Source organism: Suricata suricatta, chromosome X (genome assembly GCF_006229205.1).
Source record: "Suricata suricatta isolate VVHF042 chromosome X, meerkat_22Aug2017_6uvM2_HiC, whole genome shotgun sequence".
Classification (NCBI taxonomy): domain Eukaryota; kingdom Metazoa; phylum Chordata; class Mammalia; order Carnivora; family Herpestidae; genus Suricata; species Suricata suricatta.
The window spans coordinates 20033864-20105952 of NC_043717.1; positions in this window are offsets into that span (position 1 = coordinate 20033864).

A 72089-nucleotide genomic window follows, 5' to 3' on the forward strand; every position below is an offset into this window, starting at 1 on the left:
TTATAGAATATCCACCCAACAGATCCCAGACTGTGACCAATACAATCCTTTTAATTGGTATCCAGGAAAGCTTCTTTAACTTCTTGATGATAAGCTTTATCATAAGACATTAAAGACTTATATAGCTGGTCATATTAGCATGAGACAACAAGGGACCAACAGAAAGTTGTATATTACTAGGCACTGGTCTGCTGGTGACTATCTCATATGGCGTGACTTTGTTTCCCACATTGGGTACCGTGAACAGTTAAGTAAGTGCAAAGGCATTACCTTAGGCTAAGAAAGTCCAGTATTTTCAGTTATTATATTTTTGTCTACCACAAGGGTGGAATTTTTGTCTTATTTTCTTCTGTATTTAGGCTCTAGATACATGCTCAGTATAATAGGCACTCAAATATTTGTTAAATAAGTAAGTGAATATTTACTGAACCTCTTAGCTTTGTATCCTCAATGATTTTGCTAGAGAGCCTTCTCTAATTTCATTCAAGTCATAAGTAATACTGTAAGACTACCCTCTTTGGTGAATGAAAATAAATAATCAATGCTTCTAGGCTTTATTTAAATAACTGTAAATTTCCCTAACAAGAATATCATCCAGGATTGTTAAGTATTTTACCCACAAGAGCATCACATGACAGTGACGAGCTTGTTTGGGTTTTCCTGGGATTTTGCTAGTTTTAAAATAGGAAGTCCTATGTTAGAGATCCCCCTTAATATCCTGGGTGGCAGGGGCACCTGGGTGGCTCAGTTGATTGAGCTTCCAACTTTAGCTCAGGTCATGATCTCATAGTTTGTGGGTTCAAGCGCCATGTCGGGCTCTGTGCTGACAGCTCAGAGCCTGGAGCCTTTTTCCAATTCTGTGTGTCCCTCTCTCTCTGCCCCTCCCCTGCTCATGATCTGTCTGTGTCTCTCAAAATAAATAAATGTTAAAGAAATTAAAAAAATATCCTGGGTGGCAAACCAGGACAGTTGGCATCACCCTAATGTGGGATACTTGAGTGTATGCTAGAGACATAATGCCTATGTCAATTTTAGGAGATAATACTTTGGTTTTTTACCAAAACCAGATTTGCTTGCCATGCTTTGTTAATAAAGTTATGTTGACACTTAGGATATAAATGTTTATAGCTCATCTTTACTAATCCTTTCTGGTACTTTTATGGATTCATATCCAGCTAGCTCTCCTGTCCCTCCCAATAGCCATAATACTCATTTGTTAGTACTGAGATGTTTGAATTCCAAGTACTCTGGTGTATTCCCCTTACTCTGTTTTCAGAATTTTAAAAAATAAGACAGTGGTGCCAAGTTTTTCTACCTGCTTCATCCTTAAGACACCTGAAAGCAAAGTACGCTGGAAGACATCTGTTGTCAGAGAAACCCAGAGGCACTAGGAAGGTCATCTTGTGGGATTTGCGGGTCTGTTCCTAAGCAGGATGGCAGTTGATGGTAAGATCAGGAAAATATGTTCTCACTCTGTTACTTAGGCTTTCACTTAGAATCTTTTATTAGGCTGCTGTGAATTAGCCTGCATACAGAACCTCCTGGAATTTATTTTTGTTTTAAATCTCACAATATAGATTTCTCATTTCTAGGCCAATTTATGCTGGCCTAAATTTATAGACTGTAAAGCCTAAGAAAGTGTGTGGTGAGATTTGTTTTAATATGGCTGTAGTACTTAGAATCATAAATATTTCCTAAATGTTACTCTTTAGAGGTTTCATCAAGTCTGGATGATCTCATACTTTGTATACTGCCTCTTAAATTATTGGTGCTTCCTGATGCTCTGTGTTTCTTGTATTTATCACATCATAGGGAAGCACCTTGTTTACCCATGGTTTTGACTACTTACCATAAGCCAATGTCTTTCAAATCTGATAGCTCTAGCCCTTATTTCCCCCCCTGAGTTTCTAACTTAAATAGCCAGTTGTCTCCACTAAGAATTATATCCAACAACTGTCTATTCTACCTGGGCTCTGACTTGTTCCTCCAGTATTTCTTACCTTATATATTAAGAGTATAATGTAGCCGCCTGGCTCTGGTTCCAGGTCACAAGAATCTGGTTACCAGGGGAATAACCTAAAATAAGCCCTATGGATGATCCCCACCCGGCCTTCCAGGTTCAAGGACAGATAGAAACCTGAAAGACTTAAACTATTTGGATATCAAATGAAAAAAAAAAAAAGGAAAGGATTTTGGAGGAATGCAGAAAAAAATGTCAGAAATAACAACAAAAAGGTCTAGTCAAATCAGAGGCCACCTGTGGAAGGATTTTTAGCAAGTTACGGTTCTAGCTCTAGCATTCATGTCTTGTGTAGTGTACTTGGTATTTAGCTCCTTTTACTTAGTAGATAAAATACCACCATGCTGGGAAAAATGATGCATGGACCAACCTGACTTCTATATAATACATCACTCCCAATTTTGCCAATTTCATATAAACTCACTCATGCTAAAGGAACATGCAGTGGAATAGGTGATTATTTATCTAGGATCTCATTAATCTTCTCTACCCCAATGATGGTTCATCTATTTGGGCTGCTATAACAAAATACCTTAGACTAGGTATCTTAGAAATAAGAGAAATTGACTTCTCATAGTTCAGGAGGATAAAAGCCCAAGATCAAGATGCCAGCAGATTGTGAGTCTGATGAGGACTCATTTCCTGGTTCATAAATAGCTGCGTTTAGGCTGTGTCCTCACAGGTTGGAAGGGGAGAGGCATCTCTCTGGGATCTGTCTCAGAAGGCTACTAATCCCATTCAGGAGGGCTTCACTCTCATGACCTAATAATCTCCTAAAGGTCCCACCTACAGATAACCTTACACTGGGGATAAGAGTTCAGCATGAGAATTTTGGCAGAATACATTCAGTCCATAACAACGTGTATCATTCTTTTATTTTCTGAAGGAAAAACTGAGGACTATAAAGAAATAACATGTCTTGTCTAAAGGCCTATAATTCAAGTATTTATCAAGATAGGATAGGCTATTATATGAGAAGAATTAACCCGGGCACATAATTATTTTAACATAATAAAAGTTTATTGTGCTTACTGTTTTCTCACTGCATATGACCTATCCAGTGTGGGGTAGTTGAGGGCTCTGCTCCTTACAGTTATTAAGATATGAAAGATGATGGAGGCTGTACCCTCTTGTATCTATATAATCCGGAACAGGTTTCCATGAAAGAAAAGGTGGAAGTAATGAACTAGGCACACTTTTGTCAAATGTTTTCCTTTTGGCCAGAACTTGTCATGTGACAACAGTCTGACTGGATGAGGGGCTGAGACAATGAAGTTGCAAATGAGTATTTGGTGGGAGCTAACTTTAGCAAACGAGTGAGTGTTGGGGCAGAGATATAAACTCAGGTCTGTTTTGTTTCAAATCCTATACCAATTTCATATCTAACTTTTTGCCACAGTTTTTTTCTTTTTCTTTAATGTTTGAGAAAGACACAGCAAGTGGGGAAGGGGCAGAGAACAAGAATGAGACAGAGAAACCCAAGCAGGCCCCATACTGCTAGTGTAGAGCCAGATGTGGGGCTTGAACCTACAAATCCACGAGATCATGACATGAGCTGAAACCAAGAATTGAATGCACCCCTGAGACAAGTTTGTTAAAGGCCAGGGTCTCTGGAATCAAAGGTGTCAGGGAGAGTAAACGATACTGCATTTTATTCAACAGGGCTGCTTATTGGCATTGAGCACCAAGTGTCTTAACAGGACCGAATTGAATAAAGTAGGAGCAGTCATGCCTAGAACAAGCACAACACCCTGAAATAGGGGGCATCACAAGAAGAAAGAAGTAGGAAAGTTTTGAGGTAGAGGGTATGTAAGGAATAGAGATGTCCAAGTATAAAGGCCAGAGTAAACAAGGATTTGGAGACATCAAGCAGCAGTTGATACAGAGCAAGCCAAGATGGATTGAAGATTGCATAGATGAAAGGCAGTTTAAGAAGCATCTGGATATATATTCCACTTAGCCTGACAGGAGGCCGTAGGATACTTTCTCTGGGCCAACTGTCAAAACCCATGCAGAGAGGAATTGTCAGTGATGTATCAAGATACTGTTTAAAAAAATCCATTGGTGACTCCCCATTTCTTGAGCAGCTCAACCAGGCCCATACTTGGGATGCATACCAACCTTGTTACTGCCATAAACTATTCACAGATCTTCAAGTATGTTCTACTTTCTCACATCTCCATGCCCTTTACCATCGGGATCCCTTTCTTAGGATGCTTTTGTGCCCCTTCACCATCCAGCTAAAATTTTCTCACTATTGTCGTAGCATTAGGTACCAAAGAAAGTGGTGCAGACATACAAAAGAGTTCCTCTGTTCCCATGGCAACCTGGGTCTATTTCTATTGCTGAGCTTGCCCCATGGTCTTTTAACTATTGGTTTTCTTGGAACTAAGCGCTGTGTGTCCCTAGCACATAATGTAGAGCTTGGCCCATAGAGGGTGCTCTCTAAATATTTGTTCAAGGAGCAGAGCTGTAGATTAATGTATTTAGGTGCCATTTGATGGCCTGGAGGACCACATAGGGTCTATGCATTAATTTAAGAAGGAATTTAAACATTAAAATCAACCTAAAGAAGATCAAATGTACCTGATAATATCTTGCATAAGTTAATACCATGAGAGTTTTTAATTTTTTGAGAAAATAAAAATATCTTGGTTAACTATTATTTTTTAAATTTATTTTTTATGTATCAGCTTATTAGTGAGAGTTGATATTTTCTCTTTATTTAAAAGTCAATATAATAGCGTAGTGAAGAAAGGTTTATTGGTGAAGGTCCAGTCAGAAGATCACCAGTTGTTGTGACTGATAAAATTTAATAAGAGAGTTGGTAACCAGGTATTAGAGAACCCAAAAGGCAAACAGAGGCCACCATGGGGGTGTATCAGTGGCAGTAATTGTGGGAAACTGTTAACATTACTAGGACTGGAGGAACAAAGGAAACAGGTTGGGATTATAAAATCTAGACCTTGGGGGGGCGTGTAAGGAAGTGTGTTCAGACTTCTGAAGATGGGGTGTAGGCCGTCTGTACAGGCATAGTTCACAGATACTACAGGTCTGGTCTAGACCACCACAATAAAGCGACTGTCACAATAAAGCAAGTGATATGAATTTTTTGTTTTCTCCCTGCTTATTATGTTTATCCTCTACTGTAGTCTAGCAAGTGTGCAATAGAATTAAGCCCAAAAAATGTACGTACCTTGATTGAAAAAATATTGGCTTGCTAAAAAATACCAGCCATCCTCTGAGCTTTCAGTGAGTTGTAATATTTTTGCTGGTGAAGGGTCTTGTCTCCATGTTGACGGCTGCTTACCCATCAGGATGGTGGTGGTTGAAGCCTGGGGTGGCTGTGGCAGTTGCTTCAAATAAGATAACCATGAAGTCTGCTCCATCAGTTGACTCTTGGTTTCCTGCGTGATTTTCTCAGTGGCACGTAATGGTGTTTGATAACGTTTTACCCAGAGTAGAACTTTTTTCAGAAATTGGAGTCAGTCCTCTAAAATCCTGCCACTGTTTTATCAACTAAGTTTATGTAGCCTTCTAAGTCTTTTGCTGTTATTTTAAGCCTTCATACCATCTTCAACAGAAGTAGATTCCGTCTCAAGAAAGCGCTTGCTTCGCTCATCCATAAGTAGCAGCTCTTCATCCGTTAAGGTTTGCTCATGAGATAGCAGCGATTCGGTCAGACCTTTAGGCTCCACTTGTAATTCTGGTTCTCCTGCTATTTCTGCCACATCTGCAGTTTATTCCTCCACTGAAGCCTCAAACCCCTCAACGTCTTCAACCTCACAAGTTTGAAATATTGCACAAATGACCCAAAGGTGACTCGGAGATGTGAAGTGAGCAAATGCTGTTGCGAAAATAGTGCTAATAGGTTTGCTTAGCAAAGGGTTACCACAGACCTTTAGTCTGTTGAAAAACAAAAAAAGGGTGGAGGAGGAAGCAGAAGTGGCAGCAGTATCAGCAAAGCTCATGAAAATGAGATATGCCTGTACTGGCATTTATGAGAAAGTGCAATGAAGCTGGTTCTGGGTATGTGAAAAAACTACAAACCAGAACAAAGAGCTGCCAGTGCCGCTGGGGTGAAGAACCTTGCTTGAGATGACTCAGAACAGGAAACAAAGCAAATCCTTCCTCGTCCTCCAGCCTCAGGGTCTTGATCTCGCGCCCCCTAGTGGTAGAGCCTTGCGAGGAGCGGCTGGCCCAGAGGAAATGAGATTCCCAGAGTGCCGGCCCCAGCATCACAGAGCCCTATAGAAGGGTTGGTTTGGGACTCAGAGTTAATGTCTTAACATCCAGTAGCATAAGTCAAAAAGAAAGCCCACCAAGCACCATGAAGCATCTTTTTATTTTTGCAGCTTCACTTCCATGTGAATTCATCTTTATGTAGTTTCAGCATTATTCTGTATTTGATAGAAAATCATATTTGCTTTCACATCCCTACCTTTATAGTCTTGGTTCATGTGCACTGTTTTGTGCTACCATAATTTACTGTTGTCCTAAAGTTGGGCATTTATTTTGCGTCTAATTGATGGTTACTAAAGAGAAAACTTGAGCATCTTTGTGTACATACTTTTCCCTTCTATTTAACATTCCTGGGAGTGGAATTAGTATTTTAAAAGATAGGAACATTTTACATGTTGCTTTATTGCTTTGCAAAAGCAGTTGATGCTACCATTGGCAATAAATGAATATATCTGTTTAGTCAGTATATACTGATTTTTAGGCATCCCAGTGAAATCATGGGAAAAACAAAGACATGTATTTTAGGGGCAGTGGCAAAATAAATTAAGGGGGAGAGGGCACTTAAAACTTACATTTTAAAATCTGTCCTTTTGCTCTTTAAACAAGATAGAACTACAATGTAAAGCTGACAAATTTATTAGTTTAGTCTTCCTTAGGCTAGAATTTTTCCTATGAGTTCTTTAAGACCATGGTTCTCAAAGTGTGGTCCTTGACTCGGCAGCACTGGCATCATTTGAGAACTTGTTAGAAAAGTACATTTTGGGGGCACCTGGGTGGCTAGGTCACTTAAGCCTCCACCTTTGGCCCATGTCATGATTTTATGGTTTGTGAGTTTGAGCTCCACGTCCAGCTCTATGCTGACAGCACAGAGCTTGGAGCCTGCTATGATTCAGTCTCCCCCCCCCCCCCCCACCCCAATCTACTCTCCCCAGCTTGTGTGTGTGTGTGTGTGTGTGTGTGTGTGTGTGTGTGTGTGTGTATGCTCTCTGTATCACATGCTCTCTCTCTCTCTAGCTCTCTTTCAAACATAAATTTAAGAAATATTTAAGAAACAGTATATTTTTGGCTCGTCGACCATTAGATCTACCATAGAAAGATCTGATGGAGAAATTGTAAGTGGGGAGCCTGCAACTTGGGTTTTATGAAGCCCTGCAGGAGATTCTGACATAGGCTAAAATTGAAGAACCACTAATGTAAGAAGAATTTTACAGAAATGGCGTATCACTTTAATTCCATTGTTCACTTTAAATACATTTAAGGAACTATTTACTTTATGTTGAGAACTAATAAAGTAAAAATTTTTTAACATAAGTCTATTTTAAAATTGAAAACATGTTTTTCCTGCAGCTTGAACTTTACAAGTGTTATGAGAATATTTTAAAAAGTGAAAATATAGGGGCACCTGGGTGGCTCAGTCATTTGAGCGTCTGTCTCTTGATTTTGGCTCAGGTCATGATCCCAGGGTTATGGGGTCGAGCCCTGTGTACGTCTCTGTGCTGAGCTTGGAGCCTGCTTAGGATTCTGTCTTTCTCTCTGTCTCTTCCTCTCTCCCCCTCTCCCCTGCTGTCCCTCTCACCCCCTCATGCAAATGCTCTCTCTCTCTCTAAAATAAAAAGAAATTACTGGGGCACCTGGTTGGCTCAACTGGCTAAGGGTCCAACTCTTAATTTCACCTCAGGTCATGATCTCACAGTTCCTGAGTTCTAGCCCTACTTTGCGCTTTATGCTGACAGTGCAGAGCCTGTTTAGGATTCTCTCTCTCCCTTTCCCTCTGTTCCTCCCCTGCTCACATGTATGCTTGCTCATTCTCTCTCTCTCTCTCAAATTAATATTTAAAGAAATTCAAAAATAATAAATAATAAAAAAGTGAAAATATGGAGGTTACAACATTGGTTCAGTTTATAACGTGTGTTTCCAAGTAGATGGTTTTGTAGTTCTTGTAGTTTTCTTGCAATTGTTTCTGTGACACTGAGGCAAAGAGATTGAACTGTACTTAGAGTAGAAATGCCAGGTTTGTAAATACTGTTCCAAATACATCAAAGTTGTAAAATTTTGAAATACTCAAAAAGGAATGAACGTATGATTCAGTAATTCCACTTCTAGGTATTTACAATGGAATATTACTCAGCCTTAAGAACAATGGGCTTCTGCCATTTGTGACAACATGATTGGACTTTGAAGGCATACAGATATTGTATGATCTCACTTGGAGGTGAACCCTAAAAAAACAGAAAACCCTGGGCTCACAGAGACCGAGAACAGATCGATAGTCGGAAGAGGTGGAGGGCTGTGATCAAAATTGGTGAAGGGAGTCAAAAGGTTCAAACCTCAAGTCAGACAGTAAATAAGTCACAAGGATGGAATGCATAGCATGGGGGCTATAGTTAATAATGCTGCTTTACATATTGAAAAATTGTTAAGACAGAAGATCTTAAAAAGCTATCAGTACAAGAAAATGTATTGTGATGGATGCTCCCTAGACTTGTTGTGGTGATCAATTTGCAATATATGCAAATAGTGAATCATTACATTGTACACCTGAAACTAATATGTCAGTTACATTTCAAGAAAAAAGTTCATGTATGTAAAGTTATAAGCACAGTGCCTGGACCAGTTAATGTCAGTGAGTATTAGTATTATTCTTGTTAGGGTTGTCAATATTGTTTGACCCAGAGTCCCTAACATATTATTGGAAACCTAAAGGACCATTAATAAATGCATATTGACTCCTATTTTCAGGTTAAGTCAGTTAATTCACATTCACGGGAAGTAGGTTAAACTAAGTATTCAAGTAATTCAAAGCAAAATGCAGTTTCACTTTACATATCAAAATGGATGAGGAATATGTGTTCTGACACTTGAGCCTTGATTTAAGTAATTGTATTTGTTCATGATTTCCTTACATATAGAGAGTAACTGCATTGACTGTGGCTTAGAAGATTTAGAATGGAAAAATAAAATACCTGAAGAATAAAGTCAAATTATAAAACATTACAGAAGGTTTAGGACAACCAGATATTACCAGTCAAGGATATTACAGCTCATTAAGTGTGATAAGGTCATGATCAGAATAATAATAGTAATAATAACTGGCCATATACAATATTGTATTTCATCACAATAGAAAAATCTAGTAAGTGATCTGAGGACTCTTGCCAGCTTACACTTTCATTTTACAGATCAGTAAGCTGAGTCTCAAAAACATAAAGTCATTGGGCTACAAATAGCTATAATACAAAATATGAATTAAGACAGACACAAAACAAGAAACTTAGAAGTTCAGAGGAGGAAGAAATTACTTGTTATGGAGATAATCAATGAAAACTTCATAGACATGGTGACATAAAATCTCTGGGTGAAAAGAAGGACCTAATTTAAATAAGCAGAAGAAAAGTAGACCATTTTGGACAATAGGAAGAAATAGAATAGGCAAAACAAGGGATCTGGTTGGCTGGAACAATGGATGATAAGATTAGAAGTTTGGGGTAAGAAGAAAGTTTTAAGGCATTTACATCTGTAAAACTTATGATTGCATGTAACACCAATGTGACTCAAACCAGTTAAGCATCAAGAATTTTTGAAATCATAGACCTCAAGCATGGGAAGCTGGGGGTCAAGGTGAGATGCTTCCATACAGTTGGAACCTGGTTCCCCAAATCTCCCTAGCTCAAATGGTGGTGATGGTGATGATGATGATGTTAATGACAACGATGATGATGATGACGACAACGATGAGGGAGGGGGAGGAACAAAGTATTAGAAGTGGCAGGACCAGGATTCAAACTCAAAGCCTGCCTCCAGAGTCTATGTTCTAGTAATAACTGGTTAGGTAGGAGTGCTCAAAAGGGCCATTTATAGATTTGAGGATTTCTATTTGAACCACGTAATTAGAGCCCAGAAAGGAGAATTTTCCAGGAGATACAGTGTTGTTTTGGGCAAAGAGACAGTATCAGGTGTTAAAAGATAAACTGAGGCACATTAAAATTTTTGAGGTTGAGCAAAAATTGATTCAAAACAGGCAACCGGCAATCTAGTAGATAGAAGCTACAGAGGGTTATACAAAATGCAAGACGTTTATAGGCAGAAAGAGGCAGGAACAAGTAAGTCACACTGGGCAAAAAAGTGGGTTGCTTATCCCAAGTTCACTTTTCTTTGGGAATTTCCAGATGTCTATCAGGCAGCTTATCTAACTAGTGCTGACCAGGTGATTCCTGATTGACTGGTTTAAGATTTCATTTCCAGGAAAATCAACACTGTAATTAAGTTGTGGTTGTGTGACAGGGGGATTAGCACAAGCAACTCCATTTTGGGCATGTTGTCTTTTTTTTATTTTTTAAACACAGGACACAATTTAATGTGGACAGTTATTGTTCACTGTGCAGCATGTTTACTGGCTACACTTCACAGCTTTAGAGGTTTAAGTAATTTGCCTCAGATAATCCAGCAATTCAACAGTAGAGTTGGAACTAAAATTAGGTCTTCTGACTCAGAGATTGGTGTGCTTTTCATTATAAAATGACCTAGTTTCCTATCCAGCCCCTTCTGTTCCTCAGTGAATTGTACTTCTAGGTCTGTTCCTGCAGCACCTATATGAGCTTTTCTGCCATGACTGGGTAGACTCTACACCTTCTTCCCTTGCCTTACCCCGCCCTCTCTCAATCTTAGGCAGATTGAAGGACAGCACTTTCTAGCTTCCTCTTGTGCTTGGTGAAACATGTTGATCATAGCAAGCACCTTGCTTACTTCTACTTGTTGATTGGCATATATGTCTCCCCACCAGAATATAAGTAAGACACAGTAAGACTGTAATCTGTACTTGAATGGTTAAATAGTTGGACACTCTCGATTTATTCATTTCACAAATCTCTCTTGAACAACTCTCCTGAAAGACATTGTGAGGGGATAATTGAAAATCAGAGACTCTGGCCTCAAGGGATTCACTATCTTAACAGAAGAGACAAGTCATGGGTCATAAATAACTGTAATACAAGGTAGAAATTTAGACCTAGAGTAAAAGCAATCCTTTTTAGAATGAAAACTTTCCCTATTCTCAATGTGAGCAAATGGCTAGCAAACACAACGCAGGCCTGCCCCTCTGAAATAGATTTCTTTGAAGTGAATAAGACAGAATGGAAATTTCATTCAGTCTCCAGTGCCACTGCTTAAATGAACCTCCAATCACTAGGTGGTTGTTTTCTGTTGCTAATGTTAGTTGATTTACCTTTGTAAGTAGACCTTTGTGCTAACCTAATAAATCCACTTTAGGAAAATATGTACCTTGCTGGGTTGATAGTACCTTGTTGGGTTGTGGTAAGAACCAAATATGTCAACAGATTTTATGTAATAAGTATCCAAAATGCTTTTCTTGGCTCCATAAAATAACCTTAGCGCATTCCACATCCAAAGAAAGAATATCAATAAAAACACATATTTGACAAAATGAATTGTTACATTAAAGAATATCTTTGTTAGGCTACAAGCATGCACTTGTGAGCCTGTTGACAGAAATGATCTGGAACTCCATTGGATTTTACATACCATTCCAGACTTGTTTGAAACCAGACTTCCTTGTATCTGTGATGTGAAATCTCAAAGTGACAACTCAGTTGATTACAGTACACCTTGTAAGACAGTCCAATGAGGAGATCCAGAATATTGTTTTACTTGGAGTTCTTTCTCCTGAGGAGGGACAGTATATAGCACCCCCAATATATGCCTCTTTGACATTAAGATTATCTTCAGCTGTTTTTTTTTTTTTTAAAGAACAGCAGATAGGAAAGTCTCTGAAAACACAATAGAAGTTACCCTTTCATAAGAGACAGTTACTTTTATAAGGGAAATGTTCCTTTGTAAGGGTGTCTTGTTCTCTGTACCAGGAGGAGGAGTATGACTCAATCTTTAGGAACACTTAGGAATAGAGAAGGCAAGGACTTCAATCTGCAAAACAGCCTTCCATTCCACTTGTTTGCTTTGCTTTGCTTGGTAACCTCCCATAAATGGGCTCCTTTTCCCCAGATCTCTTGTCTTTAACTGAAGGGAGTATTCTAGGTGGTGGCCTGGATCACTGCAGAAAGTTACTTCATTTTCCTGGGTTTTCCCCACATACAGGGGAGGTACACATTATTAAACTTTGGTTTTTCTTCTGTTAATCTGTTTTTTTATTATGGAGAGTGTCAGTCGAGAACCTAGAAGGGTAGAGGAAAAGGTATTTCCCCCCACTACACTGCCTTATCCCTAAACATTTAACTATAAAATTTCTTTTTAAAGAGAGATGCCGAATATATCCCTAAGGGTCATGGCTCTCCCTTGCAAGGCAAGCAAATAAATTGAGCTTTGTTTCTTAATTAACATCTTTCCTCTGGTTCCTCTAAGTCTGGAAGAGGGGTATATCTGTCTATGTCTTAACTGAAAAGAAATGAATATAGTGGGGAAATCCATCATAGAATATAAAATCCTCCCAGTCTAGTAAAGTGCTCAAGAGGATGATGATATTAAATCTTTATGGACTGTGAAATAATAGTATTTGTTCTGAAAAGACTAGAACAGCTTTGAAGTATTTTAGAAGTGAGAAGAAGGGTGCCATTTATAACTGTGAAAATTCAACCAACCATTTGATTTGTTTAGGTACATTCTTCTATATTTTGTTAAAGTTTTGTTTGTTAGTTTATCTTTCCTCTACCTTGTCAATTTGTTTGCACACATTGGAGCACTCTTTTTTTAAAAAATTATTTTATTGTGAAAAGTGCATGAGTGAGAGGGGTAGAGGGAGAGAGACAAAATCTTAAGCAGACTCCATGCCAAGCAGGGAGCCTGGTACAGGGCTTGATCCCATAATCCTGGGATCATTGACCTGAGCCAAAACCAAGAGTCTGACCTCAGGTACCCTTGGAGCACTGTTATAGAGATTTTGGGTAAATGATATTGTAGACTTATGTTTCCTCTTTTACTGAGCTTACTCTGGGCAAAATTATGTTGAAAAGAACATGAAGGGGTTTTAAAACAGCAAATAGGTCTTAAAATAAGCAACTTGAAGGGAGGAGTAGAAATGAATATGGAAGAAAGGGGAAACCTTCCTCTCCATTTAGCTCTCGTTCATCAGGTTCAGGTGGAAATGGTTTTTAAGAATTGGTAATAGGCATATAAGGATTCCCTCAAAGCTGCAGAAATGGTAGTCTCCTTTACAAGGGCTGAAATACATTAAAAATGTGGGATGCCTGGGTGGTTCAGTTGGTTGAACGTCCAACTTCGGCTCAGGTCATGATCTCGCAGTTCCTGGGTTCGAGCCCTGCATCAAGTTCTGTGCTGACAGCTCAGACCCTAGAGCCTGTTTCAGATTCTGTGTCTCCCTCTCTGTGTGCCCCTTGTTCACACTCTCTCTCTGTCTCAAAAATAAACAAACATTAAACATTTTTTAAAAGAAAGAAATATATTAAAAATGTGATTCTAGGAAGGTAATTGAACTTTCATCTTACCTGCCTACCTACCATCTAACAAATTTACCCATTTCAATTTCTTTGTCCTTCTTTTATTCTATCGTTCATCCCTTGCTTCCTCCCCCAACTCCTATACCTCATCCCTTACCGCTGTAGGGTAGGAAAACTTTTTTCCTCCTCTTCAAGATTCTTCCAGTTAGGCTAAGAATTAAATGGACAGGAGATAGATGAGTAGGAGAAAAACAAAAATGAAAATTCTGTTATGTGTGCATGGAGGCCCAATAATGAAAAGTAGACATAAAGAAACTGTCACCCTTCGTCATTTCTTTACTCTTTAAATAAGGAGAAAATAGATTTGTGAGGAATTGACAGGACAAAGAAAACTTAGGTATAGGGGTTTCAGTCAATAAGGAATGCTAAACAAAATTTGGGCTGGGATGGTATATTAGTAGGAGTGACAAGGATTGTTTATACAGCCTTTATGGATCTGAATCCCCTGTCTTTGGTGATGAGGATGTCTCTTTACCCTCTGGTACAGGTAGGGTACCTCTCACATGGGAGATTTGTTTCATGTTTTCTGGAGACAAAGAGGGGTTAGTGTGTTCTTCTTACCCTGGATGTTTTTTATTTTTTTTAATTTATTTTTTGAGAGAGAGACAGATAGAAAGCAGGGGAGGAGCAGAGATGGAGAGACAAAATCCTAAATAGGCTCCACATTGTCAGTACAGAGCCTGATGTGGGGGGTCGAACTCATGAACTGAGCTGAAATCAATAGTCTGACTTTTAACTGACTGAGTCACCCAGGCGCTACACCCTGGCTGTTTCTTAAGTCACTTTAATTTGAAAGAATAAATATGCCCTAGTGGCACATTTTGTCACAGCCTGCCCCTGGCCCCTACAACACCCTTTAGCCTGTGTTGTCTTTCTGAAGCTTTTCTCTTTAAAATTGCTTATTGTAGTACTGACTCAGAGAGCGCTACAACTCTTAACATACAGTTAATGCTCCATAAATCTGGAGAGAAATAGATTAATTGATTTTTCATTTGTCAAGAGGCAGTGGGGCAAATTTGACCAAATACTTAGAAATTAGAGTATGAAAAACAAGAACCCCACATTTCCTGTCAGTAGAGATGATGACTGCAGGATGCTGGGATTGATGCCTATCTTTCTCCTTGCAGATAAAGGCAGATATTTGTCATGTGGATGGTGTAGACAAATGTAATGTGTGTGTAACTCTAAAGGAGGCAGGCTCTCGGGGTTGACTATTGTCTTTAAAAATTGCAGTAGTAATTCCCCTTTTGTGCTGGCTTGTTTTAAGGCAGTTTCAAAAGCCTGAGCACATTCACTGCCAAAAATTGAAAGGTTTCCTGGAAGACTGAGGGAAAAGGTTCTTAAACTTCCACCTTGCTTTCTGTTCTTGAGGGGGTTATGTGACATGCTGATGATGGAAAAGAAAGAGCCAGCACAATTCTGCATAGCAAAATAATGACAAAGGGTGCCTGGCTTTTGTGATTATGACCAAAGCCGGTCAGGCATACTACAAGCTTTCAGAAACTCAGTAGTTGTAAAAAATGTATTGATTGTTACCAGGACCCTTAGAGAATGGGTGAGAATTTTCCAGCTGATCACAGATGACATTCTAAGAAAAATGAACTTTACTAGACATCAAATGATCATCAGAGATGTTAAGATTACATAGAAAATTTTGGTGCTATCATTGGGGAAAAAATGGTGGTGTGATCAAAAGTAGCATATGTACTAACAACCACAAAATGATACTCTTACTCCCCCAGTTAATGTGCTCACCACTAAAATTGACTCAATACAAGTAATATAGGAGAAAGGGAAATTGAAAAATTTTAAAATGGAATTTTATCTAGTAATAACAATTCTTGACTTTGAGCATGTGATAATGTAAAAAAAAAAAAAAAAAACAACCAAAAACAATAACCATTGGTTTTGTTTGGGGTTGGACAAGACTGAGTTTAAAGGTCTCTGGGCCAGTTATCAGTATTATGCCCCTAGAACACCTACTGTCATCAAACCTCTGTTTTTTGTGAAATGGAGGTAATATCTGCCATAACACTTCCTGAATGCTTAATAAAAGTTGTATTCTATTCCTTTACTTTCCCTGAGCATTTGATTATTACATGTTGGAAGAATTAGCAATGTTGTCTGTTTGTTGTGCCCAGGAAACCCTGAAGGCATTTCACCTGTGACGAAACAGCTGCCATTTTCACTTTATCTGGAAGGTTCTGATTGGGTTTTGAATGGGAAGCAAAAGGACAGTCCGGATGGCTTTTCAGGGCTTTTTAGGAGTAGAGTGACTTAGTCACTGCCAACAACTTAAACCTTCATTTCTTCATGCCTGTGCAGAGCAACACAACACCTCCCTTTTCCACTTTGCCTTTCTGCTTTGGCTTCTGTTTCAGGGTCTGTCATTGCTTCAACTGAGCCACCTCCTGCTCAATGTGTTCAGTGCTCGCTGCCGTGCATGCTCAGGAGCTTATTGATGTGTCACTTTGATTAGAGTAAGCTTCATTGATAGATGAAGGACACATGGAGTAGCGACTTGGACTTGGGTAACTGTTACTCACCAGTATTCAAGTACACTATTATCACCAAGCAACTAAATTTGAGAAAAGCACACAAGAATTATTTGTTGATGTTAAGGAGCATCTGAAATCGGGATTTTAGGTATGACATCATGGCGATCCTGAGAGATAGGTTCATGTAGCTTCCTGAGTTGTACGTTGCACACATAAAATGGAAGTATTGGCCCTTCTCCAGATTTGACTAATATTGAGGACTCACCAAGTTGAGTGAGTAAAAAGTTACTAATTGTGTAAAAAAAAACCAACTAGGGATTTAAAGTCTTTTTGGAGCTTTATTTCTCTATTTATACATCTTTTCTGGGGCACCAGAAGATCACAAAATTATTACCTACACTGTTGGATATTTGGATATATTTTTTTGAATTTTAATTTAAATTGTAATAGTGAACCTATGGAAATATAGTGCATTATCAGCTTAGGGAGTAGGAGAATTCAGTGATTCATCACTTGCCCACAACAAACACCTAGTGCCTAACGTGAGCGCCCTGCTTACTACCCATCACTCATCTAGCCCGTCCCCAACCCTCAGCCCTGCTTCAACCCTCAGTTCTCTGTCTTTACAGTCTTTTATGGTTTGTTTCCCTCCCCTATCTCTCTTCCATCCCTCCCATATGTTCATTTCTTTTGTTTCTTAAATTCCACATGTGAATGAAATCATACGGTATTTGTCTTGATCTGACTTACTTCACTTAGGTTTATTCACATCATTGCAAATGGCAAGATTTCACTCTCTCTGATGGCTGAGTAATAACTGTGTGTGTGTGTGTGTACCACATCTTCTTTATCCATTCATCAGTTGATGGACATTTGGGCTCTCTCCATAGTTTGGCCATTGTTGATAATGCTGTTATAAACATAACTGTTGGATGTTTTAGAATGTGAAAATTTGCACTCTGTCTTTATTACTTTTTAAAAATTTTTTGATGTTTATTTTTGAGAGAGAAACAGAATGCCAGCAGGGAAGGGGATGAGAGAGTTGGGATAATACAGAATCTGAAGCAGACTCCAGGTTCCGAGCTGGCAGCACAGAGCCTGACATGGGGCTTGAACTCACAGACCATGAGATCGTGACCTGAGCTGAAGTTGGAGGCTTAACCCACTGAGTCACCCAGGCACTCATCTTTATTACTTCTTACAGCTCATTTATTTTGACAAAATAAGTGTGATTAGTACAAAAAGGTTTAGCCATATGCAGATTGTTGAAGTTAACATTCTTCCACAATGGAGTCTCAGGCTTAATGGAATCATTTCATTAAATAGGGAGGGAGGATCTCATCAGGCATTTGGCAAACTGGGTTTGATTTCATAGCTATTTCTGTTTCTAGTAATTTGCATTAGAACAGGGACATACACATGCTGGAAGTATGTCCATGTTTCTTTGTGAAAGTCTTCTTTCTAAGGGGCAAAGCATACATTAAAGATACAATTCTAGCAAAGTCATTTGACCTATCTTTGTTCAAACCAGGACTCACGTGGAGAAGGATAGAATCTTGAGTCTGAGCAAGAACTAGTTACTGCTGTGGACAGTGGAAAATACTGCTTTCATGTGAGAGAGTGCTCTTGAAGGCTTTGGGAAGAAAATAGACTAAAATTTATTAAGCTTCACTCATAAAGGCTCTGAACATCCTTTTTTTCATACTTCTTGTTTAATTATTCCAATGGGTGGATTCTGTCACTGTAGACAAGCTACGCATGAAGCCAAGTTTCTATCACATGGTTCTTTGGTGAATGTGGAATCAGAGTTGATTGTACAGTAGGAATATTTAATGTGTATGACAACCTCTCTGTTAAATATATGCCTGTATGCATAGATCAGAAATCTTGTGTCCTTGGGTGTGATTTATCTTGCTTTTTGGTGGTTCTTGGAGAAAAATCTGACTTCCTGTTCAGACTTTTTTGTGTGCTCTGTTTCTGTGGCTGGCCTGGGGGAGACTACTTCTTTAAGATTGCTGTATTAGATAATTTTTACTATAAAACATCCAGTGGAAAATCTCAGTTATTGCAGCATCAAACATTTATTTTCAAGCTCCAGGATCTTGAGGTCAGCCATGATTCAGCTGACGGAGGTGGAACTCAGCTGTGCCACAATGGACTCAAGGTTTCTGGTCAGGTTTGTCTCTGTTCTTCCTGTCGTCTGGGGCCAGGGCTGCCTGCAGTATATTCTCCTAATGACAAATCACAGGAGCACAAAAATGTAAGCAGAGATATGTGATAGTTCTTAAGGCCTCACCTTAGAGCTGTCACACTGTCACTTCCCTCATTCCCTGTTAAATAAAATCACAGGATAAACACAGCATCGATACAACTGGAGAATTATACTCTTCTGAAAGGAAGAATTAAACTGAAAAGAGCATAGATGTAACTTTGTAAGAAAAGAGAGGGAGGAGTGAAGGATTGGGAACAGTGACCCCATCTGCCATAGTGACTTTGAAGAAATGACTCTAACCTATTATGTGTTGATTTGAGAGTTGTCAGAGATCAAGGTGCTTTAGATTTGTGGGTGTGGTGAAGGAGCTTGGCATCTCATTTTTGCCTTTTGTTCTCACCTGCAGGGAGGGTCAAGCTTGGATCTTCTCCTTTACCTTTGAGCATTTTCTCTGTAAGTCAAACTGATTCTTAGCTCTGCCACCAGGTATATTAATGATGTAAAGAATTGTGCAGGAGGTCAAAAACCTGGGGGATGCCTTATGTGGCTTGATGTCAAGGTAGATTACAAATTGTAGTAAATCACAACCTTTTCCCTTTGTGGCAAATCAGCCTCATCGGTCTTTGCTAGAGTTAATTTATGAGCCATCCCAAGGTGTTGGTGATATTTGGACATCTCCGTTTCTGCTATATTCGTTACTCCTGAAAATTCCTCACCTATTTGACAAATACAAAGATGACTGTTTTCATTCGGGAAAATTATGAAAAGCACAGGAGAGTATCTAAAACATATGTACAGATCAAGACTAATTATAAAACCATAGAGTATTATAATTAGTGAATATAGCCTAATTTGTTCATCTATTCTTAACATGAATTTTTTCCAGTTGGGGACTATTTTGAACAATGCTTCTATGAATGCTCTTATATTTATCTTTTGAGGGCATTTGTGTTTATCTTGAGAGATTTCCTAGGATACAAAATCAGGAGTAGACTTTGTGAATCAAACGATAGAAACATTGAGTCAGGTAGTTACCTGTTGCTAACCATTATAAAAATAGTGACTTAAACCACTGTTTTATTTGCTCATCAGTTCTGTGGGTCACAATTGAAGCTGGTTTCAGGTGGGCCGTTCTTTTGCTGGTCTTTCCCGGACTCATTTATGTGACTGTAGTCCTCTGATAGCTCAACTAAAATGAGATGGCTCTTGGGGCGCCTGGCTGACTCAGTCTGTAGAGCATGTGACTCTTAATCTCAGGGCCCTGAGCTCAAGCACCACATTGGGTGTGGAGCCTACCTAAAAAAAAAATGAGGCAGCTCAAGATTGTCTCATTCATATGTTTGGCAGTTGGTACTGGCTGTTGACCAGATCCTTCTTGTGATGCTGCCTCTTCACAGACTACCCTAGTTTCTTTACTTACCAGCCTCATGACCGCATAGGAGGCAAGAGACGCTGCTGGGCTTGTTGAGGTGTGGACTCCATATTCTCATAACATCACAGCCACCTCACTCTACTAGTTAAAACCATCTTGGATGAAGAGCATAGAGAAATAGCCAATTGATGACAAAATCAGCAAATTCACCTCAAAAGGGGGCCTGTCAGCAGGAGTAGGTGGAATTTGTGGTCATGTGTTTGCATAAGACATATCCCTAAGTTTCCTAGGTAATGATGGACCACTTTTCAATGTGTTTGTACTTTAAAATTTATGTACTTTTGTAGTAAGTGAGCCTTTCCATTGCTCCATTTCCTTCCCAAGTCTCAATGATGTTATATATACTTCTGAATGTTGCTGATCTGCTTAGGATTTAATAATGTCTTATTATGGTTTTAATGTGCTTTTTTACTAACTGGTAACAAAGCTAAACATCTTATGTTTAACTGCCATTTAGATTTTCTGTTCTGTAAAGTACCTATGTTTTTAGGTCATTTTGTTTTTTTTTAAAAAATTCATTTATTTTTAAAGTTTATTAATTTTGAGAGAGAGAGAGCAAGTGGAGAAGGGACAGAGGGAGAGAATCCCAAGTAGGCTCCACACTGTCAGTGCAGAGCCCGATGCAGGGCTTGAACCCATAAATAGATCAGGATTTTGGCCAAAAGCAAGAGTCTAGATGCTTAACTGAATGAGGCACCCAGGAACCTCCCATCCCCCCCCTTTTTTTTTTTTTAACTCCTAGAACTTGTCTATATGTATTCTGGATATTAGTCCTTTGTTTTTTTTTAAATTTTTTCTTATGTTCTTTATTTATTTTTGAGAGACAGACAGTGGGAACAGGGGAGGGGCATAGAGAGAGGGAGATACAGAATCTGAAGCAGGCTCCAGGCTCTGAGCTAGTTGTTAGCGCAGAGCCTGATGCGGGGCTCGAATCCACAAACTGTGAGATCATGACCTGAGCCGAAGCTGGATGCTTAACCGGCTGAGCAACCCAGGCACCCCGATATTAGTCCTTTCTTAATGATGACATTTGTGGATTATTTTTTCCCTCTTGTCATAGTATCTTATGATGAACTGAAGTTCTTAATGCAATCCACTTAAATGCTTTGTGATTTTATAGGTTTATTCCAAAAATACTGCCTTACCCTGATGCTATGAAGATAGTCTCTTTTGATACCATCTAAATGCTTTTTTTTCTTTCATGCCTAGAGTTAAAAAAAAATATATATACATATATATATATTTGGAACCAACTATTGTAGTAGTAGTTGTTGTAGCTGACTTCTCAGTGAATGAAAAACCTTGTTCTTGAGGTGTGGGTGAGTTATTATCAGCTTATTGTTAAACTGAAAGATAGGTTATGGAGTCAGATATATGGAAGTAACAAATACCTGCTTATTGCTTAAAAAAAAAGATACATGTACTTATGTCCTGAGAGCAGGAACATTTGAAGCAGCAAGCCTTCAGGAACCCAGGCCCACGTGATCCTCTGAGTCCTATTACTTCCGTAAGAACCTTTTCCTTCCTCTCTTGGGAGGCATGGCTGAGAGAGTGTGGAGGAAGAAGCTCCGTGGGTTTCTTTGTTTCTCTCCCGAGGTGAAGTAGAGTGAGAATTATTTTCCCTTTGGAGAAATTTAGGGACTAGGGAATGGAATACTGTACCACCTTTTGCAATATTTCTCTTTGCACTAAAGGAGGGAGTTAAACAGAAGTGGTATCTAAGCTTACTTTGCTCATATGAGTGAACTCCTTTCAACATTCCTGAGCCAGTCAAGTAGGTAAATAGTAGCACTAAGGATGCCTTGTAAAGGAAACTGAACTAGGTAAAAATGAGGAGTGTTGGATTCTGGGTCCTGCTGCCATTGATGATGTCCAAGAAGAACTCACCTTCATTCTCAGGGCTTCACATTTATCACCTACAAAATGAGAGAGTTTAACTAAACTGTCATTAAGGTCCCTTCCATCTCTTAAAATCTTTGTTTCCTTTGTGCTGTTCAGTTGAGTTGTTAAGGAACAGCATACTCAGAAGTAGCTACAGTGGTGAGTGTAGGAAAACCTCCCCTAGCACGGATGGCCCCTGTGATGTGACTGGCAGTACTGATATTACCTAAAAACAATTTTTAATAGCAACTTCCATGTAGTGCAGTTAGACGTTTTTATGTAGTTACAAAAACCTACAGGAGCACTTACCCGCCCCCACCAAAAAAGAGGCCTTTTTGTTTAGTCATCTTTTTTAGAGTCTAATAAAATATCAACCTGATCTTATTGCTGTTAATTAAACAATGCTTTTTTTTTTCAAGTATGAATAATGACTGTAACAGACTGCCTCCCTTCTCTCTCTGCGTGTGTCAGGAAGATGATTTATGAATTCTGGCCTGTGAGTAAGACTTTTCTGATGAGCCCTCTGAGGAGGTCTTTGGGACTATAGGGTCTCTTTCCTCTAGTAGAATGGGAAGACTATAGAATTTGATGAGCAGATACAGATTATTTTCCTTAATCTGATGAGTCAAGTAAATGAGATTTGTGTGCCCATTGAAAGCTCAGGCAGTATTTACCATTTACTCTGTGGAATACTTGACTAAAATGGAAATAAAGTTCTGTTTAGTAGTTACTTTATTATTTTTAAATGCTGGTGCTAGATTCTTTTGATGCCATTTTATGTATGCAACCTGTAAGACCCAAGGTTAGAATTGAGGCTTAACACCAATTTTCTTAGTCATTGGGTACTTCTGGTCTTCTTGAAATCCAAATTTACATCAACAGGAGTAATCTGAACTTCTTGTATCCTAGTAATTTTTACAGCTGGAGTCATTTGGGGGAAGACTTAAATTTGTTTAAAAATCATTTGTTTTAAATAGTTTATTGTCAGATTGGTTTCCATATAACACCCAGTGCTCTTCCCCACAAGTGCCCTCCTCCATTACCTCTACCTCCCTTCTTCCTCCCCCTCCCCCTTCAACCCTTGGTTTCTTTTTCAGTATTCAGTAGTCTCTCAGGTTTTGCATCCCTCTCTCTCCCCAAGTCTCTTTCCCTCTTCCCCTCCCCCTGGTCCTCCATTAGGTATCTCCTGTTCTCCTGTTAGACCTATGAGTGCAAACATATGGTATCTGTCCTTCTCCGCCTGACTTATTTCGCTTAGCAACACCCTCAAGGTCCATCCACTTTCCTACAAATGGCCATATATCATTCTTTCTCATTGCCATGTAGTATTCCATTGTATATATATATACCACATTTTCTTGATCCATTCATCAGTTGATGGACATTTAGGCTCTTTCCATGATTTGGCTATTGTAGAAAGTGCCGCTATGAACATTGGTGTACATATGCCCCTATGCATCAGCACTTCTGTATCCCTTGGGTAAATCCCCAGCAGTGCTATTGCTGGGTCATAAAGGAGTTTTCCTGATAGTTTTTTGAGGAATCTACACACTTTTCCAGAGCGACTGTACTAGTTTACATTCTCACCAACAGTATAGGAGGGTGCCCGTTTCTCCACATCCTCGCCAGCATCTGTAGTCTCCTGATTTGTTCATTTTAACCACTCTGACCGGTGTGAGGTGGTATCTCAGTGTGGTTTTGATTTGTATTTCCCTGATGATGAGTGACGCTGAGCATTGTCTCATGTGCCTGTTGGCCATCTGGATGTCCTCTTTGGAGAAGTGTCTATTCAAGTCTTTTGCCCACTTTTTCACTGGATTATTCATTCTTAGGGTGTGGAATTTGGTGAATTCCTTGTAGATTTTGGAGACTAGCCCTTTATCTGCTATGTCATTTGCCACTATCTTTTCCCATTCTGTCGGTTGCCTATTAGTTTTCTTGATTGTTTCCTTTGCAGTGCAGAAGCTTTTTATCTTGATGAGGTCCCAAAAGTTCAGTTTTGCTTTCATTTCCCTTGCCTTTGGGGATGTGTCGTGTAGGAAATTGCTCTGGCTGAGGTCAAGAAGGTTGTTTTCTACTTTCTCCTCGAGAGTTTTGATGGTTTCCTGTCTCCCATTCAGGTCCTTCAGCCATTCTGTGTTTACTTTTGTGTATGGTGTAAGAAAGTGGTCTAGTTTCATTGTTCTGCATGTTGCTGTCCAGATCTCCCAGCACCACCTGCTAAAGAGGCAGTCTTTTTTCCATCGGATACTCTTTCCTGCTTTGTTGAAAATTAATTGGCCATACATTTGTGGGCCCAATTCTGGGTCCTCTATTCTATTCCATTGGTCCATGTGTCTGTTTTTGTGCCAATACCATACTGTCTTGATGATAACAGCTTTGTAGTAGAGGCTACAGTCTGGGATTGTGATGCCTCCTGTTTTGGTTTTCTTCTTCAATACAACTTTGGCTATTCGGGGTCTTTTGTGGTTCCATATGAATTTGAGAATAGTTTGTTCTCACTTTGAGAAGAATGTTGGTGTAATTTTGATGGAGATTGCATTGAATGTGTAGATTGCTTTGGGTAGTAATGAAATTTTTCACAATGTTTATTCTTCCAATCCATGAACAGGGAATATTTTTCCATTTCTTGGTGTCTTCTTCAATCTCTTTCATAAGTTTTCTATGGTTTTCATCATATAGGTCATTTACATCCTTGGTTAGGTTTACTCCTAGGTGTTTTATGGTTTTTGGTGCAATCATGAATGGGATCAGGTTTTTTATTTCTCTTTCTGCTGCTTCATTATTGGTGTATAGGAATGCAACTGATTTCTGCACATTGATTTTGTACCCTGCAACTTTACTGCCTTCATTGATCAGTTCTAGAAGGCTTCTGGTGGAGTTGGTAGGGTTTTCCATATAGAGTATCATGTCATCTGCACAAAGTGAAAGTTTGACTACTTCTTTGCCAATTCTGATGCCTTTTATTTCCTTTTGTTGTCTGATTGCTGAGGCTAGGACTTCCAGCACTATGTTGAACAACAGTGGTGAGAGTGGACATCCCTGTTGTGTTCCTGATCTCGGGGAAAGCTCTCAGTTTTTCCCCATTGAGGATGATATTAGCTGTGGGCTTTTCATAAATTGCTTTTATAATGTTTACGTAAGTTCCTTCTATTCCAACTTTATCGAGGGTTTTTATTAAGAAAGGATGCTGTATTTTGTCAAATGATTTTTCTGCATCTATCGACAGGATCATATGGTTTTTATCTTTTCTTTTGTTAACATGATGTATCCATGTTGTTGGATTTGCGAATATTGAACCAGTCCTGTAACCCAGGAATGAATCCCACTTGATCATAATGGGTAATTCTTCTTATATGCTGTTGAATTCGATTTGCTAGTCTCTTGTTGAGTATTTTTGCATCTGTATTCATTAAGGATATGGGCCTGTACTTCTCTTTTTTTGTTGAGCCTGTCTGGTTTGGGAATCAAAGTGATGCTGGCTTCATAGAATGAGTTTGGAAGTCTTCCTTCCATTTCTATTTTTTTTAATTTTTTTAATGTTTTATTTATTTTTGATACAGAGAGAGACAGAGCGTGAGAGGGGGAGTGGCAGAGAGAGAAGGAGACACAGAACCGGAAGCAGGCTCCAGGCTCTGAGCTAGCTGCCAGCACAGAGCCCGACGTGGGGCTCGAACCCACGAACGTGAGATCTGACCTGAGCTGAAGTCGGAGGCATAACCGACTGAGCCACCCAGGCGCCCCCATTTCTATTTTTTGAAATAGCTTGAGAAGGATGAGTGTTAACTCTGCTTTAAATGTCTGGTAGAATTCTCCTGGGAAGCTGGCCAGCCCTGGGCTTTTATTCGTTGGGAAATTTTTGATAAGTGATTCAATTTCTTCACTTGTTATGGGTCTGTTCAGATTTTCTATCTGTTCCCGTTTGAATTTTGGTAGTTCAGGTGTGTTTAGGAATTTGTCCATTTCTTCTAGAGTGTCCCGTTTGTTGGCAAATAATTTTTCATAGTAATCTCTGATTATTGCTTGTATTTCTGAGGGATCTTTTGTAATAGATCCAGTTTCCTTCATGATTTTGTCTATTTGGGTGCTCTCTCTTTTCTGTCTGAGGAGCCTGGCTAGAAGTTTATCGATTTTGTTTATTTTTTCAAAAATGAGCTCTTGGTTTCATTGGTTTGTTCAACTGTTATTTTGGATTCTGCCCTGATTTTTATTATTTCCTTTCTTCTGCTGTTTTTGGGGTACTCTTGCTGCCCCCCTTCTAGTTCCTTTAGGTGCTCTGTTAGATTTTGAATTTACACTTTTTCTACTTTCTTGAAATGGGCCTGGATTGCAATAAACTTTTGTCTTAGGACTGCCTTTGCTGCATCCCAGAGAGTTTGGATTGTTGTATTTTCATTTTCATTTGTTTCCATATATTTTTAAATTTCTTCTCTAATTGCTTGATTGGCCATTCTTTAGTAGGGTGGTTTTTAACCTCCATGTTTTTGGAGGTTTTCCAGACTTTTTCCTGTGATTGATTTCAAGTTTAATAGCATTGTGATCTGAAAGTATGCATGGTATGATATCAATTTGTTTGTATTTATGGAGGGCTGTTTTATGACCCAGTATGTGATCTATCTTGGAGAATGTACCCTGTGCACTTGAGAAGAAAGTGAATTCCCTAGCTTCAGGATGCAAGGTTCTAAATATATCTATAATTCCATCTATTCCAATGTGCCATTCAGGTCCATTGTTTCTTTAGTGATTTTATGCCTGGTTGACCTATCCATTGCTGTAAGTGGAGTATTAAAATCCTCTGCAGTAAGCACATTCTTATCAATAAGATCATTTCTGTTTGTGATTAGTTGTTTTTATGTATTTGGGAGCTCCCGAATTTGGTGATAGATGTTTATAATTGTTACCTCTTCCTGATGGAGAGACCCTGTAATTATTATATAATGTCCTCCTTCATCTTTCGTTACTGCCTTTAAAGTCCAGTTTGTCCCATAGAGGTATGGCTACTCTGGCTTTCTTTGGACTTCCAGTCACATGGTAGATATTTCTCTGTCCCCTTACTCTCAATCTGAAGGTGTCTTCAGGTCTATTATGTGTTTCTTATAGACAGCAAATAGATGGATTTTGGGTTTTTTTTAATCCATTCTGCTACCCTGTGTCATTTGATTGGAGCATTCAGTCCATTTACATGCAATGTTGTTATTGGAAAATGTGGGTTTAGATTCATTGTGTTCTTTGTAGAGTTCATGTTTGTCATGATGTCTCTGTTACCTTATATTCCTTGCTGCATTTCCCTCACAGAGTCCCTCTTAGGATTTCTTGTAGGGATGGTTTGGTGGTGATGAATTCTCTCAATTTTTGCTTATTTGGGAACACCTTTACCTTTCCTTCTATTTTGAATGACAGGCTCACTGGATAAAAGATTCTTGGTTGCATATTTTTCCTGTCCATCACATTGAAGATTTCCTGCCATTCCTTTCTGGCCTGCCAAGTTTCAGTAGACAGGTCTGTAACCACTCTGATAGATTTCCCTTTGTATGCTAGGGCCCTTTTGTCCCTAGTTGCTTTCAGAATTTTCTCTTTATATTTTGCCAGTTTCACTATGATATGTCATGCTGAAGGTCGATTCAAGTTACGTCTTAGGGGAGTTCTGTGCGTCTCTTGAATTTCAGTGTCTTTTTCCTTCCCTAGATTTGGGAAAGTTCTCTGCTATAATTTGATCAAGCAACCATTCAGGACCCTTTTCTCTTTCTTCTTCTTCAGGAACCCCTATGATATGGATATTGTTGCGTTTGATTGTTTCACTCAGGTCTCGAATTCTCCTTTCCTGCTCCGGTATCACTTTCTTTTTCTTGGCTTCCTCTTTTGCTATAACTGTGTCTTCTAATTTACCTATTCTCCTCTCTGCCTCTTTAATTCATGCACTGGCTGCCTCTGTTTTATTATATACCTCATTTATAGCCTTTATTTTTTTAATTCATCACAGCTATTTTGAAGGTCCCTAGTCTTTGTATCAATAGTTTCTGTGAGGACTTCCATGCTCTTTTCAAACCCAGAGATTAACTTTATGACAGTTGTTCTAAATTCTTGTTCAATTATGTTGCTTATGTCTGTTTTGAGCACTTCTGTGGCTGTGATTTCTTCCTGGAATTTCTTTAGAGGAGAATTCTTTTGTTTTGTCATTTTGGCTAGCTTTCTGTCTCATGTCAGTTTTAAAAGCTCATTCTGCACTGTGCGCCTCTTAGTATTGCTCTATTAAAGGGGGCGGATTGACTGTTCAGGGCCTGTCATTTCAGGAAGTGTTCTTTTAATGGTGTCTCTCAGTTTCTCTTGTTATGCCTCTGATTATTTTATTTCCCTACTCAGTGATATTTGGGACTCTCCACCATGTGTTCTTTGGCTTGTTTCTTGAGGTAGCCCTGAAAAGGAAAACAGGCAGACAAACATACAGGGAACAAAAACATGCAAATGGACAGTCAAATCAACTAAACAAGCAAACCAAAAGGGGAAAGAAAAAACAGAAAAGAAAGGAAAGGAAAAGAAAAAAATGAAGGCGGATGGGGGGGAGGGCAGAAACAGCGAAAAACAAAAGACAGTCTGGGAGTATAAAACCTGCGGAGGGGGGAGATAAGAATGAGATAAGGGATTTCTCCTGTTTTGAATGTTCCTAGTCTTTGTATCAATATCTTCTCTGATGGCTTCCATGTTTTTTTCAAGCCCACTGATTAATTTTATGACAATTGTTCTAAATTTTTGTTCAGTTATATTGCTGTGTCAGTTTTGAGCAGTTCTGTAGCTGTGATTTCTTCTTGGAATTTCTTTAGAGGAGAGTTCTTTTGTTTTGTCATTTTGGCTAGCTTTCTATCTCTTGTCAGTTTTAAAAATCATGAGAGACTCTTTAATACTGAAAACAAACAGGGCTGAAGAGGGAGGGGGGAAGGGGAAGGGGGAATTATGGTCATGGAGAGGGCACTTGTGGGGAAGAGCACTGGGTGTTATATGGAAACCAACTTGGTAATAAACTATTAAAAAAAAGAAAAAGAATGAGATAAGGGAAAAGATATCTGGATGGCAAGAATTGACCTAATCTCGGCAGTGTATAAATGTTGGTCTTTCCCAGACTCCAGGGGCGAAGAGGAAGAAAGGCGGGAAAAAGGAAAATAGAAAAGAGAAAACAAGGGAAAAAAAAAAAACAACCAACTCTCCAGTGTGGATGGGCATGGCTTGGTGTAGGTATGTTGGGTCTCAGGGACTGCTCTCTGAGGGCCCACCTTAGTGGCTGCAGGGAGAAAAATGGTGGTGCCCCAAGCCCTTTTTAGACCACACATTGCAAGCTACTCTCTTGAGTTCGATCACTCCGTGCCATGGGTGGGCCAAATTGCTTTTTTTTTATTTTCCCCTAAGCTCTGCCACGTTTCCAAATCCTAGTCCGTGCACTTTTAATGCTACTGCCCCAGTTGAAATATCCTCCTGCAGGTGGGTGGCTTTCTGGACGGGACTGAGTAGGGGGACTGGGGAGCCAGCTTTTCCCTGGCTCTGCCTGGAGTCAGTGAGCTGCCGAGCCCAAGGGAGAACAAGCCTGCTGAGCGGGACGAATTTCTCTCCCTGCACCCAGCGGCTATATATGGGATGTTTGTGCCTCTCCGTCCCAGGCCGAGGTCTCTCCCCTTTCCGGAGACTACTCTATGAGCATTTTCAGTCTCTTTTTCTCTTCCCCTTGGCTCTCTGCTGCTCTGCACGGCCGCTCCGGGCATGGCCCTTCACGGCCCTGTGCTGCCTCTACACACACAGCCCTTTGTGGCCCTGTGCCACTTTTCTGGGCGCTCTCTCCTGGCTCTGCTTTGGGCCGGCACTCTGTCTCCTCAGAGCCTCTGGTCCCAGTTCGCACTCATTCAAGCATCCATGATGCTGTCATCTATAAGGACTCTGTGTGTACACCTCCCCTTTGTGCAGATCAGAGTATTGTGGATTTAGTCCTTCTCAGTTTGGTAGTTGCCAGTGGGCGGAGATTACAGAGTTGCCTACTTTTCCTCCACCATCTTGCTGTTCTCCTTGTTTACAACTCCCACAGACAGATGAAATTCAATTCCATGCCAACCATACCCCTTGATCATGCCTCACCCTCCTCCCATCTCAGGCTCGTTAGTGGTACGCCCATGGCTCTCACTGTGCGCCTTCCCTCCTGAGGCTCAATGTCTAGCCAGGGCGCATGGAGCTAAGGAGAATTCTGTGTGAGCAGAGGGCTGTGACAAGTGGAGCTGAAGGGCTGAGGAGGATGGAACGGTCGCTCTCGCAGCCGCCTCAGACACCACAGACATGGCCGCTGCTGGCTCCTCTCAGCCACAGAAGCTGTGGACTCTCCCACCACCTGACCTTGATTCTTGAGGGACATGGTATTTTCCCTAGGAGAAGTCTCAGCAGAGGGACTCCCTCTTTGGATGATTTTAGGTGTTGAAGACCAAAAATTCAACTGAGTAAATTTGAAGATCTAATTGGCTTTATTAAGTAGTTTGTGAATTGATGTCCCATATAGCAAGTAGAGAGTTGCTCCTGGAAAGTTGTACAAAATGGAAGATAGGGCAAGAAATTATTAGCAAAGGAAAAGGATTATTTCAGGCAACATCACTTTCCCTTAGGGAAAAAGCAGAGAGTCGTATCATGGAGATATTCTCCTCATTCTTTTGCGAGGATGGAGAGGAACCCTGTGATAGATTACCTCCTTGGTGCTAACCAGGAAATTCTTGTCTGACTGGTTAAAACTGCATTTCTGCCAGAGGTTGAAAGTACCTTTAGTTTGTTAAGACCCTTGGTAACTTGGCCTAAATGGTGCCATTTTGGGCTTCTGGTTTTCTGTTTAACACAGGGGAAGTTTTGAATACATTGCTACTATTATCCAACCACTCAATGTCTTTCTTGTAATGCAGTTTCCAACTGTAAGCTGATCCCATAGCAAGGACCTTTGGGAAGAGAGTTATTATAAAGGTTTTGGAAGGTTTTATAACTAACTGTCCTATCATTTCTAAATAACATTGTAAATATTGGCTTCTGTCAACCTTTAACTGCACACTCTTACATCATGTGTCAAAGTTAAGTATTATTTTACCCATAGTCTTTCGGGAAATGACACAGAAATCTAGTCGGGCTTCTGTTTTGTAGTGAAAAACTCTCAAATTGAAACAAGAGCTAGAGAATTGCACAGCACCAAGAAAAATAGGCATGAGAGGAAGAGCTTGGAGCTATAGGGGAGCAACAATTCATGCCTCCTCAAAGATCCTTCTGGTTGGACTAAGAATCAAATTGACAGGAGACCTATAAATGGGAGAAAATAAAATTCAATTGGCGTATGTACAGGGAATCCATTTAGACCTGGGGATTCTAGAGACGGGCAACATGTGGTTTTTATGTCATTCTGAACTAAGGAGAATGGGGGAGGTGGTCTGAGACTTCACAAGAAAGGGATGCCCTTCATAGGATAATAGCAGATGTTTGCTAATTAGATGTTTACCCTGCATACACATGGGTCACTCAGATAAAATTTATTTCTCTTAATAACCCTTATTCTGCGAAAGACACCCCCCCATATAGATTCTTTGGTGTGGTTAAGGGAGGGACACCAGTTCTCTTGAGCCCTCAGGCTCTCAAGTGCCTTCAACTCAAAATACTCCACATGCCAAAGTGGCACATTTTGGGGGAGCCTAACCTGAACCCCTTCAGAGCCTTAAGTTATTTTTGCTGGTTTAGGGTTGGATAAGTCTTCCCATCTTTCCTTCTAGGTAGGTTAGCCTAATGATTAAATTGATGTATGACAGATCAACGGGGAAAAAACGAAAAAGTTTAATAACACACATATCTTTTAACATGTGGGAGAGACCCAGAAAAACTGGGTAAGTCTCGGAAATGGCACAAGCCACCATTTTAAGTATCATCTTTAGCTAAAGACAAAAGATACTGGGGAGGGGGAGTCATTTATGCACAGCAAAGCAGGGTAAGATTGGTGAGGAGGTTTGGGGGTGATTGGGTGGCTCAGTTGCCTAAGTGTCTGACTATCTATTTCAGCTCAGGTCACGCTCTCAGGGTTTTGCGAGTTTAAGCCCTGAGCTGGCCTTTGTGTTCACAGTGCACAGCTCGCTTGGGATTCTCCTTTGTCTCTGCCCTTCCCCTTCTCATGCTATTTCTCTCAAAATAAATATATAAACTGTAGAAAATTGGAAAAAAAGACAAAAGATGTTGAGGGTCAGGAGTCAGTTATGGGATGCTATGATAGAAAGCACAGCCATCACAGGTAACACTGGTAGGCAGATTTAAGTCCTTGCCTTGTCGCATGATGAGTTGGTAGAGATTTGGTCATTTTTTTCTACCTGGGATAGAGAGAGGGACACCCTTACAAATGGAAATTTCCCTTTAGAAAGGTAGAGGTGTCTTAAGGAAGGGTCACTTTGATTTGGGTTGCAGAGCTTTGCTGATGGCTACTCTTTTTTTCTTAATTTTTTAATGTTTCTTATTTATTTTTGAGAGGGAAAGTGATGGTGTGAGCAGGAGAGGGTCAGAGAGACAGAGAGACACAGAATCTGAAGACAGGCTTCAGGCTCTGAGCTAGCTGATAGCACAGAGCCTGACGCGGGGCCCAAACCCACGAACCACGAGATCATGACCTGAGCTGAAGCCAGATGCTCAACTGACTGAGCCACCCAGGTGTCCCTGATGTCTACTCTTTATTACAAATAATCAGCCTAAAATAATCTTTCTGCCAAAGATACATATTTTGGGGTGCCAAGTTTTGCGCCCCCTACACAACACTTATCTCTTAGCTAATACGGACTCCCTTAAACTAGATGCAGGTCAAAGGCCCTGAAAACCTCAAGTGGAATTTTCTACAGAGGTCCTTTGACCTCACCATGAGGGATATCTCTCTGCATACTTGTGGAGAAAAATTCTCTTTTGTTCATACTTCATTTCTCTCTGTGCACTGAGATTGATTTGAGTCCTTTAATAGGATGGAGAATTGAGCACTTCATATATTATGAATCAGTCTTTAAAATTCAATGTTTGGTGTCAGAGAAACATATCTGCTCATCAGTGTCCTCTCCTGAAGGCATCACAGCAAAGGCTACAGAAACATTTGGACAGACTGTGCCCTATTGGATATTTTTACCTGAGCCACATCACTCTTGCTGGGACAGTTAACGCAGCAGACGGCTCAGAGTAATGAGGTCTGTTTGATGTCCCTGAAGTTGATCTCTAGCACGCTAGTTATATTAGCAAGCTGGTGTGTCCAGAGACAGCAGAACAGAACAACAATAAGCAGACCTTAAGGAAATTTGCTTGCTTGACAGTGACAGATTAAGGTATTGCCATCTTTGGCAGAATGATGGGCCTTGAAGGAATATTAGCTTGAAAGCTTTGGCTTTCAGAAGTTTGTAAAGTATAGCTCTGTTCTCTGTCAGGATTTTCATATAGGGAGGAGACTCTTTGGTCCATAACATCCCAGATTGCCTGGTATACTTTTGTCCCCTTGAACCAATCCTTTCCGACCCACTCTGCCTGCCTTCCCCTGTCCCTACAGCCATGAGAAGAGGTTGGGAAATTTGCTTTATGGCCTGTCTCTTATTTCACAACAATAGCCTTTCAGTAAATAAGATGCTTGGAATGCATAAATACTTAAGGAGGATATAAATATCAAAAATTTAGGTGTTTTACAAATGATAAGAAAGAAGGGAAAAGCCACTGGTTCAAAGCTATAAGTAGAAAATTTTAGATTTTGCTTTAATTTTTTTCAAACGTGAAAGGGGATGTCAGGGTATTTGATGCCTATTAAAATCTAATATTGGCATGAGGGGCAACTTATTTAGAAACTGTGTTCAGGGTTCTTGTTAGCTGGTATACTCTGTTCATTTATTAGATTCTAGTAATTAAAGGCAGGAACTAAGTTATACCTGCTTTTATGGAATCACAGTTATGGCAGAGAGAGATACTAGGAGGAAAGTACCAGGGAGGATTAAATTTAGGTGATCTTGGAAAAGTCATGTACCTCTTGGTTTGTCACTCATCTATTTTTGTAAAAGTAATTTTATTTCTCACTTTCAAGTTACGGGGACAATAACTTTCATAATAGGAAGCAGTCCTTGGGCTTCTAAAATAAACTATAAATCACATAAGAGCATTTATTTTCAGATGTGTGATTGGATTTCACTGAATGTTCATGGTCTAAGAGGTATTATTAAAGAGGTATAAGAATTTTGATTAATCTTCATTTAGTAACATTGATGTTTGTTAGGTTTTCTTGCCTTTGTTGTTCTTGGTTCCTGCATCATTGTCTATCTCTGGCAGGGCAGCCTTTCTATCTAAATCCTAACATATGTAGGATTTCTCCCACAGAACTCTTCCTAATTGCTCTAGCACAAAATTACCATTTCTTCTGAGCTGCTACCTATCTTAGAAATGCCCCTCTCTCCTGCTGGCTGCCCTCAGCATCCCATTCTACCCCACAAATATTCATCTGCCTGAATGATACCACTGTATTTTAGGCTCTTTGGTGATGGTAGTTTTTATTTATTTTTTTTAGTGTTCATTTCTAACACAGGTGCACCTATTTTGTTTTGATTGTAGATCTGTCTGCCTGGATATACCACCATGGTGGTATTAAGGAAGGAGAATTTTCTTCTTCCCTTGAAGGTCCTTCTAGCTGGACTGTCACTCAAATTGACAGATTAATGGAACAACATCAAATTTAGTTTTATACATACAGGGAATCCACAGAGATGTGAAGTTACAAAGACATTGAGGTAATGTGAGGCTTAGATGAGCTCAGGAGAGGGATAGGGATCTGAGGGCACAAAAGGGAGAAGGACCTTTACCAGGACCATGAGAGGAGATTGTTAGAAAACAAAGCTTGTCCTGTTATGTAGATAGGTTTCTTAGGTAAAGAGGAATGTGCTTTAATAGTTATCTTCCTGGTATAAGCAGGCACTTGAGAGGTGGTAGAGACATTTTCCTAAATCTACTGGGTTTTGTTTGGTGTTAACTCTAACGTGCGTGCCGAAGTGGCCCTTCTTGCCGTGGCTTGCCCTCGGCCCATACGTTGTGAATAGAAGTAGTAAAATTAGAGACTTCATCCACTGTAGAGGAGAAAAACTTTCTCCTTATTTCCTTCTAGCTTCTTTGATCCGTTAATGAAATTGACATGAAATAGATTAATAGGAGTAAAAACACTCACTAATTTCACATGAATGGGAACCACAAAGATGGGGGCTTCCCCAGCAGCCAGGCAGTTGAGGCTTATATGCCATATGATGAGCCAAGGAGAAGGGGATCTGGGTTTGGGACCTAAAACAGGAAGAAAACAATTCACAGGAAAATGTCAACATGGCGCATTCTGGGATAGCTTGTCCTGAATCCATTGCCAGAAAGAGTCAAGAGTTGCATTGATCAACAAAGGAAGAACCTTTGAAGGTCTGTACTGGGCCTACAAATTGTTGAATTCTTGAGATGATTCTGTCCTGAATAATAAATGAATTTTGTGGCAAGTGCATTCTTTCTTTAGATTTTGTTTCTTCTACCTTATGACTCTGTTCACCAACTAGTAAATGCTATGTTCCATCAACTTGGTGGAATTGCATAAAGAGTTTTATGGAATCCCTTTATGGAAGATAAGGAAGTATTATTTTACACTATAAAGTAAAGAATCTTGTTAGCTTAAAATACTGAGTTAAGGATGAAATGACACCTGCTTTCTTGGGCGTGTTAACATAAAGATACATAGGACATTGGACAGGCTTTCTAGCTTTATCTAATTTTCTCATAATTAGTAGTGCTGTTACATTTTTGGCATTTCAGATGCTTTTATTACTTTTGGGATAGTCTTTGTTGATATGCGCTGATGTCATTGCTCAAAAACTTGCCTTTAGACCTTCAGTGTCATCTCTTCTATCTTTTTCATTTCTCTCAACGTGAAAATACTTTCTCAAGATAGTTTTGAACATTATATTACTCATTCCTGCCACTCCAGAACTTAGTGCTTAAAACAGAAATAATTTCTTACTGCCATTAAGTCTGTGGTTCCAATCAAAGGTTGGCTGATGGGATGAGATCCACTCAGTGGTTCTGGTCATCTCTTCATGGTTCACTCATGTATCTATGAATGGAACTTGGTCAATCCAGACTGAGCCTGTCTGATGGTGCTCTGATCCGCTTGTCTTTTATTACCTTCATTGTGCCAGTGTGGTAGTTGACTGTGTTCTTGAGGGGGTTCAGGGCAGGCCACCCAGAATGTACCTCTTGGGCATATGGATTGTTTTGAGCTGAAAACAGTCAGGGCCCAGCAGACCTCCCCATTAACTGCCTACAAGAATGTACATATGGAGGGGGGGGGGTCTGAGCCAGGAAGATATCTATTACCAGAGATAACTTTTTATACCAGGAAGATTACTCTGCATGGCATGACAAACAACAGTTTCTCAAACATTTGTTCCTGTCATCTTCCCATGAAGTGTCTTCCTCCCCATTGAAGCCTTAGCCCTTTGTCCCCATTTTCCTTAGCTCAGGATGGTATATAAGCATCAGTCTCCTGAAAGTAAGAAGCCTCACATCTTTCTGGGGTTCCATACATACATATGTAATTATATTTGTTTTTCTCCTGTTATTTTCTTTCATTTTAATGTAATCTGGAAGGGAAGAAGGGAAAAATTTTCATCCCCATCTCTCTCTTGACCCTACTAAAAGTTCAAGAGCAAACATACTTCCCAAGCACTTTTCCAAGTCCGCTTGTGTCACATCTGCAAACATCCTAATGTCAAAACAAATCAAATGCCTAAAGCAAGACTCAAGTGGTAGGGAAATATTTTCCATCTCTCAATCAGAGGAACTGCAAAATCACATCGCACAAGGTGTGGATACAGGCAAGGGTGAGGAATTAGCATCAGTGATTAAGTCTATTAGAGTAGCCTTCTGTTTTTCCTTCTATCCAAATACCTTACTCATTTGTTTTCCTTAAGATGAATTCCATATCTTGTTGCTAGATTGGTTTTTGTGTCAATAACCTTCCTTAAGGTTATTTTTTCCAAGACCTGTACCTTGTAAATTGGCCTCCCAGAAGGCAGTCTGTAAACCTCTCTAGAAATTAGTTATGATCCACTGCACATGACAGTCAATGCAGGTCAGCTGCAGGCTTAGATTCTTGCAATCCCTCATTCCCACCCATGCAAGGAGAATGATAATTGCTTCCACCACTGTGGTGGGTGATGTAGTGAATCCTGCCACTAGTTTGCTGTCGTTTAGCTGGAACCACAGGTTTTGATCTCAACACACAACCCAACTACTGAAGGTCCTGTTGCTTCTTCCAATTATTAATGCTGTGCTGACAGGATAGACTTGGAGCCGAGGTTTGATAAATCATAGTATTATTATATTATGGCCTCTGCTTACACTTAGGTAAGGACTGGGGCTTCCCTAATCAGGCTCAGAATTTGACATCTAGCCTTGTTAGATTTTTATGGGATTCTGTGAGTTGAATGAGCAGTGGGGGACCTGCGCATCTGCTCCTGATGCTTTCTCTGATTTGTTCCCCCAAACACTGATCCAGTGTATTTGGTGTAGGTATTGCTTGGCCATTTGTACATCAGGTCTTAGTCTTTATTTTATTTTGTGTTAAGACAAAACTCATGTAATTTTCTGTTTGGACTCTATTCTTTTTGTTTGTTTGTTTGGGGAGAGAGAAAGAAAGTGTGTGCACACAAGCAGGGGAGGAGCAGAGAGAGAGAATCCCAAGCAGGCTCCACACTGTCAGCACTGAGCCCGACCTGGGGCTCTACCCCATGAACCATGAGATCATGACCTGACCTGAAATGAAGAGTAGGACACTTAACTGACTGAGGCACCCAAGTGCCCTTCTCTTTGGACTCTAATTCTTGATGAATCATTTGGTCTCTGTGACAGTGTGATTCATGATACATTTTTATTTGATATGTATCTCTTTTCCCAGTTTTTATAGCTTCTAAATCCCTTGGAGTTGCCAGAGGCATAAGAGCAATGGGAGAGAATATGTTATTATAATATTTGTTCTTGGGGCACCTGGGAGGCTCAGCTGCTTGAGCGGCCAGGTCTTGATTTTGGCTCAGGTCACAATCCCAGGAGTGTGGGATCAAGCACCAAATTGGGCTCTGCACTGAACGTGGAGCCTGCTTAAATATTCTCTCTTTCGCTCGCTTCCTTGCTCACTTGCTCGCTCAGAGCCTGCTTAAAGATAATCTTTCTTTCTCCATCTGCCTCTCTCCCCCACTCATCCTTGCTTGCTTTCTCTAGAATGAAAAAAATACATATACACAGATAATTGTTTTTTTGTCCTCAAATAGTTCCACTTCCTAATATAGCCTCAGAGTAATGAAGGTGAAAAGAGGGCCTGCTTATTCACAATGAGCCTCTTTGAACCTTACCCAAATTTCTGTTACAGATGTGACTTTTGGAAAGCCCCTAAGGGCTGGTTGCCAGGAGACCCAGTCATGTGATGTGAGGGTTGGAAGTCATAGTTACACCCCTGATGCCCAGGGGGAGAGGTCTGGAAGTTGAATCAGGCATCAACAGCAAAGGATTTAATCAAATGTGTATATACCGAAACCTATAAAAACCCAAACAGACATGGCTTGAAGAGCTGCCAGGTCGGTGAACAAGAGCACATCCATAGGCTGGGATGGTGATCCACCCCAATGTCCATGGGGACAGAAGCTCCTGGGCCTGGGACTCTGTGTAATAAACACTGGTGAACCAGTACATAGACTAACTTCCTCATTTCTCGGAGCTTCTCTAGCAAATGCGTCCCAGGAGGCTGTCGTGGTTATCTCTGATTTCTGGCTGTGGAGTCAGGGGCACCTGGACTTGTCGTTGGTGTCTGAAATGAAGGAGGGGGTGTGGGTGCTCTTCTAGGAATGAACACATGTGGGATTTGATGCTCGCTCCAGGTAGATGGTGAAAGAATGGGATTAAATTGTAGGACACGAGGCTGGTTGTGGGAGAATTGCTTGATGGGTGGAGAAACCCACACCTCCGCTGTCAGAAGTGAAGTAGTTTGGAGTAGTGGGAGTAGAGGAGACACACAAGGTTGTCTTTTCACCTAATGTTACCGGATTCAAACTCTAAGTCTTTCAGATTGACCACCTAGCATGCCCGGGTAAACAGAGTCAAATGCATATCAAAAGAAGTGCCCAGATTTGCCTCTGCAATGCTGGGGAGGGGGAGCTAGCGCTGAATAATCCAAAATGCGGTTTTGATCTTTTGTGCACCTTGGCCATTCTACGTCTGGCCCAGCATGACAGTCTCCAAAAATCTGGACCAGGAAATGCACACTCCTAGCCTCCAGATGTAAATCTTGTTTTACTGGTTAACTCCCTGGAGAGCGGCTCCCGACAGCGACAGCGTGCCATCTTCTATAATAATTGGGGTTTGGAGTCATGTGTATCAAAACTCTTACTCACTTTTCTCATTCTCACAGACTTCATGAAATTTCATGTCTAAAACAGAGTCTTAGATTAGTGAGTTTGTGGGTGAGTCACATGACAAAGAAATGACCTTTTATATTCTGTGGTCAGCAGCCCTTAATCTGAATCTAATGTCAACAGTTCTCACCATATCCTCTTTTGTAATAAGTACTCGAAGACAGCCTATTAAGTAGGTATCTTTAGAGGAGGTGGATAGGGTATGTGGCAGTTACTTCCCTCAGTATGTGTCTGAATTATCATTTGAAGAAATGGAGTGCAATTGGCAACAGACTGAGTTTCAGACCTTTGCTTCTGCCGTTACCTGGTTCGATTGTATGTGTGATGTATTTGTACTTCAATAGGAATGACATGGAGTGGAAGTAGGAAGTGAACAATGAGCAACTGCTCTTGAGAAATGAAGATATTTTTTCTAGAAGCAGTAAAATCTTACGAATTCTGACAAGAATGTGCTAGAATTGAAGTAGCTTTTCCCCCGACCACGTGACGCTGGTTCTGTTCACCTTTACTGAACTCAGGTGCTCAATATTTTAGTGCTTGAGCCCAAACCACCTTCCTCTGGTCTGTTGCTGTTGCATTTAAGTGTCTTGTTTTCTTAAGCAGGTGCCCAAATGGCTGAAGATGGGAACTCATACGTTGACACTGTTTGTCCGTTTCTTGTCATTGTCTAAGTGGTACAGCATGGCAGGTCTTTTAAGACTTGATTATGAGTGAGGTGAATTAATGAGGAGAAGAGCAAAATAAATAGACTATGATATGAAAGATCAGTCTCCCCCTGCCTTATTTTTTTTTCTTCAGCCATGGAAGCCTTCTTTTCTCCCCTTTGAAATTCCACACAATCCATCTCTGTTAGGGTATCCCTCTTAGAAAGCTTGAATCCCCGGCTCTAACCTTGCAGGCCCAGGCAGGTGAGGACTGTCATTCTGAATGAAGCTCTAAGAGGACTTTCTTTAGCCCTTGCTTGATAGCCTTTTCCTTAAAAGAAATGTTTCATTCATTAGTATTATAGTCAGGCCCTGCAGGAGGGGGCCCTAAACTGGACCCCACAGTTTAGAGGGCTGCATTCTGGTCCCTCTGAGTTGTTCCCTGTCTCATGTGGAGAGGAGTCTGTGGGCCTCAAGGGATGTGCCCCCTCGGAGCCTGCCCTCCGTCTTGAGTACCATGTTCCAGTTATGCAGAAGCAGGGCAGCCTGCCCAAAGAGCTTCCCTCCTCCCCCAAGGGCCTGCGTGGTTATCCTGCCCAGGCCAATCGTCTCAGGGGTATACACACTTCCAACAAGTAGCGGAGGGTGACCAGGGGCGTTGGGGGCAGACATGAGGTATGCAGGCTGTTGTGTCCATGCGTGTGTGCCAGTTTGCCATGTGGAGTGAAGCCAGAGGAAAGAAAATAAGAGGACGGGCCACAGGCTTTCTCATGAGGCTTCGTTCTTACTCAAGGATTCAGAGTGCTCAGTTCAAACCTGGACTTCTACATTGTTAGAGAGACATCTGATAGGTAAGTCTCTGTTGTGTACCCTTGCCCCGGTCCCACACATGTTACACGGGGGACTGTCAGCAATAACTCTCCAATTTTGTTTATTTTTCTTCTGTCTGCCTGTGTTTTTCTTATTGGTAAATGGTGATAACAAACTCTCATTCTGGAAAGTAATGAGATTACGGGCTTTCCTTAAGTGAGATGTGTAAATGCCCAGGGTTTTTCTAAAGTCGTGTTTAGACAAATCATCTATGTACCTCACTCCAGGAGAGCTCACGGAAATCACGAACACTTGCATAGCTTCTGGGGGTGATCTGATCATTTGTGAACTCTGATTGAGAAAAACAAATGATTTATTCCATTAAACTATTTTTAAACTTGTAGGCAGTTGAAGTTTTCTGACACTTCTGGTGAGTGTTACAGTGAGGTTTTAGCAATGTGTGAGAGAGACCTTACTTTACCTGTGATGTGTAAAAAGATAAAGGAAATGATCACTTAGACAAACAAAGAGAAGGCGAAAGACAAAGCAGGAGGTGCCACTAAGTGAAAATGACTTCACAAAGCTGTCTGCTCACCTTGAGTGGAGAGCACTCTGAAAAATGTCACAGGTCTCAGCTGAGGTCCAGCCATACATAAGCAATTCTGTTGCTGCCCTGCCTGTTCAGTAGTCGTTACAAAGTTAGTCTCACTCAATTGCATTTTTATTATTATTTTGTCCCTGTCCTCGACTTTTAGAGAGGAATTTTGTTCCCTTCCTTCCATCAAATCAATTTTCCCCTAGCACATTTTGTTCTGGGCAGATGCTTGATGGCATTATCGCTGGGTTCTTTCACTCCAAAGTGGAAAGCATTGCAGTTGATTCATCTTCTTTGTCTTGTCAAACACTTCACTCATCTCGACGCTTGCAGAATGCGTCAAAGGTGTGTCTTCTATTAGGAATATTAAATTGCACTTGTTCCTAAGATTTTCAATAGAGTTTGAATAGGATGCAGAAAATTACTAGAATATCTGATTTTGGCATTTGTTAGCTGAATGATGAATTGTCAACAGCCTTGGCTTTTTGTTCTGCTCAATGGAGAGAGAAAAGCACTCTGAAAATAATACCACTTAATTTCTTTGAACAGTCATGAGTTGACAGTATATGTAGTGTTGGCTTTTGATTATTCTGCGTCTCTAAAGTTTTCAAGCTAGGTCTGCGCACCGAGTGGTTCATGCATCTCTCGACCCCTCATGTACACTTAAGCTTGGACCTACTCAGAGAAATAGTATTTAAATTACAGCAGCAGATTAAAGAAATAGTTTTTAAGGTGGTGCCTGTGTGGGTCACTCAGTTAAGCTTCTAACGTTGGCTTATGTCATGATAATGCAGTTCATGGGTTTGAGCCCTGTGTCGGGCTCCGTGCTGACAGCTTGTAGCCTATTTTGGATTCTGTGTCTCCCTCTCTCTCTGCCCCTCTCCTGCTCATACGCTCTTGCACGTGCTTGCTTGCTCTCTTTCTCTCAAAAATAAACACTAAAAAAGAAGCATTTGTTAAGTATCTAAAATAACCATGGTAATGTTGACCTTAAGCCTGTTATTTTGCCAGCAAAATAGGTTTCTTCAGAAATAATATAGAAATTGCACTTTGGGACATGGAAAGTATAGGAAACCAGAGGCAAGTCTGAAGCCTGGAGATCAAAAGAGAGGAATGTTACTTTATAGAGAACAGGAGAAATTTGCAAGGCACTGCTTTGAAATGCAAGTCCATTGGAGGAAAACAAGAATTTAGGGTGGTGGTGGTTTCTATTGGCTGAGTTGCATTTTCTTATTGGTTGAGCTTGTTGTGGGACAAGAAGAAATTCTTCCTCCTGCTGGAGTAGTAAAGTAGGTTTTTTTTCTTGCTGCAGTGTGTAAGTATTGAAGAGTGGTAGGGTGTATGAGCTGTCCATTCTCATATCTTGCCTCTGTTTTAAATAAAATGCCCTTTATTCAATTTCTCAGGAGTATTGTTAGGTTTAACAAAAAATTGGGAAGAACATATGAAACCATTAGATAGAGTCCCACAATGGAATACTGAGCATCAATGAGAAGGACTAAGTAAACCTACATAAATTAACACCGATAATTCTCAAAAGAACATTGAGCAAAAAGGAAGTCGCAAAGGGGAGGTGCACACTATGTGTGACTGGTATTGCTCCTGGTCTGCCACATCTAGTTCCTCTCTTTAATGGGGAACACATAAGATTTCATTTTCCTGTTCCCTTGAGGATAAGTGTGGCCATGTGACATGCTTTGGCTAATAAAATGTGAGCAGCAGCGATGTCCCTCACTTTGTGGAAGCACTTTGTGCTGCTTCTTGGTGTAGGACTCCATTTCCCGCCCTGGGCTGGTGATGAGAGGCACCAGCTCAGGGATAGCTCTCCTTAAGAGTCACTTGGACCTGTAGCAGATGTGGAATAAGTGAAAAATACACCTTTGTTGTTTGAAGCCCCTAAAATTGTTCTATTGAGGTTTGGAGAAGCTGCATGTTCATCAACCAAGTTGAATTCTTCACTGGTCGAAGATGTTAAAGTCTTGGTGCTTCTGAGCTGCCCAGACTGCATCACTGGCTAGGCCCGCTCGCGTGGAAGCAGAGGATCTTGGGTGGTTTAAGTGAGAATCTGTCTGTGTATGTAAGAATTGTCAATTGCAGCTCTGGATGGAGTTAGAAGTGGACCCAGGGAACACGGAGTAATCTGTGCTCTGGGGTCACATACTCCAGTATACACAGGTTCAACTTGTTGGAAGCTAAAGGCACTTTGTTAACGTTTGGTGGGGGTGGGTAGAGAGGAATTAGTGTATTATGGAAGGGGCAGGGAAGAATGTCAGGTGAACATGAAGAAACCAAGTTGTGTAAGAGAAGAGAGAACATGACAAAAACAACAGTGATGATCCAAGACTTGTGCTGAGAGAAGAGAGTGGACAGTGGGAGGGTGTTGGTTCTCATTGGTTCTTTAACCCCCAATGGAGAGATGAGCTGTTTCTTGGACACTTTTTCAGCATTCGTGTGTTGATGACTTCAGGAGAATTAGAACAGGTAGCCTTCAGCATTAGAGGCATTGCTGTACTCAATGATGAAACAAAAACAGCTAATAATTCCTTTCAATTAAGGTAAGACTTAAACCATTAGAGCCTGGTATCTCTTGGGTTTCATAATTTTTAGGGTTTTAAAAAACAATATGGTTTAGGAGACTCTGGGATCATACCATGTGATCAGATGCATTTATGCAGTAAAATATACTAAATAGGATAAATAGAGACTGTAATTAGTCTCTTAGAAGTCTAAACCACATTTTGCTGACAGATGAGTTCAGGTTGGCTAAAGTTTGACTGGCACTGAGTTTTAAGAAAACATTTGTCCTCAGGGCCTAATGGATTTTGCAATTGGATGAGGAAAAGTAGACTTATATTAAACTACTCTTTAAAGTTACTACAGGGAACAAATGACCTGGGAAATATACTGTAGTGGCTAGCCTCCAAGAGAGACCTAATGATTCTCATCTGCACACTGAATAAGGCTGATCTTTCTATCCAGAGCAGTCTTGAAGGAATGACTGAGTGTGACTACTAAGGCAAAGTCATAAAAGACACATGTGACTTCTTCCTTGCCCTTTCTCCCAGATCACTAGTTCTGGGGAAGACAGCATCTCTATCAGAAGGACACGCAAACCATCAGGCATGTGAATGAGCAGCTTTGGAAGTAGAGCTTCTAGGCCTTCTAATGACTGCAGCCCTGGCCCATATCCTAATGAAAGACCTTGAGCCAGAACCACCTACCTAAGCTGTACCCAAATTTCTGACCCACAGAAACTATAGGATAATAAAATATATTGTTTTAAACTCTTAGAAGTTTTTGGATAGATACAGCAATAGATAACTAGTACAGATTGTGATATCTGGTTGTGGGTTCATGCCATATCAAAATCCTAAAATGGGGGACTGGCTTTAGAACTGGGCAAGGGGTAAAGCAGCTGGTAGGACATTGATGGAGTGTTTGTGAAATCCAGGCATGTGAGTAAAGTACTTCAGAAGCAGATCCATACAGCCCTAGTCAAGCCTTTAGATGAGTGTCACCCCACCTGACATCCTGAGTGCAACCAACCTCGTGAGAGACTCGGAGGCAGGGTCACCAGCTAAGGCGGTTCTGACCTACAGAAACAGTGTGCCCCAGCACAGGCGCATCTCACACACATTGCAAGTTCAGCTCTAGATCGCTGCAAAAAAGCAAATCTTGCAATAAAGCAAGTCATATGAATTTTTGGGTTTCCAGGTGCCTATGAAAGTTATGTTTACATTATATTGCAGTCTGCTAAGTGTGCAATAGCACTATGTCTAAAAAGGTAGGTATTTTAATTGGAAAAGATTTGATTGCTAAAAAATGCTGACTATCATCTGAAGCTTCAGTGAGTCATAAATCATTGATCACAGATGACCGTACCATAGACAAGAATGAGTGTGAAATATTGTGAGAATTAATAAAATGGGATAAAGAGGCAAGAAGTGAGCAAATGCTGTTGGAATAATGGCACCCATAGACAAGGTTGATGCGGGGCAGCCATACGCTTTCTTTTTTTGCTATAAGCTTTTAGTATGAAAAATGTGTGATCTAAAATGAGGTATGTCCATAGACGTTTATTGCTATTTTCAGTGGCAAAATTTTGGGGAAATTTGTTCATGCAACAATAAGTGACCAATGTATACAGTAAGAAATAACATCTGAGGTATATAAACTGGTACTTAGAGGTCATAGGTTTTGTGGTTATCCTGTAACAGCCTCTAAATTTTTGCTTTCTGTTGAGAAAATATTTGCCACATTTGCTTCTAATGTGTATAGTTTCATAAAACTCAGGTTTGCTATTTATAGTGCTTTTAGGAGAAATTATTAAAGCTCATTCTCTTGTTAGTGACCAGAGAATTGACCTACAAAAGCTGGTCTTTCTGTGTTTAAGAGAACTATTCTGTTTCTAGAAAGATTTAAATGAATGTGGAGCCTCTCCTCTCCTTTCCCTTCAAGATCAGAAACAGAAAACTGAAGTAAACAAATAAGACATCTGTATTGTCATTATAACTAGAATGAGGAAAAGCTTCTTGTTTATATATATTTTTTTAAGTTTTTGAGTGAGAGAGAACCAGAGCGTGTGAGTGGGGGTGGGGAGGGAATCACAAACATGCTCCATGCTCAGCATAGAGCCTTACCTGGGCTCACTCCCATGACCCTGGGATCATGACCTGAGCCTAAATCAAGAGTTAGATGCTTAACCTACTGAGCCACCCAGGCGCCCCCAGGAAAAGCTGCTTTGGCATAAGTAATTATTAATTACCTCAGTCAACTCCTCCATCTCAATTCCATGACATGGTAGAGGTTCCTTTCCTGTGGTTTTTCACGATTAGGGTTTTAGTAGGTATGCTGGGATTCTGGAATAAGAGAAATAAGTAGGATATTTTTTATGAAGGGCTTCAGAATAAGTATTTGTGGCTTTGTGGGCCCTACACCTTCTGTTGCAGCTACTAAACAGCAAGTGTTCGAGTGCAACAGCAGCCATAGATAATATGTGAGTGAGCGAGCATGGCTATGTTCCAGTAAAACTATAAAAACAGGTGGATTTTCCCCATGGATTTGACTTGGAAACCCTCATAGTATACTTGAAAACTTTTAACCTAGAGCAGTTAATAGTCTTTCCACCTGTTTAATAAAGTACAAGAGCTCTTTTGTGTAAATTCTGTGATACATGGAGGGACACAGTGATGAAGTTGTGCACATACCATGTAAACCTACTACAGGTTTGCAAAATGTGTTTGGAGGAGCAGGTTTCATACATGGAGTAGATCTAGGGATTCTAGATACTTAGTGAACAAGAGCATTGCTTCACTTTCTAATATTTGCCATTAAGCTGATAGGACAGTTTCTCTGTGGCCCGGACTTTTGATGCATTTAACTTAATCATGAAACACCTTTTACCTGTTGGAAATCCAGTGAGCTTAGACGTAGAATTGTTTTTGCTTCTGTAAAGAATGTTATTGGTCAAAGTACAAATTGGTTGAAGAAAACGCCCCATACGGGAGGAGCGAATAGTTTTTTATGTTGTAGAGAATTTTTCAAGTTTACAAAATGTTTGCATATAGAGGGTTTATTTCTTGCTCAAGATAGGCAGAAAAGAAAGCTAAAAAATCTAATGCGCTGAGACACTGTGTTTTTATATCCCCTTCCCCCACCAAGGGGTTAGAGATTTGGATAAACTAATAGAGTAACTAAAGAAAAAGAATAAAAGCTGCCCACTGAGTGTTGTTGTCCTTTGCTCAGGAGAATTGATAGTAACCCCGGTGCTTTCTAGCTCACAAGCAAAAGAACAGGGCCTGCTTAGGGCGGAGCCAATGAGTCTCTGACCTGTCGTTCTAGCAAGTCACTGTGATCTAAGTGGGATGCAACTTCTGACCTGTGAAAAAGAGGTCTCGAGCTTTCTGATGAAAGTTATTTTCAGTGGCATCCAATTTAGAAGTTGCTGAAATGAACCCAAACAGACAATGGGAAAAAATGTGTAAGGATTCCTACCAACATAAGAATAAACAAAGCATGGGGATTGGAGGGTAACTAAACTGGTTGGCCATGCAAGACCAAAGCCAAGATCTTATGTCAGACATATAATAGGTAAAATTACAAATTTTTAAAGATGACCTAGATATTACTTTTTCTTTATTTTAAAACAATGAAATAAACACATTCATACTTACATGTTTACATAGATAACTGATTAGATAGAAACAAGATTGAGTAGTTAAAAAACAAAGTCGAGAGTGTAGTGGTTTGCTGCTACAGAGGAAGGCATAAATATTTATTTTTATTTTTAAATGTTTTTAAAATTTATTTTTGAGAGAGAGACAGCGTGAGCAGGGGAGGGTCAGAGAGAGAGGGAGACATAGAATCTGAACACAGGGTCCAGGTTCTGAGCTGTCGGCACAGAGCACAATGTGGGGCTTGAACCCATGAACTATGAGATCATGACCTGAGCCGAAGTTGGATGCTTAACCGACTGAGCCACCCAGGCGCCCCCAAAATTCATTTATTTAAATGCTTGCCTGAACCAGGAAGGCTCTGACTGATTCTGATGCCATTTTGTGCCTCTGCTACTACGAAGGAAAACCTGTCCTTTGATGACAAGTATGCATGAGTGGTAAAAATAGGGAAGCCCAGTGCAAAGCTAGCAGTAAGAAAAGGACTGAGGCTGAAAATTTACTACTGATACGCTATTCCAGATCTAGGAAAAACTAAGAAGACGCAAGGTGTGAATTGGATACTGTGTGATTGACACCTGTCCTAAAGGGGGAACAGGAGGCTAATAGAAAAGGCCACCTAGTGTCAAAGTGAAGGATTCATCCATTACTTAATGGGTTAGTGGAAGAAAGCAGAATGGATGTGGGGCTAGCAAGTTGGAACAAATGAAAGAAGAAAAAATGAAGAGCAAATAAATTGAAGGAATGGGAAAAAAGCAATTCCAAATATGTTGTATATGTTTTAGTGGGTTGTTTTCCATGTGAAACAAATATTTTTGCAAAACCTTACTGCATAAATGTTGCGTTTCCCCTGTTGTTAAGACAACCTGAACACAGATCAGTAATAACAGTGAAGATTTATTGAGCACTATGTGGCAATTTAGTGTAAACTAAATTATATGTATTAATTCATATTGCAATCACACCATGTCTAGGGCAGTTTTTTAATTTTTTTTTCTTACAGATAAACAGATGGAGGTACAGAGTTGAAATAATCTCTCCAAAGCTTTTTTTTATGTTTGTTTTGAGAGAGAGAGCATGTGTATATGCAGGAGTGGGGGAGGGAGGGAGGGTCGGAGGGAGAGAGAGAAAGACAGAGAAAATCCCAAGCAGGCTTGACGCAGTCACTGTAGAGCCCAACACGGGGCTTGATCCCATGAACTGCGAAATCATGACCTGACCCGAAATCAAGAATCTGACGTTTAACTGACGGAACCACCCAGGCACCTCACCAAAGCTGTTTTTGAAATAAGATGTCCTGGCTCCAGATATGTCTACCTAATTACATTTATATTTTTACTCAGGTTGTTTTGTAGTTTTGTGTGTGTGTGTGCATACCTGACATATTTCAACTTTTGTTTAAAATGGCAGAGTTAACATGCATTCACTGTTGGTCCCCCTGAAATTCCTACAAAATGAAAATAAAGATCAAGAAAAGCACAAAGACAAAGAGAGTAGCCCAGAAGAGGAATGCCACAAGCTTGTTAGCCTGGAAGGCAGGTGCCGGGTAACTGGGTGGAGAGGGAAGGGGAGAAATAAACAGATTGATTCCTCTGAATCCTCCCAAGGCCTCAGAGATTGCTGACCTCTTTCTATGTGAAGGGTTGGGGGTTGAGGTTGACAAGAAGACAGAATTGGGTACAATTCTGTTTGAAAAGCAGATTCCCTAGTGCCCCTCCGCTGCCCTGATCAGGTTCTGGGGTTTTATTCTCAGGAGAGGTAACACAGAGAAGCCCCTTTTTTTCTCACCTGAAAGGTTTAAATTTTTTAGTGAATCCTTACCTAGAAGAGAGACTTAGTTTATTCTTACCAGAACAAACAGGCTGCTCCTGAGAAAATGACTTCTCATCTAACCAGAGTAAGAGGTAAAGTTTTTGGAAAGATCTACAGGGCCCTAAGGATTTTCCCTATCCCACCTCCGCTCCAGAATTCTTTCCTGTATAATCTCTCTTGTCTGTCTGGAATGCCATTCCCACAGAGATCTGTAAGCCTGGTTGCCTCACTTCAGTAAACTATTTAATTATATTTCACCTTTTAAGGGAAACCTTTCCTGACCAACCGATCGAAAATTGCAACGTCTCTTCTTGCTTTATTCTTGAGTTTAGCACCCTATTCTCTGTCACTTACCCTTTGTTTTTTTTCTGTGTAAAAAAGGAAACTAACATGACTTAAATGGTTTATTGTTAGCCTATTACCCTGTACATATTACTTGTCCTGTTTGTTGGTCTGGGATAGTAGAATATAGAAGCATTAGACTGTTAGCACCCTAAGGGCATGGGTTTGTGCATTGGCTTTGTTTGACTCCTGTATTCCCAGTACTTAAAACACTGCCTGACACAGATTAATTGCTCAATAATTGTGATATTATATGTATACATACACACACAAGTATTCTTAGATAAAGGTGAGGCAATCTCTAGGTAAGTGGAGCAAAAAGATTAAGGAAATGGGGGGATAAAGTGATAAGAAAGTTACAGGTCCAATCTAAGAGATCTGTTATCCAAACAAAATGAGTTTGAGAAGGTAAAAAAAAGAAAATAGATGGGAGGATATATATCAGCTAAGTAACTTAAAAAAAATCCCTGGGTATAATTTTCCTACTTGAAGCAGCTCATTTAGTAAGTGGGTCAATGAAATTAGATTTACATCAAAGAGCATGATTAGGACATTTCAGAGTACCAGAGACAAAGAATTCTGAAAGTATGTAAAGAGACAAAAGCAAATTACTTACAAAGGATCAGTCATTATAATGTACTCTGTTTTCAGTAGCAGTGCTGGAAGTCGTACCTTCAGACGAGGGACAAAATACACATAAGCCTACATTCTCTGAATTAAATCTGCATCTCCAATAAAGATATTTTCAGATAGCTTGAGCTTCATAATATTTACTTCTGAGGCATCCTTTATCGGAACGTTACTGGACAAGAATTCACAAAACAAGGGAATATACCTAGAATGTGGAGTATATGTAATCAGAAAATGAGCTCCAACATGAGAGACTGGAAGGGACACAATTCCCAGGGGCACAGCCATGAGGATGCTGGAAGAACTCCCATTCCCCTCTGGGGCAGGTCAGAAGCTCTTAGGTGTCTCCAAGTTGAAGAACTGACCAATAGCTGAAGTGATTTAACATACTGGTAGGAGTTTTACAAAGCAAAGGGAAATTTAGGGAAGAAATTGATAAGAATATAGAAAACCAAGAAGAGGAGCAATACCATGCTTAACTTGAGGGAGGAACAAAAGTTGTGCAAGAACGGAAAAGTAGCCGTAAGGTAGTCTGTGATTCAACTATGAATATTATTCACAACTCATAATCATGCAAATACTCCTGATAAAACCAAAATTATGCTGTAGTTACTATAGTTGCATCTTTGAGGAGGTAGGGTGCAGATGATCCAAGTCCTTAGCTTTCGTAGTGGGATATCAATAACAACCAAAATGAAGAAAATATTTAGAAGTAGCAAAATAAGCATGTATTTAGACTTACAGAGTTAATAGTTGTACAAAACCCAGCTGCATTTGTTGAGAGTGCTCATCTCTGGCCTGTGAAATATAGTGGGAGGGTGGGGAGATTACTATTCACTTGTCATATGATCACAGAACTATATGGCTGTTCGAATTATGTGATGAACAACCGCGATAAATACAAAGGCACTGTAGACAATTTCTGTAAATATGAAGACAGATCTATTTATCTCATTTAATTTGGAGATACAGGATTATTTTTTTCATAAACATGTCACAAGACCCCTTTAAGACTCCAACACAGTCTCTAACTTCCCATGTCACTGTTGTTTCAGAGGGGTGCACTTTGAAAGGCTTATCGCTTCTGAATTTTTTTTTTTAGGGATAAGTCAATAAAGACAGTTGCTCTAACTTCTTGGATCTTGATTCATCTCCTATTTTCACATGAATCACTGGCAATTTTAGAGAACTTGGTATGTCTCTAGTTTTCTTTTTTCCTTTTTCAAAAGATCACCTACTTTAAAATACTGACATGTTTGGGACATCCGGATGGCTCATTTGGTTCAACGTCCAACTCTTGGTTTGAGCTCAGGTCATGATCTCGCAGTTTTGGTTTCATGAGTTCAAGCCCTGCATTGGGTTCTACAGTGGCAGCACGAAGCATGCCTGGGATTCACTGTTTCCCTCTCTCTTTCTCTCAGAATAAATAAACTTAAAATACTGTGGCACTTGGGTGACTCAGTTGGATGTCCAACTTTGGCTTAGGTGATGATCTCATGCTTTGTGAGTTTGAGGCCAATGTGGGGCTCTGTACAGTCAGCTCAGAGCCTGGAGCTTGCTTCGGATTCTGTGTCTCCTTTTCTCTCTGTCCTTCCCCCATGCACACTCTATCTCTCAGCAATAAACAGTAAAAATAAATAATACTGAAATGTTTAAAAATAAACACTAAAAAAAATTCGGAGGTCTAGTGGGAAGTGTAAATACTTTGAAAAGGTTGGGAAGGAATATCTAAATGGACATGGCTTTGTTTGTAGAAATCGTCTTCCCACTATGCATTATATTTTACATGAAGCAGTGTAGGAGTCCTGTCTTTTAAGTAGCTGCAAGTGTACTTAAAATTGCAGAAATAGCTAGGTTATAATGATCATAACAATTTTGAGGCTTTGGATGGAAAGCATAATAAAAATAACACTAGAGCTATTGACTGCAGAAAAGTGTCACGGTTAGTACTAAATTGTGGCCTGATTTTTTTCTGTAAACTTTCCAAGATTTATGTGAATTTATTTTCCATCTCTTTGTCCAGCTGAATTTAAAATGAAGCTAACGCAAACTCCTTGTTTGAAAATACGCTATTGAAGTATCTATCTCATGCTGATCTGAGTTTTTCAAGAGCCCCCAGGAGTTTATGGAAGGCACTATGATTGAGATATAACTAAATTTTATGGAAACATTTAAAGTACATTTCTGATTACATTTACTCTGAATTATTCACCATTAGTTTTCCCCAAGCCAATTTCACTGGGACATGAAACACACACATTTTTTTGTGGCCTACCTGTTCTTTTGTAATAGGCAGTTTTGGGTTGCTGGTACTTTCACGTATTTAGTTTTAACTTGGTCTTTTCATTTAGCTGTGATGTTGACTATGTAATTAGAATAACCTTTGAGTTTGTTAATTTGAAAGGGTAGCATGGTATCCTGTATTTAATATTTACACTCCATCCACTTGATATAGTTTATGAATTAGAACACCATGAAAGGTAGGACACAAAAAGTTAAAATAGAATGTAACTGACACAGGCAGAAGAGGTAAATAAGGTCAGGTATCAGAAATGAGCAGATTGTAGATAAGAGAAAAAGTGTGTTTCTAAAATTTTTCATGGTGATGGCTCCAGAGGAAACAATATATTTGATAATGTCCTTTTTTTTTTTTTCCTGACCACCCACACAGTAATCTATGGAGATTAAATATTTCCCTAAGCAAAACTGACTCTCCTGACAGTAGGGACAAAAAGGACCATGTAGGAATTTATCGTGTGTAAATGACTTTAAGTCAACCTGAATTACGTTTTACAAGAATAAAGCAGAAATGGTGGTGTACAAGATCATTTTCATGTCTCCTCCCAGTAAAAGGTAGAAAAGGGAATCGACCAATAAAAACATTTTGGGGAGGGGGTTGTTGGAAGAAGGTAAGTGCATTACAAGCATGTTCACTTTGAAAGAAACGATCTTGTGTAGGTGAACAACAGGTAACTATATGTGAAGGCAGTCTGGGTATTGCTTTTCCAGATTCAGCTACAGAATGATATAAGCCTGAGTCTATGTCAGAATATGAGGTCTATAAACTGAGGGTGGGTGTTTGTGTGCATGTCAGCACACACATATGCATTGCCTACACATGCATGTAGGTTTACATGCCATGTAATCATGGAAAGTAGAGAATGCAGAGGAGAGCATTATTTAATTGGCTAAACAAAGCTTTAAGTTGAAGAGCTGCTAGGATTTTGATGTAAGAGCCAGGACTTTCTGGCAGTGAGATGGGTTATTAAACTTGCTTTCCATATCGTAGTCGTGATTCTCTTCTATTTAACAGAGACTTCTTTTGAGCACTTTTATGTTTGAAATCCAGACAAGATTAAGAAGAGCTAGGAGAGCTGACAGAGCAGACGGGAGTAAGTTTCATGGGAAGCAGGAAGAAGGCTAGACATGGAGTCAATAGTGAGAACATCTAAGACTTTGAATCAGTGAGGTCCTCAAGTAGGAACTATTATGTGCCCCTCTCTTGTACTAGATTTGGTCCCAAATTCAGGCCTGGGTGAACTAATACAGATGGTCTTTGAGAGGCTCAGTGATGTGGGGTTCAAGGTGAGGAAACATAGTGTTCACTGTCCTAGTTGTCAACAAATATTACACCCCAGACCTTGTTTTTAAGGTAGTATTGGACTTTTTTCTCCATATGCTTTAACTCACTGTGTTTAGTATCTGTACCTGCGTTTTGGATGGGTTACCCAAGAATTGTTTTTTTTATAAGGGGTGGAGGGGAGGATCCACATTACCTCTTCCACCTCATACACTTAGTTTTTTCTGTTGGCTATGATTTTTTGACAGTAGTGGAAGTCTTTGATGGTTAATTGCATATGTCAACTTGACTAAGGGATGCCCAGATAGCCAGGAAAACATTTTTTCTGGGTTGTTTGCAGTGGTGTTTCCAGACATTAGCATTGGAATTAGTCGAGTGAGTAAGGAAGATACCCTCACCATTGCAAGTGAGCATCATCATTCAATTAATTGAGGGCCTAAAAAGAATAAAAAGATAGAACAGTGAATTTGCTCTCCTTACTTGAGCTGGGAAATCCCTCTTCTCCTGACCTTAGACATCAGTGGTCCTGGTACTCAGGTCTTCCAAGTTTGGACTGGAACTGTACCTCCAGCCTTCCAGGCCTTGTGTTTGCAAGCAGAAGATGATGGGACTTCTCAGCTCCACCCCACCCTCATAATAAATGCCTTACTATATAGCTGTATATTCCCTGTTGGTTTCTTCATCTGGAGAACCCTACCTAATACAAGTTCTTTTAAAAATATTTCATTTTTTATGGGGCACCTGAGTGGCTCAGTCAGTTAAGCATCTGACTTCAGCTCAGGTCATGATCTTGCAGTTTGTGAATTGGAGCCCTGCATCGGGCTCTGTGCTGACGCTGACGTCTCAGAGTCTGCAGCCTGCCTCAGATTCTGTATATCCCTTTCTTTCTGTTCCTCCCCTGCTCATGCTCTGTCTCTGTTTCTCAAAAATAAATAAAGATTAAAAAAATTTTAAAAATGTATTTCTTTTTTTTTTTGTGTGTGTTGGGAAACAGTTGCATGTGCATGTGTGGGGAAATAACACAACATAAAATTTAAAAATAAATGAAAATTTCCAGGAACAGAGTATTGATTTATTTCCCAAGTAGTATTTTATATTTACTATCTTCTGTTGATAAGTCAATGACCAAGACAGCAAGATTGTTGCCCTCAGGATTCTTAGGAAGTCTCTGAGAGGATGTTCATATATAAAGAGAGCAGCACTAGTCATTTTAGTATACACTAAGTGCTAGCTAATAGCGCTTGAATAATTAAAAAGGAGAGGGAGAGATTATTTCAGTTAGGAGAGTTGTGTGAACAAAAGCATGTACACAGGATATAATGATGAACGTATGTACTTGACTAGAGTCTAGGACTTTTATAGGAAGCTCTATCCAATGTAGGAATAGTGAAGGACACCATTTGAGAAGTAGATGGAGAGCAACTGAAGACTTGTGAACAAGGAGGAGACATGGTAAAATTGGTGTTAGCACAGTTGAAATGGAAATCAAATCAGGAAGTAGGATGCTAAAATAGAACAGAAATGGACTAAAGGTGATCACAGTGGGAATGCAGAGCTAGTGAAACATATCAGAGCTTAGAAGGAAAGACTCAGTAGGCTTGGACTAATGAACATGAGGCCAGAAGGGGAGAGAGGAGTCAAGGATTGCTCCAACACGTCTAACTTCAGTTGTGATGTAATGAGGTGACATTTGAGCAAATGGGGAATCCAGATGGGAGATAGTTGGGGAGCATCATTGAGGAGGTATAATTTAGATTAAAATGGTCATAGAATTTGGGAATAGAAGGGTTTGTTTATTCTAGCTTCATCTCCCCCAAATTTGTCTTACTAGCATTTTCAAATAGAACAATTAATTCTTTCTGAACAAATAGAACAACTGGCACAATTAACATCTCTATATTCCAAACATCTAGATCCAATAATTTCCATTTGCCTTGTTAGTATCTGTCTTTTTGACTGAACTATTTGAAAAAAGCACATCTTACATATCCAGTTAGACTATCTTGTATAGTCTTATGTTAATTCTTATTTTTTTTATTCCAGCTTCATTGAAATATACTTGAAAAATAAAAATTGTATATATACATATAAAAAAATAACTTGCTGGTACAATAAAACCTCATTCTTAAATATGTTAGCATGAATATCCTAAGAACAGAAACTTCAGTTTTGAAAGAATTTAAGACCAAGGGTGTTTCACTTGGTGGTAAAGGCTGTATTAGATCTTCAGGTTACCTTATGGTCCAATCCACTACTCTTCTCTTTTACCACATGCCTTTCATGTTTGTATATGGTGTTTATTTGTTGGAGTGTTCAGACATATAAATTGGATTTCGGCAAGTTGAGAGACAATATAGGAGTATAAAAGAGGTTTAAAACAGTTTATGGACAGGAGATTTTGAGAGATCTAAAAGGAGAAGATTTTGGGGTGGCTGGCTAACTCAGTTCAAGGAATGTGCAATTCTTGATCTGGGGGCCATGAGTTTGAGCCCCATGTTGGGTGTAGAAATGACATAAACACATGCATAAACTTTTTAAAAAGGGATAGAGAAAATGAGAGAACAGAACAGTGTAGCCAGGATTTTATTTTTAGGAGAGAAATCTATTGGTTGGATCCAGTGGCTCTTGGTGACATCTAACCATAACTGGTCATTGGGCCTAGGGAATTGGGAAGATAAGCCAAGAGCAAGTTTCAAGTTAGGCTTTATGGACCACCTCCTTTGTTTTTTATGACAACTGTAGTTACCACTGAAGAAAGCAGAATTTTGGAGTGGTTTGTAGGCATATGTAGTGGGGATGTTATTTTACTACTGGCCTAGTAAAAATAGATAAATGACTATTGTGCTCTTTTGGTGGATATGGTATCTAAAGGACTGTTTGAGGTCTGTGTCCAGGTAGGGAGGATTTTAAGAGTGACCTTATCAACCATTAGTGGTCACAGTTGTGCTGTTAAAGTGTGGTGCAAGTTGAGAGCTGTTGGGAGAACACACCTTGTTATGAGGAAAATGAAAGCTCTTGGATGTATTCCATTAGTGCTGTGACCCACAAGTACATAACTTGTGGGGAATGGGCTGCTATGGACTGATGGATGATTTACATGCTTAAAATAGTGAAAAAAGATCCATAAGGTATTCAAAGATGCCTGACAGCTGCTTTAGTTCACATATTCTTAGTGTATTTACCTTTATAATTTATAATACATCTTTTACTTAGTGTTCATTCAATACAGCCTAGGTGTCAGAACACTAAAAAGTTGAATCATACAGAGGCTTATAGTCTAATAGTTTGATCCAAAAGCTTACAGTCTAAGACTTGAATTCTGTACTGGGTTGAATAGTATAGTTCCTCTTGACCCCAATTCATTTCCACTCAGAACCTCAGAATGTGACCGCAGGGTTTTGACAAATGTAATTAGTGTAATTAGGTTAAGGTTTAGTCATAATGGGGTGGGGTGGGTCCTAATCCAGTGTGACTGGTATCCTTATAAGAAGAGAAGAGGATGCAGAGATTCATGGAGATCTAGAGAGGATGCTGTCATGTGAAGAGAGAGGCAGAGAGAGTCGTGTGTCTACAAGGCAAGGATCACGAGGGGTTGCCAGCCACCACCGAAGGCTAAAAATGAGGCGTGGAGTAGGCTCTCCCCAGAGCCTTCATAAATAACCAGCCTTGCCTGAAGACACCTTGCTTTTGAACTTCTAACTTCCAGAACTGTGAGAATAAATTTCTGGTGTTGTAAGTACCCCGTTTGTTGTAATTTTTTATGGCTGCCTTAGGAAACTAATAGAGATTATAAGTCACCAGATCCATGACATTCAGGCATTTGTTGTTTTTATACTTAATTTTTGATGAAAGTGATGTACAATAGAACCTGAAATACTACACTAAAAAGAGCATGTGGTTGAAAGCCAAATGAAATACTATTCCTAAATAGGTACAGACTCTGAAAATTTTGTGTATGGAGCTCAATTTCTCATTAGATTCAGTTATCAGGAAGAGTTATTGAACAAAAAAATAACATACACCTTTTTTTTAAACCAAGAAGTACTGCTAATTGAAAAAAAAGTACTGCTAATTGAAAGCAGTCTACTTAAAGAGGGACAAGAATTTTTGCCTAAGGATCATTTATTTCCATTCCTGAATTTAAGTGGGAAATTTCTATCTCAATTTTTTCTTTTTAAGACCAAAGTCAAGACAGACATTTTTCTGAAGATAACATAAATACCATATTTGAAGTATTATAAAAAGTAGACCTGTAGAAATGATGGCATGGGAGAATAATGCCCTGAGAATTTAGGAGGGAAAAACCTCTCTCTCATTTATAAATGAAGAGTTGTCCCCCGGTCTGTTGAGCTCTGTTCTCCTCATCTTTAAAATGAGAGCCATATCATTGTGACATCATGAGCTTCTCGGTCCCTATAAATTGCACACAGCACTGATAGACTTGAGTTGTTCATGATCTACCACGTAATTTTCCATGTCATTCCTTATCTGCTTTCAGTTGGACATTTTTTCTCCTCTTGGTCAGAGGGTTTTAGCTCTTACAATGCCTTTTGTGATTGTGATTCTGGAATGAGATTACTAGCACCATCACACTCACCTTTGATAAGTCCCTCCTATCTGGCACCCCATTTCTGCTCAAAACTGCAACAGTCTTGGGTAGGCTATACTTTTGGCTTAAGTCTCTAGACTCTAGCTTGATAATTTAATTAGTGATGTAGCTGGGGACTGCCCTTAGTTTTGATAGCCTGGTTGAGCCTTCAAATATATGCTGCTCGTACACTTAGTCCCTTTGTTCAAGAGAACTGACATTGATTTTGTGCCCACTTTGATGTAGAACTAGGTCCTCTTACTGGCTTCCACAGTAAAGCCAATCACACCAAACATAGCATGAAGATTTGCAGGTCATGAAGCAGGGTCACTTGCACAGCACAGTTATTTTGAGAAAATATCATTGCTACCCTTGTGCTTTATCCAAGAATTCTTCAGCCCCCTACTGCAAACTGAGCCTTCTTTATTTTGGCCCTTCCTGTGTACAGTGCCCGGTCTTTCTGGCTCCTTTACTGCTCCTACTGCTCCCCTCTTCCTCCTTATATTTTAACATGACTTACCATCTTTTATCATGAAGAGCAATTCCAAGCTTTTACTTCTAAATGTGCTCATGGCCAGTCAACCAGCAAGGAGTTTTCCATGACCTGCTCTTAAAAGATTATTGATGATAGGGGGCACCTGTGTGGCTTAGTTGGTTAGCTGTCTGACTTCGGCTTACATCATGATCTCCTGGTTTGTGAGTTTGTCACATCGGGCTCTCAGCTGTCAGCACAGAGCCCGCTTCGGATCCTCTATGCCTCTCCTCCACAGTCAGTCAGTCTCTCTCTCTCTCTCTCTCTCTCTCTCTCAAAAATAAACAAACATTAAGTTTATTTATGACAAATACTTTTATCTTTCTTAGATATAATCCATACTATCTGATCCCTTTTAAAATAACCACAACAAAGTCAAAGTCACTGAAAGATGTCACAGTATATTAGCTCCTATGTAAAGTGTCCATCTTACTTCGGCAGTTAGCAGTGTGGGGTTTAAAATCTAGTGTCCTGGCACGTGAATTTGAACTAACCATCATTTTAAACTGTCACTATGTTAAAGGAAGAGAATTTAGTAAGATGCAACCCAAGGATAATCAAAATCACTTCATCTTTCTGAATTATGCTAATTAGTCTGATTGCTCTTTGATAATCTAATAGAAAATTCTAGATCACTGACTTCCCTTTCAACAATATAATGTTCTGATCTGTAAGAATTGGTTTTCTGAATAGCAAATAGTAGTATGCTCCTTGATGCAGCTTGGCAATACAGTTGACCCTTGAAAAACACAGGTTTGAACTATACTGGTCTGCTTAGACATAGATATTTAAATTTTTTTTAATGTTTCACTTATTTTTGAGAGAGAGAGAGTGAGCAAGTGCAACCAAGCATAAGTGGAGGAGGGACAGAGAAAGAGGGAGACACAGAATTTGAAGCAGGCTCAGGCTCTGAGATCATGACTTGAGCTGAATCGGATAGTCAGTGGACTGAGCCACCCAGGCACCACTAGATATAGATAATTTTCATACAGACTGTAGATTTATTTTCTCTTCTATGCTTTTCTTAATATTTTCTTTCACTTTTTTTTTAAAGAATATAGTATGTGATATGTACAGCATGAAGAATATGTGTCAATCAACTGTTGATGTTTTGGGTAAAGCTTCCGGTCAATAGTAGGCTATTGGTTGTTAGGTTGTAAGTATCAAGTAGGTGAGTCAGAGATTATTGGCAGATTTTTGTGGGGAGGGTGGGCGTTATCAACACCCCTAACTGCGAGTTGTTGAAGTGTCAACTGTATTTCTCCTTAAGCAAAATGGTCAGTGATGGTCCCCTTCTACAGTTATAAGTGCCTTAGAAGCATAGATTAACATTAGTTATGGCCTTCTCTTGGTGTATTGGTTGTGCTTTCATTTTGCTTTGTGAATTGAGATGACGCTTACTGGTTAAATGGACTAACTGGTACTGATAATTCTGTACGTGTTGCTAATTTCTCTACTTCCTATAACCATGTGGCTTCACTCCAGAAATCATTGCTGCATTATATTCTAGAAGTGTACTTTTGGGATTGCTGTGGATGACATTAAGTCAGCCAGATAATTGTAAAGGGGTTATAAGAGAGTTATAAGGGATTACAATATGTACTCACTTTTCTCATGTACTTGCTGAGCTGAATGGGCATTGGATTTGCTATGGTTTTAATAATAAGATCTGATTATGATCAAAGTAGGGAATCCTCTTATGCAATTTTATGCTGCTAGACAGCTGTATTTTCTGTGTTGAGTGTTTTGACCAATATAGATCTCGCCCTTGAAGACAACTGGGCAAAATGCATATTGGCCAATTTTGATTTTTTTTGTGGTCCTGCCAGTTTTCTGTGAGGTCTTGTCAGGCATCCTAAAGGCTCTAAACTACTCATTTTCATAATCTGAGGTTTCATTTCCTTATTCAAGTGATCACATTAGCATTGTAAGGTGCCTGTAAGGATTATTTTGTGTGAGTGAAAACATTGTTTTTCTTCATTCAGTTTAAGTGAGTATATACCTGTTGTATTAATGAAGAAAACTAACACTTATTGAGCCCATAGGGGCCCTGACCCTGTTCTGTACACTGGAGGATTATGGGGTCCCAGTATGTTACTTTCACTTAATAATTAGAAATGATATTCAGGAAAACAGCATTCTAACCATGGGGGTAAACACTGAAAAGAAGGGAAATGACCTCATTTGAACAGGCCGATGATCAAATCAGCCCATAGAATAAGTGACTAGAACTAGGTCTACTGTGACAGTGCATGAAATGATCTTGCAGTGTCTGCCTCCACTCTGCTGTGTGAACAAGCATAGACACCTGCTCTGGTCCGCTCTGGACTCTCTGAGCTGCAATTCCTGGCTGCCTCCAAAGACAGCCTTGTCATTTGGATATTCTTCTTTGTTGGATGTCCCTGTCTACTATAAAAGGAAAGGGCATAGGGTGCAGAGAGAAAAATCTGAGTTTATACCCCAGTTCTATGGCTGATTAGCTTTGTTACTTCAGTTAGGAGACTTGCCTGGACCTTCTATCTCTCATCTGTCAAATATGGGTAATAGAGCCTATTTTGCAGGGTTGCTGATGGATTGATTCCATAAGGTGATGTCCATGAGTGAACAGTAATGTGTCCAGCACACAGTAAGCACACCATATTTTAGTCCCTTCATCACACTTGCCTCTTTTTCCTTTGCCATTAAAAAAAATACTTTATTGTGTGTGTGTGTGTGTGTGTGTGTGTGTGTGTGTGTGAGAGAGAGAGAGAGAGAGAGAGAGAGAGAGAGAGAGAGAGAGACAGACACACACACACACACACACACACACACGAGATGAGAGAGAGCTGGGGAGGGGAAGAGAGAGTGGGGGGGGGTGCGGGTAGAGAGAGAATCCCAAGCAGGCTCCGTGCCATCAGCACAGAGCCTGATGTGGAGCTTGAACTCATGAACTGTAAGATCATGACCTGAGCTGAAATCAAGGGTTGGATGCTCCACTGACTGAGCCACCCAGGAGCCCCTCTTTTTCCTTTTTCATAAAGTCCAGATATTTACCTTAGGGCATTAAGATAGGATCTCCTGTATTTAACCTAGTTTGATCCAGTCTTGGGCTTTAGTTGTAAGGTGTATACAGTCTGCTCATGTCTCATGTGCTCACATGTCTTTGTTGGGCTGAAACCATCTTTGTTTTATATACCCCTGTGTGCTATACACATACCTGTTAGTCCGATGTGCCCTTTATCTTGGCCCCGTCATCATATTTGTACATTTTCATGAACCCAAAACATGTTTCAGGCAGATTTAATAAATAAAAGCATTAACAAACCTTGTTAATTTCTTAGTTGATTTGGTAAAAGATATTTCAAAGGTATGTGTTGTGCCCATGACGGCAATGGCTGCATTGCAGAGGGAGGCAAGGCCTATTTACATAATGAAAAACTTGTTACCAATGAAGGATAGACTTAAGCAAGGCCAGCATTTGCATATTTTGACGATTGAAGGTTAGAGGCAGCATCTGGCGTTGAAGACATCATAGGAGCTGTGATTGGTATGTGGGGGTACAGGTATGTGGGACAGTACAGCATAATAAAGCCAAGTTCAAGTAATGATCTCCCTCATCATTACCTGAGTGACTTTGAGGGAATTTATAAACTTCAACTTCCACATTTAAAAAAAAATGTTAAAAAGAGAGCATAACATGATTCTGGTCTTGGGTGACGTGTTAAATGAATTAATCATCATAGAATGACTAACATAGTACCTGGGATTTAATAAGTATTCAGTGAAGGTCAGGTATTACTCTTATCCACGGTATTCAAGAACAACAAGCAGAATCCTGGAGACATGCTGGACAAACCACAGTTGTGTGGTCCTCATTGGATTTAGTTTTCTTGGCCATTTTTCTCTGCTTTCAATATAGACTAACATGTTTTAGTGTCCTGGTGATTTTAAGTCTGGTTTAGGGCAGTTTCCAACCAGAGGCTCTTGGGTGGCTTACTGGGTTGAGCGTCCAACTTTGGCTCAGGTGATGTTTGTGAGTTTGAGCTCCGCATCAGGCTCACCGCTCTCAGTGCAGAGCCCTCTTCAGATCCCCTGTCCAGTCTCTGCCCCTCCCCCATTCATGCTGTCTCAAAAATGAATAAATCTATATTAAAAAAAACACACCAGTTTCCGACCAGATGAGTTTTTAATGGTTCAGTGGTATTACATCACGCAGGAACAATGTACCCCACTTAGCTGATGTTCTTGGCATTGTAACAGTTTATAATGCTTAAAAACATTATATATAAATTTATTTTTAAAAGAAATAAGTTTACATTCCCACCAATAGTGTAGGAGGGTGCCCGTTTCTCCACATCCTCGCCAGCATCTATAGTCTCTTGATTTGTTCATTTTGCGACTCTGACAAGTGTGAGGTGGTATCTCATTGTGGTTTCGATTTATATTTCCCTGATGATGAGTGATGCTGAGCATCGTTTTATGTGCCTGTTGGCCATCTGGATGTCCTCTTGGGAATGTAAACTGTTGCAGCCGCTCTGGAAAACAGTGTGGAGGCTCCTCAAAAAACTATCGATAGAACTCCCCTATGACCCAGCAATAGTACTGTTAGGGATTTACCCAAGGGATAAAGAAGTGCTGATGCATAGGGATACATGTACCCCAATGTTCATAGTGGCTTTCTACAATAGCCAAATCATGGAAAGAGCCTAAATGTCCATCACCTGATGAATGGATCAAGAAGATGTGGTATATATACACAATGGAGTACTATATGGCAATGAGAAAGAATGAAATATGGCCATTTGTAGCAACGTGGATGGACCTCGAGGGTGTCATGCTGAGTGAACTAACTTAGGCAGAGAAGGACAGATACCATATGTTTGCACTCAAAGGTCTAACAGGAGAAACCTAACAGAGGACCATAGGGAGAGGAGGGGGGATAGAGAGCTGGGGAGAGTGAGGGACACAAACCATGAGAGACTATTGAATACTGAAAATGAACCATGGACTGAAGGGTGAGGGGGAGGGAGGGAAGTGGGTGATGGTCATGGTGGGGAGCACTTGTGGGGAGAAGCACTGGGTGTTATATGAACCCCAATTTGAAAATAAACAAAAAAAAGAAAGAAGAAGAAACTAAATGCATATTCTTTACATTTGCTAAGGATAGGAGTTTTGAATAAGCAATTAGTTAATTGCGGCCAACTTTAATCTTTGTAGTTTGTGACTCAGGACTTAAAATTAAGTATGTAACAGCTCCTACCTTCTTGTTTCTAGGATTTATTAGGTAACAACACTCTGCTTAGGTATGTGAAATTCATATTGCTTGTTTTTAGATTTCAAAGTATCATCATTTTGTATTAGACTTGCCTTGTGTCACTGTCACTTCCGTGGCTTCATTGCAGACCAGACTGATGAGTGCTTTGTAAAAAGGAAGGAACGCTCTTGTCTTGCTAAGAACTATTTGCCGATACCATCAGTATGGTTTAAAGACAACAGTGCTAATCTTTGTTAACTCTGCTCAGAAAAATGACTGCAAACTTTCAAAGTTTGTCATTTTCTTGATTTTAATGAGATACTTCTGTGGTGCCTAGAGAAGGAACCACAGAGGTCAGCAAGAGCTGTTGTCTAAGCCCCTGGGGCTCTTGGACACTCCCCCAGAATAGTGGGAATTAAGACATTACAAAGATGAATTCTTACAGCGAAGGCTGGGTCCCCTGGGGCTTGCTTGTCTGGATGTTGATGAAGCAGATTTAGCACCACATTCATCCAGTCCTCAAGAAAATTAAAAATTTTTTTATACAGTCAGACAACTTGAGGGCAATTGTCAATTTTTTTTTCTCTTTGAGTTTCTTCTTCCCTCCTTTCTTCTTTCCTTCTTTCCAATTTGAAGTAAAAACTTAGGCAAGAAACGTTGTGTGCTGGCTTTGATTTTATGAAGTAGATTTTTGACTAAGGTCTTTTAGAAAACAGTCAATAAGCAAGTTGTGAGCCTCTACCAACTTAAACTTGTAAGTATCTCTGGTGTGGTTTCTTAATATCCACAGGATCCTTATTGCAACTTTTGACAGCAGAAGATCGTTCTAAGCCCTCTGAGTTTGCCTGCTTCCCAAATTCTTTTACTCCCTATCTGGAGAATCCATTTCTTTGGAGAAGAGGGAGCCTTCAGAGGACCTTCACAGTGAGATTAAGAGTGATGCCTCATAGAAGAAAAGGTAAAATTATTTTAGCTCTCGTGAAAGCAAGAGATGGGAGGCAACGAACTTCAGAAAAGATGGTCTCCCCAAGCGGCATTGCTGACGTCTGCACTAGAAAAGTAAGCCTTGAGCGCAGGAAGCAGGGTTGTGATCAGTGGTGCCAGACCGGGTGAGCAGAGGGGATGGCAAGCTTGAGGACACCGGGCCTGATGAGGACACATGCTGCGACCAGGTTAAGGAAGTAACTGCTCCCCCTGTTACTGCCTTGAAGCTGCTTTCTGTACTTAAATGTGTGGATGCTTGCTCTCAGTTGTCAGGTTCCCGAGCTGGTTTCCGCAGCGAAGTCTTTGTGTGTCTATTGCCACTCATTTGGGAGGCAGGTGATTGCTTGGCTGAGAGTTACCCTAAGACTTTACAATATCAATAGCACTACTGATTTTAATTAAAACTTCAAAATGTGTGCCTGTTGAAATACTCATTATTGTACCCTTGATTGTGTGTGAGAGTTGATAGTCTCCTGTGCTTATTTTTTTCATATAATAATAGTAAGGACAATTAATAGGAGACAAAGTTTGCAGAATGTTTCCCTTTCTTCGTAAGACAGTGGAATGTTCCCATATGTGCTCACAGGCATGTACTCACCCATGATATTTTTGGTGTTTGTCCTTTTGGACTTTTCCCTTGAACTCTAGAAGCTGTCCATTGTCAAAGCTAGTAGACAAAATAAAATGAGACAAATGCAAGAGGAGAGGAGAGGTAAAAAGACAGGGTGAATAATCTTCTCATTGCCAGTTAATTGTGTTCCATCTTGGTTTAGCCAGTGGCTCTGTGCTCTCTAAAACATACTGATCTTTAGTATAATGCCATACCTAGATTTGCTTAATTAAGACATTTAGAGGAAGTAGAAAAGTGTGTTGGCCATGTGGAAAAATTGAGAAAAAGCTCTGTGGAACAGGGAAGGTATTGACGGGGATGTTTTGAATGAGGAGGCATTTTAAGGCAGTCTCTTGTTTATGTGCCAAATATGTAAAGTACATACGATGAGGGGTTGTTGGAGACCATCTAAGGCTAATTCTTTTATTTTTACAGGTTGCATTCATTATTACCCTTTCTGATTAGTATTATTTGAAATCCTACAAGCGAGGAAACCTTTAATGAGGTAGACTATCTCATTAAATTTAGCAATATTAAATTTTTTTGTTTATTTTTGAGAGAAACAGACACAGAGAGAGTATGAGCAAGGGTGGGGCAGAGAGAGAGGAGATAGAATCCAAAGCAGGCTCCAGGCTTTGAGCTGTCAGCACAGAGCCTGGCATGGGGCTTGATCCCATGAACCGTGAAATCATGACCTGAGCTGAAGTCGGACACTTAATGGACTGAGCCACCCCGGCATCTACCACTACCACTAGTTTTTAAATCTGAGTTTCTCAGGTCTTCTATACAAAATATAGAGAACAGTGTGTGTGTGTGTGTGTGTGTGTGTGTGTGTGTGTAGCATAGCGTAGCATGTGTACAATCTCTGTGGCCCTGCTTTGCTTTCTGAACATAGAAAATAAGGTTCGGAAACTTGGCAGGATGCTGGTCATTAAATTATTGCTGCTGTTTGTGAAGAATGTTGATTGCACTGTGCTTTCCTTTCCCCAAAGCCCTTAATATAGGGTTATATTTTTATGATTTTGAAGTTTTTGGTGACTCCATTAGGAACATTTCTAGTGTGGCTGAATCATACTCAGGATATCACTTCCTTGCTAGGGGAAAAAATGAAATTAATGCAATAAAAACAGTACATTTCCGAAAAACAACAGTAAGTGGTTTTATTTCAGTGGATATTCAGTGCTTACAGCAGCCCAATCTGGAGCAGGTAGGCTGCAGTGTCGCTGTCGATTTCTTTACAGGAGAGAAAATCGGGCCTTGATTACCTCAACTCTCTGTTGACTCTGGAGACCGGTTTCAATTAAAACTTTCCCCCTAGCATCAGAGACCTTTTTTTTTTTTTTTTTGGTTTTCTTTATTAAAGTTGGTTTGGAGATGAAAACTTTTGAGAGCAGGAGGAGTCATACCATTAAGAGTTTATTTTCAATGTTTGGAAAGAAAGAAAAATCTTGATTTCTTTTGTAGGTTTCAAGTGAAAACAATAATTATAGCAGTACTATTAGGTAAGATAAGCAAATTTACCCAGAGCAGTGGGACCTCGTTAGGACATCAGAATAGGAAGTCTGACCCCATCCACCATGTGTGTAATGTCTTGGAGTGAATATCATTCATCTTTGACTCCAGTGTCTGTGCACATTGCTGACCTTCTTCCTTTTCTTTCTGTTCTTTTTTTCCATCTCCTGTGCCAAAATATCTTGTCACAAAATGACTCCTTTTCACTATGGCACTATACATTGAGAAATCCCATGATCCTTTACTTTGCCTTTAACGTGAACCAGATTTAATTCTCAGGGCTGAAAGATTGCTTTTCATTCACGTGTTTCCCAATATGTCTTCAGAGGGATTTGAATTGTCACTTCTTTTTGGAAGACTTCAAAGAAGTGATAATTTGCTTCTGTTTCAACTCATCCCAATATTCAATAAACCTTTGGTCTTCATTCTTTTTGTTTTTTGACATTAATACTCATTTATGTTGTAAGGTAACATTTATATACAATGGCATGTATAGATCTTAAGTGTATAATTTGATGACTTTTGACAAATGTTTGCAACTGCATAATTCATATTCCTCGTCAGGATATAGAACATTTCCATCACCCCCAAAATGTTGTTTGCAGGTCTTTTCAGTTCATCTTTGTTCCATGAAGCAGCAATTTTTCCAATATATATATTTTTTTTATCATAGATTTATTCTTCCTGTTTAGAATTTCATGTAAAAGGAATTATACAGTATGAACATTTGAGTCCAGCTTACTTTGCTCAGTTTATTATCTGTCACATTCATCCATGTTGTTGCCTAAATCACAAGTTTGTCTCTTTTTGTTGCTGAGGAGTATTCCACTCTGTGGATATATCATAATATTCTCTATTCTCCTTTTTATATTTGGGTTCTTTCCAGTTGGGGATATTCTATATAGAGCTGCTAGGAATATTCCTGTACAAGCTTTAGTTTTAGTTCATCTTTTTTCTTGTTTGCTCTTGGCCTGTACTGGCAGGAATCTCAAAGGTGGCCCCAGAGATCCCTACCTGCTGCTATTTGTGCTCTTAGTGTCACCTAGAGTGATTGACTCAATTCCAATCAATAAGATATGGAAGTATTAGTAATAAAAGCGGAAGCATGGGGGGCTTCTTGTGAGGTGGGCTGCTGTCTCTCACTCTCCCTGGGCCTCTAATGCTGGAGAGAGCCAATTTCATGTCATGAGGCAACCCTATGGAAGGGGCCACATGATTTAGTTTGGAAGATGATCTGCTCAGGCCTTGCCTTGCCAATAGCCCCACGAATGAACTTAGAAGCTCATTCTTAGCCAGTTGAGCCTTGAGGTGCCTATAGCCCTGAGATGATACCTTGATTGCAGCCTTTAAGACACTCAGAGCTCAAACCACCTAAGCAAGCTACTCTTGCGTTCTTGACGCCAAGAAAATGTGAGATGATAAAGATGGTTGGCAAGCCTCAGGTTTTGGGGGTTATTTCTTTCATAGCAGTAAATAGCTAATACAGTCTACTTCAATGACCATGGTGTGCTTTTATTTTATTATTTAATTTTTTTCACGTTTAATGAGATATAATCCACCTACAGCTCTGTATAATTTTAAGGTGTTCTGCATAACAACTTGACATAAATGCTGTGAAATGACAACCACAACAAATGTAATTAGTCCATCTCTTCACATAGTAATACTGTAAAAAAATTGTTTTTCCTTGTGATGAGAACTTTCCAGATTTACTCTGTTAACAACTTTCAAATATATTATACAGCCATGTTGACTACAGTCATCATGTTGGGTGTTAGATTCCCTGGTACTTATTTATCTTATAATTGGAAGTTTGTACTTTTTGACCCTTTTTTTCCAGCCTTCCCCTGCTTCCCTGTTCTGGTAAGGACAAACGTGACCTTTTACCCTATGAGTTTGGTGTTTTTTATTTTGTTTTTGTTTCTTTTAGAGTCCATCATATGGTCTAAATCAGTCATTCTATGTGGATTTCTCAGTGGAGGATAGTTCACTCATAGCTTTGTGTTTCTCACATCCATAGCTGGTGACAGAAGATAGGGTAATCTGCAGAGAAAATTCTGTGTAGTTTTTTCATTCATTTTTTGGAACATGGCTGAAGAACTTTGTTGTCTTTCTCAAAATGGGATTTTACCTTTTTTTTTGGGGGGGGGGGAGAAATGGCACTAACTCATTGTAAAAATACTCAGTTAATAAGGAAGGAAAACATTAGAGTTTCTTTACATGACTGAAGTTGTCTCCCAAGCCTATGGACACACTGAATATTACTTCTTAATGTATACTAAAAGGATTCATGGCTACTATCATGAATGTGGTAGAGGAAAGAAGGGGTGTATCGTAATTGGTTTTATATTAAAGTTAAAATTGGAAATATTTAAATTCTTTTTTCTTTAAATTCCTCTTTGAAGACATTTCAGCAAATTTAAATTTTATGTATAGGATATAAGTCAACTTCAACTTTCAAACATTTGTGTTTTTCATCACCTATGTTTTATACATTAGATACCACCTCACCATACTTAAATGATAAAATTCAGACTTTTCTACATGAATTGAATAACAGACATTTGAAGCTCTTGAATGAATATATGACTTCCCAGGCAGCAGTTGGCATCACATGATCTTTGTTGTTACAAGCAGTTGTTTCAATATTAGTCTTCATTGCATTTTTGCTGCAAGTATTTTTAAATGGGAAGTAAATTTTTAAAAAACAAAAGTGCTAATAATGTCGGTAAGATGCTTTGGTCTCATAAACAGTATAATTGAGGCAGCATTGGAAATGTGCTGAAAATGGTGATTGTTTATCCCCAGTGCTTGCTTGCTCATGGATCTATGCCAGTATGCTATCTGAAAAAGAATACAGCTAAAGATTATATATAATACGTGTGAAGATTTGTGTCCAAGAGACAAAATGTAATTAGTGCTTTTATAATATTTTTAGTTTTCTGGGAACAGAACATTCCTTAAACACGGGTTGTTAAATCCAACTGACATGTTCCAGTTCTCATTTTACTTGACCTCTTAGCATTAAACACTTCTTAAAACGATCTCTTCTCTTAGCTTCTGTTCTTCACATCGTCTTGGTCACTTTCTCTTTGCAGTTCATTCTCTTCACCTCATACTTTAAACATTGAAGTTATTTAATCGAATCTGGGTCATTTCCTCTGCTCTTGCTATGCTTTCCCTTTGTGATCTATTCTAAGCTTGTGGCTTCAAGTTTATTCTCGATATAGATCACTTAGAAATCTAAACTGTAGCCCAGAAGACCCCTCTGAAATATAAACCTTGATGTCCATTTTACTTATCATTTTCTTGTTGCTGATGAAGGGGAGTGTAATATACCACCCCAAAATATGCCACTTTGGCATGAGATTATTTTGAACTGAAGGCGATCAGAACACAGCCTATTCAGGAAAACCTCTTTACCTCCCTCTCAACTGTCTAAAGTACACTGGAAAAGGGGCTGTTAACAGGAGAAGAGCTGTTATTGGATAAAATATTTTACCTGAGAAGCTTAGCTGAATAACTGGGCAACCTTTGTTTTCCATACATCTCTTCTGCCTCCCAGTCAGGTTTTCTTTTCCTTTGTATCCCCAGTCCTTTGGCCCTTTTCTTAGCTCAGAACATTATTTATATAAGCTTCAATTACTTGGCTGCATTTTGAGCCTCATGTCTTTGGGGTTCTGGTACATATGAAATCAGATTTCTTTTTCTTTTGTTAATAAGTCTGAGGTCATTTTGTTCAATCCCAGAACGTAGAAGGGTAGAAGAAAAAGTTTTCCTTCTAACAATGACTCAAAAGCATTGCACATACCTAATATACAACCAAACCCAAATTCCAGTCTTTGTTTTGATTCTGCTTTATATTTTAGGCCTCCTTACTTTAGTTGTGCGAGTTAGAAACCCAGAGTTGTGTTCCTATCTTGCCCTCTCAACTCCATGTCTAATCCCTCACCAAGTCCTACTGATCGTACTTTCCCAGCATCTTTTGAGTTTGTCCACTTCTCTTCATCCCAGACAGCAATTTGTTTTTTGTTGATTTGTTCCTCACATTCCAACTTTGTATTTTTTTCACATATCAAATGTGATAGATCATCTCTCTGCCCAAAATTCTTTGATAATTTTCTAATTATTTTAAGATAAAGGTAAAGTTTTTTTTTTTTTAACTTTGCCTACAATCCCTGTGTCGTGGGGTTTCTAACATACCTCCTTACTCTACTTTTTCACCTGTTTTCCCATTATCTCAGCAATCTGGCCACCTGGTCTTTTTTAATCTTTTTTGGGGGGTGTCATTCTCTTAGAGAAGCTGTCTTCAGGGAAGTCTTTTCTTTGTCTCTTCTAGAAGACCTATCTTATTGGGCTTCCCCCCTTGTTTCTCAGGATTCCTAGATCTTTCCTTTTTCCAGATATCACCACCTTTACTTCACTTCTTTTCACATACAGAGGAACTTAAGCTGGCTTTACCTAATATGTCTAACCTTGCACATGTCCAGTGATTTCTAACACAGTTGTCAGGCATGACAGAGGCCATACTATTGGGGATGAAATGTCCTTTGTTCTTAGCAAATTAAAGATCCTAGAGCTACACAGTGCATCCTTCTTAAAAGATAAGGCATGGTTGGAGAGAGGTGGGATTATCATGAATAATTTAAAAATGTGTGAGGATGTGAGGGCGATCTGGCTGCAACATCTGTCACCCCATTGATCGCCAGGGTTGATTCGGCTGATCTGGCTGGCTAGGCGGGTGTCCCCTTGCTCCCTCACTGCTCCATGTGCATCCCTCCGGAAGCTGCGCGCTCGG